Source organism: Chlorocebus sabaeus, chromosome 21 (genome assembly GCF_047675955.1).
Source record: "Chlorocebus sabaeus isolate Y175 chromosome 21, mChlSab1.0.hap1, whole genome shotgun sequence".
In the NCBI taxonomy this organism is placed as follows: Eukaryota; Metazoa; Chordata; class Mammalia; order Primates; family Cercopithecidae; genus Chlorocebus; species Chlorocebus sabaeus.
In genome coordinates, this window is record NC_132924.1 from 100,480,115 (window position 1) to 100,552,203 (window position 72,089).

The 72,089-nt window shown below is 36.7% G+C and overlaps 1 protein-coding gene across 2 annotated transcripts; it reads right to left on the bottom strand.

The window, feature by feature from the left end:
• Positions 1-3,599: 3,599 nt before the first annotated feature.
• ZNF800 (zinc finger protein 800) lies at positions 3,600-50,779 on the bottom strand. Of its 2 annotated transcripts, none has more exons than XM_007982812.3 (6): positions 50,135-50,244; positions 49,572-49,690; positions 44,129-44,224; positions 35,569-35,712; positions 31,756-33,448; positions 3,600-3,890 (listed from the first exon to the last, which is right to left on the bottom strand). In XM_007982812.3, the coding sequence occupies exons 2-6, from the start codon at positions 49,630-49,632 to the stop codon at positions 3,704-3,706; spliced, it is 2,181 nt and encodes a 726-aa protein (XP_007981003.1). In that variant the 5' UTR covers positions 49,633-49,690; positions 50,135-50,244; the 3' UTR covers positions 3,600-3,703. The 2 variants fall into 2 exon arrangements, with proteins under 2 accessions (XP_007981003.1, XP_007981006.1); XM_007982815.3 differs by lacking the exon at positions 3,600-3,890 and adding an exon at positions 28,436-30,216 and having other exon boundaries at positions 50,135-50,779.
• Between the last annotated feature and the right edge of the window lie 21,310 nt (positions 50,780-72,089).

The following is a 72,089-nucleotide window of genomic DNA, read 5'->3' on the forward strand; positions in this document are numbered from 1 at the left end:
ATTGGCTACTTAGAAGAGAATCAACTAGGGAGTATTAATGAAAGAGTTCACAAAAGTTATCAAATACAAAAATCAATAGCTTGACCCCAGAAGGAGCAGCCAGTAATAAAAAATAATGGAAACATCATCCCATTCAAATGCAACAAAGAAATGAAATATCTAACAATACAATTAATAAAAATATGCAAGACATACAAAATTACTAAAGAACATTTGGAGATTGTCTTCAGTAACCTTAACACATGACAAGTTCCTGAATGAGAAATTTATTTTACAAAGTTGGTAATTCTCCCCAAATTAGTCTGTACTGTTAAAGCAATTCCAAACAAAATGGCAATAGAATTTCTTTTGGAACATGACCAAAACATATCTAAAGCTTATCTGCGAGAATACATGCAAAAATATAGCCAAAAATATTTTTTAAAAGAAGAGTAATATTTACCCCATTAATTGAGAAATTAAACACACAGTAAAACAAATGATAAAATGGTAATAATTAAAACAGCATGGTTCAGGAATAGAGGATATAAAAAAATTAAACAAACAATAAATTCAGAAACCACTCCAAGTGTGTGTAAGAATTTAATATTTGATTAATGTGGAATTTTTAAAACAGTAGAAAAGGGAGTTTTCAATAAATGATGGATGCAACAACTAAATAAATATTTAGACCTTTAATCACACCTATATCAAAAATAAATTCCATTTGGAGTAAAAATTCAAATCTAAAAAAATAAAATAAAAAACATAGACAGATATTTATATAACACTGGGAAAGAGAAGACATTTTTAAACATAACACCAAAAGCAGAAATCATGAAAGACAGATTTATCTAAATAAAAAAATGCAATATTTCTGTTTATCAAAGACATCACGGATTAAATTGATAGATATCTGACAAAGAGCAAAATGTCTGCAGCATGCAGAACAAACAAATGGTTAGTGGTTTCAATATATAAAAAGTTCTTACAAATCAACGAAAAGTGGAAACCTCAACAGAAAAAGTATCAAATATGTTCATTCATTCCTTCAACAGATATTTTTTGTGCACCTAATATGTGACAAATATTGTGCTACAGGCAGAGAATACAACGTTGAAGAATCTAGACATCCAAACATGGTCTCTTCCCTCATACATTCTAGTATGGGAAATAGATCCCCCCAAAGGTAAATAAACAAATAAATAACACTACAAGTTGAGATACAGGATTAGAGTGATGAAGGAAACAAAGGACTGATACAGCAAATGGGAGGACAGAAAGGTAGGGTCTACTTTCAATAGAGTGCTCCGTGCAGGTCTTTCTCAAGATGTTATATTTAATCAGTTATCTAAAGGATATGGTTGTGGTGGGAGAGAGAGTGGCTGTGAAAAGCAGCTTAAACGAGAAAACGGCATTACCTAGGCCCCTGAGGTGCAGAAAATATTTTGGCACATTGGAAGAACCAGTGTGGCTGCATTCGAGTGGGCAATAAAGAGAGGCGCATAGATGGGGGAGAAAGGATAGGTAAGGGTCAGATTGTGCAAGGCTATGTGAGCCATGATAAAGGGGTTTAGATTTTATCCTAAAAGCAACAATTTGCTTAATTCAATTTGTGAGAAAGGTTGTGGCTACCACTCTATAAAAAATGTATTGGAGTGGTTAAGAGTGGTAGCAGAGAGACCAGGTGGAACTGGTGTCACAATATCCCAATAGGAAAGAATAGACAACTCCATTAAAAAGTTTGGTTCTAAAGGAGAGCTGAGAAATGGTTCACAGATGGAGAAGACGTGCATGAGGGAAGGTGTGGTTAAGATGAAAGACACTAGAGCATGCGTGCGGGGAATAATCCATTGAGAGGAGGCTGGATTGATGAAGCGAAAGAGAGAAAGGGGAAAACCTAAGGAGGAAGTCCTTGAAAAGGCAAAGGGGCTGGGATTCAGGGCATGAGAGGAGGGGCTGATCTGTGAAGCTCCCTCTATTATCACAAAAAGGAAGGTTACCAAGGTAACTGGGTTGGAGGGTCTTGTGGTGACAAGATGAGGAAGTCTGTATGTAGTAAATTCTGTTTTCTCAGGGAAATGTGAAGTAAACAGGGAGGAAAAGATCAGAACATTTTGAGGAGATGAAAAGGTATGAAGAGTAGTCTCAGATGTGGAGAACTGAGACTACAGTAGGAACAACAGCACCAACTTGAGGTTTGAGTTAACGAATTGGAAGTAAACATGAATTGGCTGAATTGTGTGTTTTTCTCAAAGAAAATGTTCAGTGTCCCAGTAAGGCCCATGAAAGGCAGATGGTAAGATTTATCCAGAGTTGGGATTTTTTCAGGAAAGTAAATTGGAAGAAATTGCGGTTCAAGAGTGCTGAAAGCAATGCATTTCAAGGAGAAGGATCATGATAATGGATCACAGAATCTAGACTAACCAAGGATGAGAATGCAAGACAGGGGCTGACAAACAGTGGGAAAAAATGAAGCAAACGAATTAGCTGTCGGTGAGCAAGGAATCTAGGCTAGGAAGATGGTGATCAGAGCATGGAATGTCTGATGATGTGCTAGTTCAGGTCCTCTTAGAAGCAGACACCAAGACAGGGTTCAGTGTGCAAGAGTTTTATTGAGGGAACTCCTGTGAAGGATAAAGGGAAGCAAGCAGGAGAGGGGAAGGGATCCTTCATACCATAATACAGGTATGACATCTATGAAAGGAGAGGGGAACTGGGCCCAAGAGCCTCAGGCTGCATGCAGCATAGTTCTCAGAGTTTCAACCAGGCCGCTCAGGTGTTCCCAAGCCAAACTTGCTTATCAGAGGAGTCCTACCTCTTCCATGAACGTGCCACCACCAACACCCTGTGCTGTGCCCACTCACTGACTGGGATAGTGCTGGAGAAGCATGACCTCAAGTGCAAACCCAGCAGTGGATGCCTTGGGAAGGCAGGGGTCCTGTCAGTCACTTCCGCTCCCTGGAGCAGGAGATCTGAGAGGTCATGGTCACCACAGACAAGACTGTAGAGAGGATGCGGATTCTAATGACACGGTCTAGGACTGTGGTAGCAAGGACTGATTCTAAAGGGGAGAAATAATCACTGGAAATGAAGTTACAGGAAGGAGGGGACTGGATGTTGGAGTTCAAGTTCAACCACAGTTGTGCATAACACAACTCCAAGTTGTGTCAAGCACCCCACAGTCACTGAGGATTTGGACAGTTATTAAAACAATCTTCTGGCAGATGGCAATATTTGGGGTTGTGGCCGGGGGTGGGGGGAGGTGGGCAGGGGAAACTAGCTTGTTGATGCTAGGATCTGAGGTGAAGGTTCAAGTAGAAGCTAGTCTTTGAATAAGTAATTATGACAAAACTCACTAGGAATAGGAAATCTATAAATTACAGGCTGAAAGGAAAAGGATGGTATTGTCCAGTGACAAGATTCTCAAAGAAGCCGGGATTTTGGCAGGCAGAGGACGTGCTGCTCTGCGAGCAGCCACGACTCGCACGGAGGCCGCCCCCAGCCTGTCCCTAAGGCACGTGGTCCTCTAGAGGGCTTCACGGGAGAGTTCTGGCTCGACCTAGGGCCCACGAGGGCAAGGAGTAAAAGGGGTTTGAGGCGAGGCAGAGGACTCAGGGGTCTGCGGACGACTGGTCGGCCGGTGGAAACGCCGCGGCGAGGCGCCTGAGGTACCGCGGTGCGGAGCGAGGGCGAGGTCCCGCCGGCGGCCAGGCGGCGGCGCTCACGGGGCCGCGAGCTTCCCCAGGCCCCGGGCCGCGTGCTGGCGCTCTCGGGCGGCGCCGCCGCGGAGCTTGGCGCGGCAGCTGGCAGCGGCCTGACGCGTGGTGACGGCGCCCGCGGGCGGGCAGCGGCTCCCGGGGGCGGCCGGGCGCAGGGCGGCAGCGCTACGGGGCGACGGCTTCGTAAGGCTTCGGCCCGCACGGGTGGCAGCGGTCCCCAGGGAGGAAACACAAAGACATGAGGGTTAGACACCAAGGAAATCGCGCCGACGCCTCTCAGCCCCGGAAGAGCTGCAGACCCACGGGCAGTGCGGTGCCACTTTCGCCCAACAGGGTGCCACGAGAGAAAACTGCGCTGGTCATAGGAAAACAGATCCAATTTAGGTCTCATGCAACAACTTAGTGGCAATTTAGGAAAATGTATCAAAACCCTTAAATGTCTGAATAGTTTGACCCAGAAAGTCTAGCCTGAGAATTTTCCCTTAATGAATAATTACGAATACCACAAATTTTTCATACAGGGTGTTCAGTGCAGTATCTATAATAGAAAAAAAAAAAATTCCAGAAAAAAAAAATGGCAAAAAAAGATATTGGGAATGTCCTATACCCAACAATAAGGTAATGGTTACAGTCTTTTTCTTATAGCGAATACTAAACTGCTATTAAAATAATGCTGTGAAATAATACGTAATGACATGGAAAAGAATTGATACTATATGCAATGAAAAAAATCAGTTTCATCCCCATTTGTACCATGTGTGAGTGTATACTTATGTGTACATGTGTGTACACATGACACATCACATATGTAAAAATGGAGAGAAACACACCAAAATGTTAAGCAGTTATCTCCAGGTGATAAAGCTGCAGGTAACCCTTTTTTAACTTATGTTTCCCAAATGTCATACAAGTATGTTTTATAGTAAAAAATATAATACAAGGAATTTTACTCCATTCTTGTGTACCCATTCTATATTTATCTCAATTCAAATTTGTGAAAATCTTTCTCTTATATTGTGTAGCAAAGTGGTGGACATCAAAAGATTTTTAAAAATGAATAGAGAGTCCACAAAAGTAGTTTATCTTCCTCAAAAGTTCTGCATAAATTACAGTATTACAGAAGAGTTTATTGCTTAAACATTTTGCAGTTAAAGCCACTGTCTTCTGTGACGTTATGCCTTATTTAACTCTAGTAATAATTTCCACTTTAGAAAAAAAATTCTGGGCTTTTGAGAAATGAGAAATGTAATTTGATTTGTAATTTCCAGACTTGGGAACACAAAGTTTGCTAAAAACAGAAAAATGTGAGACAAATGTTTTAGATCATACCAATGTTTTAGATTCAATGAATCTCTCTTTAGTTTGGAATAATTGAATGGGATCAAAACTAAAATATGACAATGAACTAGAATCTAGTTTAACATCCCGGTCTCCCAATCATAAATTAATTTAAAATTTTAAGTTAATACCTAGGGAGTCTGTTTTGCTAAGCCTTGTTCCGGGAACATGCATAAAAGTGATAATAAAATTATAATAATATAACACAGGAGAGGGGTTCCAGGGCTTTGTTATTAGATTGACAGAAGATCCATTATAAGTTTCCAATATATTTTAAGCTAAAGTGAGCTCAGAGTTGTCAGGCTGATTTTATTTAATGATGAGCAAATCCAATACTATTTATTGGAATGTTGCTTTGTTGTTTAAACAAACGATGACATAAGTAATCACACCATCCTGTAAGTTTCCTGCACCCTGAAGGTACTGGATACAATTATTGTGTCTGGAAGCATACTTTTGGTAAAAATTATCAGAAATAAATAAAATGTCCAAAGAGAACAAATCCTCTTAAGGCCAAAAGTTTGTGTTAACCAACTGCTCCTGAATAAAATGAAGGTTATAGGAGCTTTTTATAAAACACTTCCTCTCAAAAACCTTAGTATTCACCAGATGATGTAACCAAACAGCGTTAAATACAGATAAGACAGAAGAGCATTTATTATTGGTGCTACAGTCCAGCTTTCACTATTCATACAGTGATTTCAATTTAACTCAACAATTTTGGAGTCCCTATTATGTCTCCTGCACTGTGCTCAGACAGTATGAACAAAAAAGATAACACAAGGTTCCTACCTTTGAGAAGCTCTATCTAGAAAATTACCTTCAGATTACTCAGATGCGGGGGATAACCTGAATCCCTACATTACCCGCCACTGTCGTGCCAAAGCTTTGCATCCCACATTCTTCAAATGAGCTGATTTTCTCTCATTCCTATGCTCAGATTTATCCAGAGCAACCCACTGCCTTCACAATAGCTAAATCAATAGTTATTAGCCATTCAGGAAAGTCAATGACTAGTATGAGATTCTAACTAAAGATATGGACTTCCTCCTCCAGAAACATGCGCAGAAATGCATACACCATATACTTCGTTTCACTGCACTGGAAGCTGATTTCCTGAACATAAGCAATATTTATAAAGGGTTATGCCTCCTTTCTCTTTTGAAAGAAAAATGACTGTTTCCTGGAAAAAAAAAATTAGAAAATTCTGACTGTTCAGCAGTACATCTCAACGAGATTTAGTTTAAATGAGTTGAAATTGTGCTTTGGCTTTTGACATAGCAACATAGGCTTCATCTTTGATAATCCATTACAGCTTCTTCCCTATGGCAACAAGTGCTGAAATCCTTGACTCACAAAGGTACATATTTAATAGAATGAAAGCAGAATCACATAGAATGGAATTTGCCAGGTTAAGGTGGCCTGCATACTGTAACACCAAATTCCTCCAAGACTTTCAAGTTAGACTCAAGTCACATTATTTCCTCTGCCTTCAAGTTCAATTAGACTTCTGGAAAGTCCGCAGATTTCTGTCTGGTTAGAGAAAAACATCTGAACCTGCTCCTATTTCTTGGCAACACCTTTTGGAAAGGTGGTGACAGCTGCTGATATGGAAAGTACTGAGACACAATGACGTGCGGCAATCCTTTCCTCATCAAGCAGGAAAACCATGCTGTGTTCCTGACATCACAGGTGCACCAGCTTCCCCCAGAGTGCAATTTTTCTTCTTCCATTTGAATATTTATTGAGAAAGATTATTTTGAAGATGTTGACAGTCTTTCCAGTTTCCAAAAGGTGTTCTAAAATGGAGTTCTTTTGATGACATCAGCAAGCACATGAAAATGTGAAGCTGGATGCACTGAGAGGCATCAACAGTTTCATCCAGTTGCATGCTGAAGAGAAATATGCAGAGATGCCCATTTCTTCCAAGTCTGAAGTGAGTGATGTCATTTGACAGAAGTAGGGCCTCAATTTTCTTTCATGGACCACATTTAAGAACCTTTGAGTCAAACTATTTGATTCTGCACTCCCCTTACACTATTGTTTCCCACCTCTGTACTTTTGTTCTTGGCATTTCACCCACCAAAAAATGTTTTCTCCCGGCTCTCATCTATTCAAATCCTGTCCATCTCTCAAGACCCAGACCACAGCCAGTCTCTTTCATTAAGCTTTCCATGATTACTGCAGCCTGAAATGATCTATCTCTCTTCTGAACTCTGACAATGGTTCCTATCTTTGACAGTTCTCAAAATGTGGTTCTGAGACCACCACCTTCAAAAATACACCATAATATGTATTTTTACAAGCACCAGAAAGAGCTGTAGTAATTTCTACCATTTTCCCGAATCTTCTTTGCGACTCTTAAAAGAAAAACTCACTTCCCAGATGGATGGAGAGAAGACTGACAATGATTGTTTTTACTGGGGTGACCAACTGACTCATCTGAATCATTCCTTTCTGTACTCATTTTCACACAAAATGTTTTGATTTGTCAGTTGTGTATCTGTCAGGTCTGTAGTGTCATTGCTGACTGCTGAAATCTTACATTTACCCATGGATTTTTCAATCACAACCTCCCAGTGTCATGGCCATCCTTCTAAGGATTCAGTGCTGCTACCATTTTCAAAATAACTTCACACTCTATGAGAAACAATTTAAGCAGAGCTTAAAATGAAGGCAAGCACAGTTAGATGGACATGGCTACAACTGACATCATATACTCAAATAAGATATAAAATCAAATGTATTCTGGAACCGAGCAGCAACTTCAAGGTCATCTCTTCCAACAGATTCACATTACAGATGGGGGAAATGTGGAGAATGGGGTATTTCAGAGCAAGAAACTGAAATTTAAAAGAATAAAAATCTTAAAGTTAAAACAATAGCAAAATCACATACAGTCAAAGGCACTGTCCTAATTAGCTCATGGATTCAACATTAAGGATAAATAAAATTGAATAATTAAATGAAAAGAATTAAAGGATGAAAATAACTCAAAATGCAAAAGATGGATCACACTCATCTATAAAAATGGCCCAAAAGACTCTTTGATATTACAAGTAACAAGATGACTTGGACTCAAAACCAGTTATGCTTATTCATAATAATAGTTATCATGTACTTACTGTATACCAGGAATTGGGCTAAGTGTTCTACATATGCTAATCAGCTCAACTGTATTAAATTCTAATTGAAAAAAAGTATCAAAAGAGAAAGTCTACAATAGCTCTGTAGGAAAAGAAATGAAGAAAGCAAAAGCTGGCCATGCATCTGCGGCCTGGACCAGTAGAAAGGATGCTCTGCATATTGAACAATATCTGATCTGAGTGGCAGTTGCATTCCTATGGGGAAGATGAGTGTGTTGCACTACCAGAGCTTGCTGACACTGGTTGCTGAGAGCTGATTCAATGCTCGCCAAGCAACTTTCTGATTATAATTTATTTTTCCATGTAGATTTGCCTATTGGGAGAAAATGCACTGAACCATAAACACGAGAAACCACTGTGCCTGACACTTCGCATCACAAATTAAAGAACTGAATTGTGGTATTTATACACTACTATCTATGAAGCTGATTAAAGTGGTGCAGTCTTCTAGTACCTAGTTACCTCTCTGGATGAACCAATAATCAGGGTCAGCCTTAGTAAGTGGTGGCCACATCAAAGTTACCTGTGAGGCCTGGCAGGGAGGCCAGCCTGCCCTCTGTCCTGCTGTCTGCCTTCTTTGAACAGCAAAATCCCACATGATTAAACACATACACACACACACACACACACACACACACACCATTTTAATTAGAAACGGAAATGATGGGAAAAGGAGGAACAAAATATAGTGTTTATCCATGCTCTAGAGCACTACCTTGTGAGCTTAGTTTTTACAGCAGAGAAGGCCAAAGTGTTTTTCTTTTCCAATGGCACTGATAAGTACTTATTTTGCTTATTAAAAGAATCAGTCACCTAAGCAAAAAGAAAAAGTTCAAGTAGAACTTGGACATATAAATTTTTACCAAAGAATAAATATAAAAATATTTCAGATGTTCACAAATATATGCAATACATCATTACTTAAGGGTGTTGTTTCCTTTTGGGATGTTTTGTTGACCAGTTTTTGTTTCCTGACATCATCTCTATAGGAGAGAAACTTATAAATATAGCAGGATCCTAACATGACTTATCACAATTCTTGACAAGACTTTTAGTTCATTATCTTACATCAAGAATTCCAAAGTCGAAATGCAATAAGAACCATTAGGACCCTGTGTTCAGGGTTGAGGACAACACATGTAAAAGCTGCAGTAATGCTATGAACATCAAGAATACGATCTTACTTATTCAACTACTGAATTTTAACTATGATGATGGTGTTATGAAAATATATTTTTAGTCTGATTAACTTTTTTTCCAATCAACAATGGTTGGAGTCTAATACTTTTTCAAACAGAATTACCAAGTATACAATACATTGAGAAGGCCTGCCATCTTTAGGAAGAAAGCAGAATTACTGACTAATTATCTAACATGAAGTTCAAATATAAGTACTCAACCTCTATGAATATTATCATGGACATTTGGCATGGAACACATTTTTTAATGGATTTGTCTTTTGTGATACAGTTTGGTCCATAAGATCTAAAATCAAACAGTTCTGACAGGCTCTATTTTTCTCTGAGAATTAAAGCAATAATTGCGCTGATAGATAAGTTGGCCAAAAAAAAAAAACCCAGAATGATCAAAATTAATGGTGTATTTTTATATAGATGATCATGAATCATATCCAGATAAAAATATATAGTTACAAACTGTTTTGAGAAACAAATGAAAAACTATTTCTGTGATATAAATTTGAGGTTGGAGATTTTAAAATTTAGAAAATGAAACAAACATTTGTGGTTTGACATTTATAACATCATTGCTTCTCACTGGCCTTGAGATAAACTGTTTGTACAAACCGTACAAATTTTTACACAAGTCTGTGTAAATGATTTCCCTGAAAACTTCATCTGCCAATTCTTTCTCAAATGGAAAAGTAAATGTACAATTAGCTATTTTTGGTAACCAGCAGTAACAGCTATTTATAAATTTCCCTTATAATTTTTTAACTTTCAACATTATTTATCATAAATCAGTGACCCTCTCTTCCTGAAAGAAATGTGAAATACTACATCATGTTGCATGTGAGGTACTCAATATGCTAGAAATAAATAATTAATAACTCTGTCCATTCATATTAATAAAAAAAGTTGTTTAATAATAATAAGCGGTATAGTAAAATGGAAAGTTCATGGACCAAGGAACAAAAAAATCCCAGGCTCTACAATTTTCAGACATTGTTAAGTAAAAAAAGGCAAGGTGCAGAAAGGTATGTATAAGATGCTATCATTTGTGTGAAGGACAATGTATATATTTCCTTGATTTTACATACATGAACTAGCTCTTGAAAGTCCAAGAAATTGGTAACTTCTTGCCTCTGGGGAAGGTAATGGAAGAACTGAGAGATGGGGTAGGGAAAAAACTTACCTTTCACAGTATTCCTTTTTGTACTTTTTAAAAACATGTTATTACATATTAAAATAATCTTAAAGAGATAGCTGGCTTCTATTCCTGACTTCTTCATCAGCTACACATTTGACCTTGTGCAATCACTTACCTCAATTTTCTCCATTTTAAAATACTAAATCTCTAGATTCTCCATGTACAACTCAACAGAATTATGGCTCAATCGAAGGTATATACAAAATATCAGGTGGTGAAATAAAATAACTATTAGCCTTAATTTGCAAAGACTTACTCTTCTTTTTATTCTGTATTGAAAGTAAAAGTGTGGTTAACCCACTTTTTAACATATCCAAACTACTGCTTCTGAGATACACACTCTCAAAACATTTCAATTATTGAATAAATATTAAATGTAAGTATAAAGAGATAGAATTTTTGTGGTAGAGTTTCAAAATTGAACCTGAGACAGGAAAAAGCTGAAAATCACCCATATATCTCCAAAAAATTATCCCAAGAATCTTCTAAAAATCACCCATATTTATAAACAGAAGATACTAAAAGAACCAGAGAAGGCCAAGAGTAGAGCAATAGAAAGCTTAGACCAGGAAAAGTAGGACATGAAGAAGACATTACAAAAAAGAAATCAAAACTTACTGATACCTTACAGAACAGGGAGAATGGGGACAGGCCTGGTGATCCATTCTTTCATAATTCTACATGCTGCAGGGTAAAACTGCTAGCCTTGGGTCTCAAAGGGCTTAGAGTCTAATCTGGGGGGGGAGCAATATAATTAATAATGCAATAATAACACAAAGGATAGAAGTAAAAAATAAATGGTAAGGTAAATGTGAGTTTATCAGAAGAGGTCTCCATGAGTTGGAACTGTCAAGAACAGATTCATAGACGAAATAAGACTTTGAAGTCTGTGTAATAAGCAAAGTGGTGGTGGCAGCATGGATAAAATGAAGAAGTCAAGCAAGGAGAGTCAGTTCTAGTAGGATGGGAGCAGTAATCGTAGATAACAGGGTGATGAATTTACTTTTAGGCATAGTTTGATTCTAAACAGTAACTTGGCTAAAAATGTTAAAAATTTTTTCAAATGTTGGGTTGCCAAATTTTCTTTATAGAATACTACATAGGAATGGTAACATGCTGGTAGTATATCAAAACTGGCTGACTAGGCAAGATCAACACATATCTAGATCCAACTTTTTAATAAGCAGGGCCCTGAGGTATGAGAAAATCACACTTATACAGGATGTTTGGTAACCATCTTCCAGCATTTTCTTGCAGCTACCTAATATTATTTCCTAACACAACTTTCATACTCAGGAATCAACTCCACCCAAAAAACACAAACCAGGAAATCAAGAGGTGCCAGTTTTACTTTGCCATTGATTAAGCTTGTGAATTGGGCCTGGGTGATGAAATTGAGTGCTGTGGGTTTTAACTATATGAAAAAATGTCGAAACAAAATAAACCAAAAAAACCATCTGTCAGTGATCTAGTGATTTTGTAAAGCTAAAGCAAAGATGTATAACCACTTAACTTCTAGCAAAACACACACTATAAACTCAAGATATTTGTTATTACATGGATAAAAAGGTGTGTGTGTGTGAGAGAAAGAAAGAGAGAGAGAGAGTGTGTATGTTGTTATTGGTAGCATACTGATAAACCTTGTAAGAAATTTCTAAAAATGTATTTCTAAAATGTTGGCATAGGGCAAGAAAGAATATCAACAAATATAAAGAAGGCTATAAAGCAAATGAAGTCCTCAATGTAGAAAGCATATATTCTAAAATTCTATTCTACTTTTTATTTTTGTTATAATCCTTCAAACACCCAAATACACATATCTTCATCAATAATCTCTTAGTGATTTACTGGGGTGTGAATGAGAATATAGAGCCTTGCCAGGAAAAAAAAAACTGATGTTTAAACAAATTTATTTAAAATGAGAGACTTGAAACAGGTAAAAGTTTATGGTTAATATAATTGTGTGTTACAGCAGTGTGCCTTGTATTATTTGATGTGGATATTAGGCTTTAATGCTAATACCCATCATTGATTAAAGTATAAATAACAAGAAAGAGAAATCATTTTCAAAGCATTAAAACAAAAAACTTTAAAAATATGTGTGTGTGTGTTTACTATAGATCATAAGGGAATAACAAAAATTGTTTTATTATAGCTATCCTCTTCTAATTCAGATCTGTCATTTCTATTATTAACTTCAGTTTTTAGGAGTTATAACTCAGCCATAACATTTACTGTATTGAAACTTGACAAAGTCTCCTGGGAACTCTTTCCTTTAAAGGCATATTTTAAAAGTTAATGCCAAAAAAGTTGGATACAGACCAATGGCATCTTGAGTGGTATACAGACCTATGCTTTATTTATTAAATCAATGGTTTCATCCCAAGCAGGGCTGATTTCTGAAAAGTCATCTTGCACATCCTCATAAGTACCCACTGGCCTGGGGATGCGTGGTGGTAAATAGGCTGCTTCATTTCACTTTTAAGGAGACAAAAATTTCCACTTTAATACTAGTGTTTTCTAGATGGCAAGATCAGAAACAGTTTTATTGTTATGCTCTTCCTCCAGAAAGGAGATGGAAACGGGAAAAACCAGTGAGAGCCACAGGATGACGATGTAGGATCTACATTTCGTTAAATATTCACCAGTCAAAAAAGTGCAGCTTTGCAGAGTATAATTAATATATTTAAATCATCTGTTCAACCTTTAATAGTACCTTTATTCCCTTAGACTCTGGCTATGGATACTAAATTGCTTAAGTTTCTCGTATGGATTATGTCAAATTCTATCAGGATCAGCCAGATGGCTTTCTCCTAGTTTTCCTTGACTAGATTAGGCACACAGACATAGTACCTGCCTAGATCAGAGGCATGGGAAGTAAATCATGAAAATTCCTGGACAGATCAAAGCTACGGGACTCAACAAATAAATCTTATTTAGTCCAAGAACACTAATAAATTGCTTTATTTTTAAAATAAGATTTTTCCTTTTTCAAGAAATAATCTTTTAAAATAGGTCTTACAGATTTTATCTTAAAACCTCTCTGAATACAACACATAAATTAATTCATATTGCCTAATACTATTACAATTTAATTATTCAGTACTTCTCAGAGTAACATTAAATACACGTTATATTACATATTTTATATGGGGATGGGGGTAACACAGAGAGAGAGAGTGAAACAGAGCTACCCAAATACCTGCTCCCAAATGAAAAACTAAAATAGATAGGTATTATCATAAATCACATAATAAATGAAAAGAATCCATGTAGTAGTATAATATGTTGATTCTATTTATTCTTCCTGGCAATCCCTTCAAAGTCTATGGCTTCAACAACTACATGAACACTAATGACTTCTAAATCTCTAGCCCCTGGGCAATTTCTATCTTGACCTCTAACCTGTATATCCTACTTCTATTAAGCATCTCCAATTAGATGTCCCACTACCACCTCAAACTCAACATACATATCTAAAATTTAATTCAGCATTTCCCCCTGGAAAAGTGTTCTTCTTCCTCCTGTATTCTTTGCCTTGAAGCATGGTGCCACCCACCTGCTCAACAAGAATGCCTGAAACTGAATCATACTAGATTCTTTCTTCGTCTCCACTGCCTGGAAAATTTCATTTCTGAAATAATTATTTCACCTGTATCCTTTTCTATAGTCTCATTGCCAAAACCTGAATTTACGTCCTATCACTCTTACGTAGACTTCTGAAATAGTCTCCTAATTGATTTCCCTCACACAGTCCTACATCCCCACCTCCACTCCAATTCAGTTCCCTTGGTGCTATTATATGTCCCTGTTTATAATCTTTCAACAGTACTCCTAATCTTGAAATACAGTTCAAACTATTTACTTGGTACATAAAAGCCTTGTTGATTTGTCCATTTCCCTGTCTCATACTCCTTCCCTTAATCTACATGTGATTTCATGTCTCTGTACCTACATGGAAACTTTTTCTGCCTATCTCTTTCAAAACTCAAGAATAAATTTAAGAATTATAAGTCTTTCCTAACTCTTCAGTGTGCCTTAATATTCCACTTCTGTGTCCTTAAAATGTATTCCTCCTCCATCATACTTGAAGAGGAACTGCACTGCTTATCTCTGTACCTTACTCAGTGCCTCACATGAAGCAGGAGCTTATCTGTTTACTGACTGAATGAAATAAGTCAATGTAAGACAGTGAAATCTGAAGAATACTCATGGAATGCTTTAACTTTTGATACTGAACAAGCTCTGCCAAAAAAATTGTATAATTTAATTTGCTTATTACTAATCTGTCCCCTATCATATTTTTAAATAATTTATTTCATCTTCTACTCAATAAAGCGTGCTAAGTTGAAATCTTCAACCTTTAAAAGGCAAATACCTCATTTCAAACACAACTAGTCTTACAAGTAATAAACTCTTTAATTAACATGTAATACAAAGGCCTGCATTACTCAAGAGACTAAAAGGAATTTGGGTTAATTCAACCTAGCAAATACCTGTTTGCCTGCATATCTAGGACACCATCTACGCATCAGTAGCATGTAAACAATTCTAGCTGTCACCACCCCACAGCCCCCAAATCAACTACAGGCACATCAGTAAATCTGTCACGTATGCCCCAGTATCCCTTCAGCTTCCTATGATCAACCCAGTAAGGTTTGGGTTATTTTTAATTCTTAGCAACAAAGTTAATTTAGTTATTTAGAAGCTATAACATTATTTCCACCTCTGTATGGAACATACCAAATTAAAATTCTAACAAAGAGGACCTGAAAGCAAAATATTTTTAAGTAAATAAATTAAAGTTATTTTTAAAATAGGGCTTATTCAAAAACAAACTTGTCAGTCAATGCCTTAAAAACGATAAACACACCTAGTCCTAACAATATCATAACGAAAATTAAGCACGTGTAATCTTCAGAGTTGAGTTTTATTTTTAAGAGGCAACAGAGTCTCTGAACAGATGACTTGCTTCTTCTACTTTTATTTGACCTCAAAGGACCATAGCTGACAGGAGGATAGGAAATGAGAAATTACTTTTAGATTCAGGTTTATCATTTATCTGATGGTCATTGGAAAAAAAGGACAAAGTTTCATCCTCTGCATACTGAAACTTTAATGGAAGACAATATCCAAAACAAAACTATTTTAGACTGGATCTAAAGCCCATTACACTTGTCTTATAGAATAAGCAAGAGTAGGAACAGATACACCACACTTAAATGAAAAAAAAAAGGAAATCTTTTAAAATGTAGGTGGTTATTATTTATAGCCTTATTGTTCAAAGTGTGGATCATGCACCATCAGCATGAACATCACATGGAGCTCGCTGGCACTGGAAAAAAAGTCACACCCAGACTCCTGACTCAGAATCTGCATTTTAACAAGGTCCCACATGATCATATGTTAAGGTTCGAGGTTCTCTGGTTTATATAGTTGAGTAGTTCTGGCTATCCCATCGAATTACCTGTGTAGTTGGTACAAAATATATAGGAGCTTGGACACTACCACCAGAAATTGCAATCTGATAGATGTGGAGTCAGCCAGACATCTGCATTTTTTCAAAATTTTGTCGGCTATTTGAATTCATATCCTGATTAAATAACCAACCACTAGTGTAATCAAAAGAATTGTGGCTTTACCAAAGTACAGAACTCCTTTAAATACCAAACTCCTTTACTCTAGTACACTGAAAATAACATTTTATATATTCATGTTTCAGGCACTCTACTTTGTAAAACAGACAAATGTTAATTTATATATTTACATATAATCCTTTATAGGAGATTCAATAATCTCTCCTACAGAAAAGTTGAGGTCAACTCAGATGTATGCCCTTCTCCAAAGAGACCCAAACTGATTCTTTGCTGGAACAAAATAAATTTGAAATCACAAGGTATCACTAGCGCATAATATTACTTGTGATTTTTTTTAACATGGTAAGTCATCCAAGAGGGAAACTTTTATTTATACTAACAGCAACTCAAATACTCAATTCAATCAACAACAAAGTTAAAATAAAGAGTCAAAAACATGAGAACTAAAATATGAAAAAATACTTTCCAACAACAAAGTTAAAATAAAGAGTCAAAAACATGAGAACTAAAATATGAAAAAATACTTTTATCAGTGTCACTGATATCACTACAGGTATGTAATGAAGCATGCAAATGTGTACTTGGGAGTATAATTAAGTTAGGAATAAAGACATAAGTTAGTATTGCTTCTCATCAATAATGAGCAAAGAAGACTGATCCTGGCATGATACTGGAGCAGTTTTGCAGGTCACTTAACCAATAGCCTCCATCCAAAATGCATTCCCTCCACAAATTCTATTGCTCACAAACTGTGTACTCGGTACTGTGTTCAGCACTCAGGACACAAGGACACAGCCCTGCCTTCAAGGGCCTTTTTCAGTCTAGCTGGGGAGACCCAAATAAACAGGTAATTACAAAACACGGCACTAACTGCCACAACAGGAGAGGGAGAGGGTGGGATGAGTATATTGAAGGGTACTCAGCTGCCTTGGAGAGACAGGGAGGGTTCCAAAGAAATGAGTCCTGAAAGAAGAGAGGTGGGTAATACAAGAGGACATTCCAAGCTGAGGTCTTGGAAAAAAGCGCATGAATTTGCACTTTGAAAATCACTCTAAGGCCAGGTGTGGTGGTGCGTGCCTGTAATCCCATCGCTTTGTGAGACCAAGTCAGGAGGATTGCTTGAGGCCAGGATTCGAGACCAGCCTGAGCAACACAGAGAGACCCCATCTCTACGAAAAATAAACAATAAAAATTAGCCAGGTGTGGTGGTACAGGCTTGTATTCCAGCTACTCAGGAAGCTGAGGAAGGAGAATCACCTGAGCCTAGGAGAAGGAGGCTGCAGTCAACTAGGATTACACCACTATGTACTTCATCCTGAGTGAAGAAAAGGAAAAGAAAAATCACTCTGGCCTCAGACATGAAAAAAGCCTAGACTTATAAAATTCTTGAGAGTAATCAAGTTGTATTTTTCCTCAAATCCTAAATGTTTAGTACAGTCCTTGGCATAAAGTAGTTGCTCAAGTGTAGATGGCTGAATAAACAGGTGAATGGAATTACATATAAAGAAATTTAAAATCCAATAAAGTTTAGCCCATGAACTATATTCATGAATTCACTAATATTTATTCATTCCATGTGTTCTAAACATAACCTATTCTTGATGACTTTGGATGAACAAACTCAGCTTACGTCGAAAAGTATATCATTTGGAAAGGTTCTCATTCAACACAGTTTCGTTATTAAGCTTTAGAACTTAAGGCAAAACTGCTGTTACCAAGTAAAAAGCTTAAAGCAAAACTGTGTTGAACATGATTCTCTCCTAAGATGCTGAATAGATGAAAGCCACACAGTGAAGGCCCTATATAAGATGACACCTCAGGCCTCAACGTGTGCACAATTCCAACAGAGATAGAATTATTCCAAGGCCAAGCACAGAGATACAATTATTCCAAGCCCCAGTGTAAGAACTACCTTTCCCAAAAAGCTTTTTGCGGAAATGCCCAAAAATAATATTCAGACCAGGAAAAAAATCTAGTAATCTGTTACTTGATTGGAATTTCCTCAGAAATACAAATTGCCTCCATCAGACAAGTGTGACACTAAAACTGCTTTGATTGAATCACCATCAAGCCTGGTTCCATCCTCTGATTAAAAAGGTTCCACAGTGCCCTCACTAAAGTGTCAGTGTGGAGTAGTTAAGTTGCTCACTCTCATCTTTAGGGAAATAAATGCAAAAAGCAAAAGGGAGAAACCCACTACTATTTTAAACTACAGATTAAGGTCTGTGAGAATGTAGTAAGAGTCTAGGACCCTGTAACTTCCCTGCCTTTGCTTCTTGGTATCTGTTTGCCTGTACTGCCTGTACTTTGCTATTATCCATTAACTCATTCAACAGATATGTTTTAAGTGTTACTATGTCCCAAGCATTGTGCTAGGCCTCAGGGTCTACATAACTCTCCCTAGTCCCTTACATAAATCTCTCCAGTGGGAAGAAAGACATTAAACAAATCAATGCACAAATATAAACATAATTACAAATGGTATTAGATGACAGTAGGAAAGGAACATGAAACAAACAAGGAAGGCAGACATACTTTATCTTTATTTAGAAGTGACATTTGGCAGAGACCTGAAAGATAAGTAAATTAGTCAAGTGATGAATATACAGTAACAACAGATCTGTGTTTTAGGAAGATATTTCTAACAACACAATGGAAGACAGATTAGAGAAGGTCAGTTAAGAGACTACTGCAATAGTGAAGGTAAGTGATAACAAAACTACTAAGAGTAGAGATGGGAAGGGGAAGCAAATGTGAAAAACATGCAGAGGCAGGATGGATAGGCATTGATCACAGATTAGGGAGAGTATAAAAGAAAGAAGTTAAGGCATTTGCCAGGATTCCAACTAGCATAGGTAACCGGAAGGGTAGGGTTAGAATAACTGAGACAAGGAGCACATAGGGAGGAACAAATTTTAAAAGGAAGATAAGTTTGGATTACTGAGTTTTTTGTTGCATTTAAGATACCGGTGACACATTCATGTGGAGATGTCTGATATGCAGCTTTGAAAACAAATGGTCTTAAGGAGAATGGCCAGACTAGAAAACGGACCAGGAGTCATCTTTATAGAAGTGGTAAGTGACACGATGGGAATAGAGGAATCACTAAGAGTATATAAAAAGAATAAAAGACATTAAGGAAACCTTAATCCATGTTTGAAGACCTAGTAACAAAACAAAAGTCAGTGGCAAAAGAGAAAGTATTAAATTTCACAGAAACATCAATCCAGTAAACATTTATCAACACCCACCATGTTCTAGGTACTATGCTAGACACAGGGGTATAGAAAAAAAAGACAGGACCCCTACCCTTAAGAAATGTATAGCTTAGAAAAGAGAGAGAAATAGATTATTTCAAGAGAGTTATAAATGGGGCACCACAGAGACACAGAAGGGAGACACCCAGGAGGTCAGGGAAAACTCACTGATGTGAGGCATTGAGATTAAATAAAATTATGCAAAGAAAGTTGGTAAGGGCAAACCAAATGAAATCAAGACAATGCTCCTGGACTTCTAAAATACTGAGTAAGATAACTGGTTTAGGAAAGAACTTGGTTGGAAGGAGTCAAAAGAGGCTAAAGTGATTTAAACTGGAAAGAATAATCTGTTCTTGGAAGAAAATAAACATAGAATATGAAAAAAGGGGACAAGGGACAAGGGGTTTTTGGCCAAAAGGGTACAAGTTTTGGGTCAACTGTTACAAAAGAGAGATTGAAGGTGCCAAGCTGTGTAAGGATTTGGGAAGAAAGGTGGGTAAAGAGAACTTATTTGAAGTTTGCTGAGCTTTATTTAATTGTGTATTTCTATCTCATTAGAAGATTTCACTAAAACATTACAGAAGTTCATTACTTTCCAAAGGTTTGGGGCTTGTCTGCTTCTTTTGAATGCAATACTGGAACTGGCCCAAAGTGACCCAGTTATACGTGACCATGAATATGTGGAAAAGGTAAATTTGTAAGCACTAATGGTTGCAGAGGTCAAGCATAATGTAAAGAGAGAAGTCACTCGATTTCACATTTATGTGGTGACCTTCAAGTGAACTTTCAACTGAAATATAGGGGTAGAAAAAAATTACAGATGGTTCACAAAGTGAATGGCATAGCCATGGCTCTAACACTGTTCATTCATTCAAAAAAATATTTACTGAATGCCTATGATGCACTAGGAACTAGCGTGGGCTTTCGTGAATCAACCATGATCAAGAGACAGATTTCTCAGAAGCTTACAGTCTGATGTAGAAGGAAAAGAAGGAAATAAACAATTACAGTGTGACAGAATCAGGACTAACACAGGGTAGTATGAGAGAACATGGAAGTTTGACAGACTAGATGGCAGTAACTAGGTTCAAGGTAGTACAGAAGTTTATTTTTTGACTGAAAGGAATTTGAACATGTTTGTAGGTTGAGGAAGAGGAGCTAGTGGACAGGGAGACAGAAGCTGGGGAGGGGTAAAGAGGAGGAGTTGTTGGAAGAAAGTCCAGTGAAGTAGACAGGCAAGGGTGGAAGTGCTGGACTTGGAACAGAAGAACAGCTCTTCCTCCAAAGAAGGGACAGCAGATAAAAAATAGTCCTGATGTGAAAAGAGAGCGTAAACAAATGTCCTCTACTTTTTGTCATGATATAAGCAAGATCTGACTTTTATAAAGGAAGCAAAGATGGGGCTGAAGGCTTAAGAACAGTGTGAAAAGTTTGAAACAGGCAAGGATAAATGAAATGATAACCAATCAACTCCACTTCTTAAGATTATGTAAATGAGAGAAAGCACCATCAATCAAGAATTGTAGGCATGCTTTGTTTGGATCTGGAAGTGGAACACGAAGTGAAAGGTGAGCTGCATTTCATGGAATTAGATTAAGTATGAATTAAACAAAGGTAAATATTAAGAATTATCAAGAAAAATCACTAAATGCACACCCATATAGCATGCAATTATATATGGGCTAATACTAATACAGTCCATGTAGCATACCATGAGTTTGAACCTGTCACTATTACTTAGTAGCAATGACATAATCTAGAAGGTTCACACAATGAAGGCAGGCAACAGAAACCATAAGTAACCAGAAATGAAGAGGAATCTCACATGTAGAGAAGCTATACAAATTAGATCATGTGATCGGAAAAGAAGTAAAAGCCAAGACAGACTATTGACTAATGATACGCCTGAAGATAACTGAAGTGTTGTTCCTGCCTTCCTTCTTTCTTCCTCCATCATTCTCTTAGTAACTGTTGTGTGCTAGGTACACTATGAGGCATTGGTGATACAAAGAAAACAATTCTTGCTTGTAAACTCAAAATACATTCCTGTACCCACAGCCTAAAGTTTACCAAAAAAAAAAAAAAGTGTCCTGAGTTTGCTATTCAAAACTACATATTGTTCAATAAGACATTAATCATGAAGAAGCAAAATAATATCATAAAAGATCAGCAAATTCTTGAATAATTAGCAAAAGGTTCCACCAAAAATGGCATCAAACTCCAGCATAAAGGCCCATAAAATAACGAAGTGCTCTAACTTAATAAACTTCTGTGTATCTTGGCCTTATCACAGATGTTACATTTGACTTTTCATTTAACGGTTGGATTATTGCCAACAAGAAGGCAACGAACATCAAATGGCAAAGCAAGATAACCAGAAGCTAAGTGTTAGAAAGTATTTCAGAAAGAAACTGATACAAGTTCAGTGATCACTACAACAGCAATATTTACTGAGCTCTTCCCTGAGCCAGGTATTGTGCTAAGTACATTACATACATCATTTAAGCTTTTATAAACTCCCACAATAAACATACCTATAAGGTAGTTTCTAATATAATCATTTTACAGACAGGAAAATTGAAGCTTAGAAAGATTTGGTAACTTGCCCACACTACAGAGCTAGTAAGCAAAGAAGCCAGGACTTGAACTCAGGTCTTCTTGACTCTTAAAAAATTTGTGCTTTAACCATTGTGTGATTGTTTCCCCAAAAGAATGGAATGATGCTAGGCATATGATGGATGCTGGATAGTGTCTGTCATTGAAGGAACGAATGACAGGATATAAAGCAGCCATTGCACAGTAAGCCCAAATGTGGCAAGCACAAATAGAAAAGCAGAAACAATACTTTGAGGATTCACTAAATCACCAACTCAAACTGTGCAGCATAATTGTGGATGTCTGGAAAATAGCAACTGACACAGTGGCCTAATATGCTGCTACAAAAAATGTGATGGCTCTTTCTGAGTGAAAACTTTAGGCTGTCTATGAATCTACAAAGCCAAAGAAAGAATTATCAGGCAGTTTAGAAAAGGAAAGGCAGATACTGATCAAAAGACGTTTTCTCAGTATGGAAAGGACTGCTGATATTGCATGGACATAACAGTCAAGATCACAACTTGCCTTTCATTCTGTCACCTTTCAAAAGAAAGAAAAACATGTACACTGGAAAGCTCATCACATTTTAGGACTATCATCTTTTAAAAGATTCCCACCAAAAGATTCCTACTATGGGGCCCAGGGCCATGCTTTATGCCACTGACTCTGCCACCATGATCACAAGTGACAGGACCAAGAGAGAGCAACTGTCCCAAGAGCAGCCAATCTACAGATTGACCAGCAACCTATGAAGGGGCCTGACATGAGAGATTTGCCCAACAGGCAATGTCTCTAACTGGACTAATTAGATTTCCTCTTATAGGAGACTGAACTCAAGCTGTACAGAAGGGGAAAGTAGCTGAAAGACATAGAGCAGAGGGCAGAACGAGGCAGTTACGACTATATTGAGAAGACACAGGGTGAGGTAATTCATTTAAAAAAAAAATAAAGCAGTCTGAAAAGGACTAATAGCAGCAGAGAAGCAATACTTCTGCTGCTCGAGGGCAACATCCAGACACTAGAGTTGCATTGATTTCTTTTTTTCTAATTTCTGTAACACCTACCTAGTTGAAATCTGAATGGTGAAGACAAGTTGTACAATTACCCTTGGATTCCTATAAGGCCTGGTCACTCACATCTCCCATATTACCCCAAATAAAGTCTTCTAATAAAACTCCCCTTAGAAGCTACCAAGTAAAATTCTGTGCTTGCAACTCAAAAAAAGAGCATAACATAACATTTGTATATATGGGTACATATGCACTCACACACCTCCAATTAGATGACATGGCAAGCCGGATGGTGGCTGGCAATCCAAGCATTGTAGGTCTGACTTCCATCTTGCAGCATTTGTGGTTTGAACAGTGTTACTTACCCCTAGTTAACTGTTCTAGACAGAAGGGCCTCTATCCTGAACCTTAAAAATTAACACCTCCTACCATTACAATTGTGCACTTTGAAATTAAAAAGATATCCAGGGCAGTTAAATAAACAAAACCAAAACAAAACCAAAAACTCCTTTAAAAATTTCTTGCCCTTATGTATGTGTAAATCTGTTTGTGGCCGAATTTTATGGGAAATAAGTGAAGTTGTTCTCTTAGAATCACAATAAACAATAGCTGATTAGTCAAGATGGCCAGGTAAAGAAAGGAAAAATCGGAAAATTGGGAAGACGTTTTGTGGAAAGTATAACTTCTAAGTCCGGAAAATTATTCGTTAAGTTTCACTAAACGTGTTCTTGTTTATCTCTGGGGGCCTCATTACCCTATCATCCTCTCAAAGCCTACCTACACAAAGAAAGGAGAATGAGGCTAAAAAATTCTCAAACATCTACAAATGCCCAGTGCACTGCATCACAAGGAATTTGATATATATCTAATAAGCAAGAGGCATGCAAATAACATGGCTACTCTCCTACAGAAGTTTATATAAAACTACCCTAACATCTTCCTCCCTAACAACTTCTATGTTAAAACTGAAGGAAACTACATAAAAATTATTTCCCTAAAAGTCCTGGGTGGTTCATGTAATTCAATCATTTGTGCACACTATGTTCCTAATGCTTCACTATTTTTTTCTTAGAAGAAAAGTATTATTTGCTTTTTCTGTCCATCTAAAATAAAAGCTACTAGCAGGTACTTTAGGGTTCAGGTACACCAAAGTAAGAAGAGTTTCAACTGTTTTTAAAAACACTTTTGCACAGCTGGGAAAGTCTGACTAAAAGCCACAGTTCTATTTCTCAGAGCTAATTTATTTTCAGGACAGTCCCACAAACAGATGGGATTAAAATCCAATTTTCAAAACCTAACTTGTAATGAAAGCTAAATGCACCTAACGTTCATTTTGGTATAATAATTTCTCATCTGAAAATAACATCATTACATACTCTTGTACTGAAAATGTTGCCAGATTATACAGAGCAGGACAGCCAGATAGGATGCTCAAGCATCCAAAGACAGGTTGTTTTGTTTATTTTGGCTATTTTTTCAATCACAACATTCTACTGTTTAAACATTACAATGTTTTGCATCCCAGGAATATGTTCTCGCTACCTGACACAAGCACTTGAGTATCAGAAACATAAAGAAGCTGAACAGGTATAAGAATACCAGCATTTGATCTGAAGTTCAGAATGTGAAGAGTCATCCAAATCTAGGGACTCAAAGGTTCTCTGGAGATGCAAATTATGCTAGTCCCTGAACACTGACATTTCTAAAATCATCACCTTATCATTTAAAAAGCCAGATCAAAAACAGTCAGGTGTGAGAGTAAACTCTCTCAGCAGATAATGTAACAGTACTAGGGCCTTAGCTAAAATGTGGAGTACTGCCACAAATGACAACCATTGACAGGACTTTTAATAATTGCTATTCTCTTTTTATCTCTTCATGACACATTCACCAAAGAAATTTCTGATTCAGCCCAAATCGTGCTCTCCTGAAGAACCTTTTATTTCCATAACTGAATGCTTCCTTTCAAGCAGTACTACATTGCTACAAGTTTTGTTTCATCAAAATATTTTAGTATGTTATCCAATTAATATTTGCTTCATGTCAGTATCTTACACATGACCAAAAGTAAAACAGTTGTGTGATGAGACAAATAACTAATGCAAATGTTGAGACATATGTATTATTCTGGGGAGAAACCATAAAAACAAAGCCTAACTTAAAATCAATGTGCTTAAAACTCCCTAATGTCTTTTTCAAAGTAAATGAAAAATGTATGAGAATGATAAACTACTAGTATCTGACTAGAAGAGAATTAGCAGCAAATAACATAGTTGGTTGCCTTCACTGTCCCAATTAAATACAAAACCAGCAGATAAAATTGAATGTGTAGCAATAAAATTCTCATCTAATGCATAAATTTCTATGCACAATAGGTAAAAAATTCCATACTTGAATATGTTGTGCAAGTCACAGCAATATTATATAACATTTATTGTGATATGCCAGAAACTATTCTAAGTGCATTATAGGTATTTTTCATTTTATCCTCAGAAAAACCTATAAGATAAGAAATAATAGCCCCATTATAGGTAACGATAATCTCCCTTATAGGTAACTAAGGCACGGAAGGTTTAAGTAAACTTGCACAAGGTCTCACATAGGAAATAATTTATGGATCCAAACATTTCACCAACTAAAATTCCAGATCATTACTTTAAGCTGACAAAATGATAATGTACTAAATGTGCTTTGCAAATACTAAAATGTGCAAATGTAAGGTTGCACTAAGGGCACAGGTTTTGTCAGATCTAGTGTAAGTTTCTTACCAGCTATGTGAACCTAAGTAAATCACTGAACTTTTCTAAGTTTCTATTTTCTGTTCCGTAAAATAGGGATAATGAAAGAATAGGTTTTACTTCATAGAGTTGTTGGTAGGATTAGGGACATTACATGTGTAGATTTAGCAGAGTGCTTGGCATATAACAAGCACACCATAAATGTTCATTATTATTAGCTATTACTAAGAATTATCTTTCTTTTTTATAAACACTTAACACTGGTAAAATTTCCTAAAAATAAGTGAAATTCATCAATATTGAGAAGATAAAATTTTAAGACTCGAAGTCTCAATATACATGATAGTACAATTTAGAGATGGAAAAGGCTTCCTTGCCTCAATGCCATTATCAAATATTTATTTAAAGTGTCTTGGTATACATGAAAATGTGCTAGGCACCATACAAAATTATCAAGACAGTCCCTGACATCAAAAATGGACAATCAAGCAAATTAATTCTGCTGAGTGGACACAAACATCAAAACCTCCAACTTTGGGCATTTTCTCAAGCAGATGCACCTATGGTATGCTAGGTCCCTTTTTGTTTGTGGTGTTGTAGTGGTGCAAATATGTAGAGGAAGAGGCTTGAAAATAATAAGCCTCCCAAATTTGGTATGGAGCAATAAAGATTCAGGAGGAAATGAGCTGCATTTTCCACACTCTTACCCTTCCAAAAACACTTTAGCTATCTTGGTACTAATGATTTCCACTAAACTAGAAGAAATAAAGGCAAGGTAGGAGCTGGAAGCTCAGAGGAATAGGGTATAGAAACAAATTAGGAGGAGAGAAATGAATCTGGAAAGTTAGTTAGAAAAGCCAAAATAATTGTAGGTTTTAAGTGAGACATGTTTTTAATCTGCATTCTACCCATGTGTTTAACGCCTTAAAAACCACAGAACAGCTATTCCTGAAATTGCTGATCCTTATTCCTTTTCAATTTTATCAAGGATCCCTTTAGCTCTTAAAGTCAAAGAGAGACGAAAGGATAGCACAGAGTACAGAAGGATTTTGTCTAACAGCACAGCCAATATCCTGCCACATATATCTTAGAGCTTGGCTTCAGATCAACTGAAAGCCATGGCTAAATCATAATCCTGATAATCTATGGATTCCATTAGAAAAATAACTTCTCCAACTCCAAACTAGGGATCTAGAATACTTCAATGGGTCACTGCAGGAAACCTGGAAACATAATTTCCAAAATTTTTGAAGCATTTCTACCTCATTTTCAGAAGTCACGCTGTTTGAAGAGATCTTTTGCAACTTCACAACAGGAAATGATAGCCACTTGTACCTATCTCCACATGTATCTGCCATGACACCTATAGGGAAACTCCTCTTTCTATACCCACAGCCTCATGCCATAGCAAAATCATTAACTCCCCACTGCTGCATCCATAGGCTCTTTAATGCAAACTAAGTACAACAGACTATTTATTGACCATAAATATAATATGTTCCTTAAAAATCTGAAGGTACATTTCAACAACTAAAGCAACTTGTGTCAACCAAAAACTTAATTCATATATACAAAACTAGGCAAAAAACTAAAACCTAAGAATGGGTAATGCATACATTCTTCAAAGATTTCTTCTTAAAGAGTAAAGGGGAGGGGGAGGGAATGGAAACATAAACAAAAAAAAAATGGTGGTTGTGTATTCAAGGTATGTCTAGTGAACACCTGCCCAATGTCAGCTATACTTCAGCTCTCATTTGTACTATTCAAACTTATGAAGTTGAAGTGCAACCTACACCTGTTGTTTCTCCTCTTCCACCACACTTAGGAATGGAAGGCATCTTTGGGAAGGATGGTAAGTTCAATTCTATAGGAAAACTCTTAACTGATCAAATAGCAGCAAAGGTAGATATAATTTATAGCCAGATAGGTCTTACATAAAATAAGCAGTTTATGATGGCTCTTTGTGTGCTTTAATCCTCACTATAACAATAAAAAGTCACCTAAATATGTGTTTATGTAGCCTATATGCAGAAAAGCTTCCCACACAAACTTCTTAGGCCTCTTCTCAAGAGCCTTAAGCCTGAGCCCCTGAAACGACAGAGCTCAAGTCAAATCAGGAAGGATGAAGACCAGAAAGGAATACGAAGAACAATACTTTCTGGTCACTTGTTTGTTCTACCTTTCTAAACTGGTCCTAGTTCAGCTTCTCTTATATATGCCATTATCAATTAATCCAGCTATTATGATGTTTCCAATCTAATTTACTCAAGTACTGACACAGTGCTATTTTTCCTACACGACCCAGATGAAATCTTTTGACAGCCCTAGAACTCTCATTTACTTCCTCCTATAGATTCCTATTCTGGGGCCCCAGAATTACTACAGAGGAGACATACTGTGAATGGTCCTGTAGAAACAGGTGGGTAGAGTAAGGGAATTCTAGCAATGGGCTCCCCACCTCCAACATCAAGTTTTCTTTCTTCTCTATAGTATTTAACAAGCAAGCAGAGAGGAAAAGGCTGGCATACAAATGAGAGGATGCTGCAAAGAGCAACCCCAAGCTTTTTAGGAATCCTCATATCTTTTCAGGGGTTATCCGCATTTATCTGGAAAATATCTTTGGAATATGTCTTGTGTGTAGGAATGCATAAAAGATAACACCTTGCAAAAGTCAAACATATAGGTTTAATAATGTGCAACTAATGAAGATGGCTTATAAATGAAATACCCACCTACACATTTAGTTCCCTAAATATATTATACTATTAGTTATTAAAGTTAGATCTATAAGTACAAATTTTCAATATGTTGGAAAGTAAATCTGTTTTTAAATTAAAGAGAAATTATTACTCTATTTCTTAGAAATAAAACTATCAGAATATAATTCAAGTGTAGCTGCTCATAGTCACTGAATAAGTTTAAATTTGATAATAAAACATTTAAGTTTCAACCAATGCACCTTTGCTGAAGCACATTTAGCTGAAATAACTTCGAGTCTGGTTTATTTCCATCACATATAGTACATTTTTCCAACAAGAACATGTACATTCAATATAGAACATTTCCAGCAATAGTTACAGTCTTTCTAGTTTCCTTTCACAGTATATTTTAGTGCAAAGCACTGGGAAGGTAAATGTTTTTCTAGCTATAGAATCATTTTATTAAGACCTTGTGGATCTTTAACATTTTAAAATTTTATACAAAAAGTATATAGATGGACAGGGTCCCTCCTAAGTACAGGTGTGAACCTATATAAAAACATGGTATATTTTCTGCTGTACCTTTTATAATTATAATTTGACACAAATAACTAAAAAATAAAATATTCCCTAAAAAGTACAAAATATTGATACACAAAAACCTGCCCAAAATTTCATAAAGATAGATGTATTTCTGTTTTTCCTAAAATCTTGATTACAAAAATGGACAAGAATTAATCATTTTCTAAATTTTACAGTAGGAATCAAATATTATCTAAAGTGGTCCTTTAAGATTTTTCTTGGGAGAAAAAAAAATCAGGGCTTACACCCGCATCTTCCTTTTGTAGCAATATTTAAGGAAATAAAGTAGTATCATAAGAAGTGGTTGTGCATGGATTGTCTGCATCCATAAAATATCAGTAAGCTATTTATTACCTTTATATTAACATTAGTAAATGTGTGGTCTTTAAAAAAATAGGAACTGAAAAATAAGGTTGCATCTATCATTAAAGTGCTTTGTATAAAATTTAAAGAAAAATAGGGGAATGTTTAATTTTCATAAAAACCTACATTTACAAGTGAAAAATTTAATAATCCATGCATGAAAATGAACTGGAACTTTCCTGTAGTATATATTTTAGGATGAAACTTTCAAACTTAAGTGCTGGAGAACAAGCTAGAAATAAATGGATGTAAAAATAATTACAAATATTTAGTAAGCTAAATATTTATAATGTGCTGATACTATTTTGTCTTTTGTTCCTAACATATAGTCACTAGAAAATCATATATCTATACAATTCAGATGAAAATGTTGCCAAATAAAGTGAAATAAAACTAAAATCACTAAGATATAAAGTCTTTGTCAATTAAAAATTGATATTTTCTTCAGGTTGTTGATCACTTAATCAACAAATTGTTTAGAGAACAAAATTTGTAACATTTTTGTAGAAACTGTAGACCAAATGCACAAGGTCAAGGGCAACCGGTTAGCTGATGGACTGTGATGACAACATGTAATGTCACAGCTACTTGAAAGTGCTGGAATAGGCAGTGCCTTAGAAACCAGTGGTTAGATGGTTATTATTTTAGTCAGAAAACAGCAGTTATAGTTGAATATTTAGAAAAATGTTTCTCTTTTTTTTCCTCTTAGTACCATTTGAAGATGTTTAGTGGTTCTAACACCAATTTAAAGTCTTTCCACAAAAATGAACTCCAAACCTTTTCGTACATCACTTGAAGTTATCTGAGGAGAAATGGGAATAAATGAACACTTTTGAGTTTACTAATAAAACCTTGTTTTTAAAATTACGCAACAGTAAATTACTTCTAAAAGATGGTTTCATCTCAAGTTTTCCACACAGATAAAAAAATGTGTGATAATCAAACCACAACATTTAACCTACACAGCACTCAAACTAGTATTTTGCTTTAGAACCTGAATCTGAAACTAATTTAATACTCATTAAATACATTAAATGCCTTAATACAAGGGACACAGGTACAGAAGGTGAACTTTTAAAATACATATAGACTTGCGAAAACAAGTATAACGAGTCTACTCATTTTATATTGCATTTTTAAAAAATCTCCGTTTGTTCCAAAACCCTCTTTAAAAAGTAGTATTTTTTGGCAGGGTGCGGTGGCTCATGCTTGTAACCCCAGCACTTTGGGAGGCTGAGGTGGGCAGATCACCTGAGGTCAGGAGTTTGAGATCAGCCTGACCAACACGATGAAACCCCATCTCCACTAAAAATACAAAATTAGCCAGGCCTGGTGGTTCATGCCTGTAATCCCAGCTACTTGGGAGGCTGAGGCAGGAGAATTGCTTGAACCCAGGAGGCGGAGGAGGCAGTGAGCCGAGATCGCACCACTGCACTCCAGCCTGGGCAACAAGAGGAATACTCCATCTCAAAAAAAAAAAAAAAAAAAAAAAGCAGTATTTTTCTTTCTTCCAAATATGAATTTTAATTTTACTTTTCTTACAATGCACAACCACAAAAAAACCCTAGTTAACAATATTAACTATGTTAAAATTATCACCAAAAAGTTTATTAAAAAGAGAGGGAAAAATAAGAGCATCTGAAACCTAAATAAGCATTGTTTCCATAGATCAAAACTAAAAAACAGTAACTAACACACACTCCCAAGGAGAAGGAAAAAAAATCCAAACTTCTATTTACCAACTTTCCCCCTTTGCCTGGAAGCACTATGTTAAAAGTAAATGATAAATGCTAATCATTTTAAATTCAATTTGGGGATTTTTTTTCTGAGTGCAGCACTTTATTTAGCCGTCACAGATTAATTTTTACAATAATTACAGTGCCTCAAAATATTTTTTCCTATAATTATCGCCTTCACAAGTTCATTCTAATATATTTAACTTTCCTACAATTCATTAATTAGTAGACTAAGTCACTGAATCAAATTAAACCTGTGCAAAGTTAGTTAAACAGAAGACTTCTATTGTAAACATAAGCCAATATAAATGTATATATTTTACAACATTAAAAGGAAAGCACTGACCCTGTGCCATCTACCTATAACTAATTGCATTGTCCTGTGGAAGATAAGTTCTGAAGTTAACTTTTGTTCCCAAGCCACTGGAATAAAGGTCACTGAAGAGGTAAATGCAATATGCACATTACTCTTGCAGTTCCCATTGCCATGAGATATATGGAAGCAAACGTGTTAAAATGGAACCAGCTATAAATTATGGTCAAATGATTTTTTTTTTTTTAGTTCGATGGGGGGAAAAAAGCAAAACTCTGTAACTGTTCCTCACCAGACAAGAGCCTTAGATCTTGTACTTCGGCCTTTGGTTTTGTTTCCTTCAGGTGAATTGGAAGCATTTGCCTTATGAGTTTTCTTATGATGTTCAAGATAAGTCTTTTTGGCAAATGCCTTTCCACATTTATTGCATCTGTGAAGAGAAAAGTTTTTTGTGACTTTTACTTCAATACCGACGTCAGCTACTTCATACTTTTTACTAGGAGAGTTAGAAGTGCCATCATGTTTTGAATCACTATGTTTTGCTTCGTCCCTCGAAGGGCCTCTTTTTGCCACTTTATTTAGAACAAAATCAATAGGCTTTTTTATAGCTCTGATCTCTAAACTGGCTGTTATTTTCCCAAGATAACGAGATGACTTTTTATGAACCACAGTTATATGTCGTATCACATCGCGTTTCCGACGAGTTTCATAAGTGCAAAGAGGACACTTGTAGAATTTAACATAAATGTTATTTCCATCTGTGTGCAACTCGATGTGTTTAGTCAAGTTCTGTTTGGAAGTAAACTGACGTTTACAAAGTTTACAGTAAAGTTGCTTAAAGTCAAAGCCAGCTGAAAGTTTTGGTTTTCTGGTTTTTTGCTGGCCACCTGCAGCCGACGGACTAGTTGATTTAGGGCTTTCAGAGTCTTGTTTAACTTTATTTTTCTGTGCTGCCGGTGTGTTCTTTTTTTCATTTGAATGATTTGTTCCCTTTAATTCATTCTGTAGAGAATGGGTAATGGAAGGGGGTGAAGATTCTACAGAATCTGCTGGTTCAACTTTAACTTTTATTTCTGAACTGTTGGCAGTATTATTAGGGCCTTTCTCTCTTTTAGAGTTTGTTCCAGAAAGAGTTATCTTGTGGACAATTTGCATATGTCTTTTAAGCATTATTTGTGAACTATATTTCCTCTTGCAAAGGAGGCATTTGCATGCAGTTAAATTGTATTCAGCCTTTGAAGACGACTTTTGTTTTCGAGTCTTAAAAGATTTTTTAGGAGAAATAGAATCCAGGAACAAAGGTTGCCCAGGCTTTGTTGCTATATCAGGAGTAATTGAATCCCTCCTTAGTCCTCTATGAACTTCATCAAAATGCCTCCTTACATTTGCTTTTGTAGCAAATGATTTACAACATACTGGACAACTCCTACTTAATGGAACTAGAACATTCTTACTGCGTCCTTTAGAGGACTGGTTTGGATTCTTTCGTGTTTCAATGTACTTTTTTAGTTCTTCCATCTTTTTCTTGTGTACTTTTCGAATGTGACGGCGAACACCTCGTCTAGAATTGAATTCTTTTCTACAAAGACAACATATCAACTGGTGACCAAAATCAGAATTGTCAGAAGTTTCCAAGTCAGCCTGTGACTCCTGAGGTTGTTCATCACATGTAGGTGCAACTTCATCTGTAACAATCTCAACAGGAGGGGGCTCTACAGTTTCCACCTCTGTATCTGTAACCGGTACTGTTTTTGACTGTTCAGTGCTCGCTTCCTGTATTTGAACTTCGGTTTGTTCAGGAGTACTGCTTGACTCTGTGACTTCAATAGGATTATCAGTCCTCGAAATATATTGAAACACTGCATTTTGATTAGTTTCTATGGGTTCTAGCTTAATAATATATTCTCGTTTGTCCACACTTGGATATATGGCTTCTAGGAGATCATTTATGGCTTGGCTTTGTTTATCATTTACATCAGGAAGGTCTGTTAAGGAAAAAACAACATTTTAATCTGAAGTAATTAGCCTGCTCTAGCCCTCTAATATTTTAAGATATATGAACCTCTATCTCAGAATCTATATTACCAGTTTATTTTTATAAGAGCATTATCTACTTTTCAATATTCTACAAAGACAAAAACTAGTATTAAACTAAAATTTCCTTTAATTTAAATTCTCATCATGATACACAAAAATGTTAAGGAACATATATAATCTGAAGGACTACTTTTGCTTCAAATGCACTTAATATAAAATATATAAGCACTTAAGTGTCCTAAATAATGATATTTCATATTTAGTCTGAACGTTTTAGACTAGCAAAGGCAACTCAAATTCTCATAACTCAAGATAAAACAGCATAAAAATGTTACTACATAACCAAAAATGGTATTTTTTAGAAAACATAACAGCATTCCTATTAGCTTAATCCATAATAGTCTAATCTAATCTATTTGAGCATCTTATGAAAATGAAAGATTTGTAATAAAATATGTAAACATAAATGGGATGATGTGTAGAAGTATTTGCCAAACTCAGTCCTATTACACGTCTTCTTAATATGACAATTTTACTAAAACAAATGATTAAAAACTATACAGATTTATTTAAAAACCATAGGTAATTTTATTTCCTTGTACAATAATTACACCCTCTACAGGCAATCAACTATCCTATTGTAACAGAGTTGTCTAACACTGGTTAGGGTTCCACGTATTACTACTCTAAAATCTAGCTACAAATTTAGTACCAAATCTGGTATCTATACCAATCAGGAAGTGATTCAATCTAGCTCTTCTAATCTATTCATCTGCTTTTTAAGATGAATCAAGTAGTGTCTATAAGAAAAATACTTTCACAAAAGTATTTCTAGAATGAGTATTGCCAAGACAAGTGCACAATAATCTAGCAAATCCATTTATCCATTTCACTCTATAAGTTAACTCTACAACTAAAAAATAAATAACTACCTAAAGACAAACTAATTTTCTACTAGTATTTTAATTTAAAGTTTAGATTTGGAATGAATCTCTACAGACTGCTTTTTAATTTATATCTCAATGAGAGAATAGAAAGATCAAATAGTAGTAGGAAAAACTTCCAGGTAAATATAAAATTTTTATTTAATCAATGCTCTATAATATACTTTAAGCCAGCTTCATTATAATTAAAGCCATACTTATTTGGAGATTGCATTTCATACCGATCCCAAAACGGTTATGTTGAAAAATGCACAGAATCCACAATGCATCTATGATATCAGACTGACAAAGTAAGTTCTATATTTTGTAAGTCAACAAAGAGTTAAATCCCTAAACAAGAAATAATAAGGTAACCCAATACTGAATTTTTTTAATTTACATTAATTCTTTAAAGAAAAAAAATACCATTAGACATATTGCCAGCTTAATCACACAAAGACAATATACTGCATTCAAAACAAACATTCTATTCCAGAAAGACTTTATATTAGTCTGCTATCTGCCTTTATCACATAAAGTTATACTGGATCTCAAGTTAGCCTGTAACATAATGTAATTTCTGAGAAAATGACTTATATAAATTTTTCTGAGAACAAAACTGATCTTCAAATCAAGACCTAGAAAACACTAGGAAGATTAACAAAGACTTTTTGATGCTCTCCACCATTCCCAAGAAATGAACAAATTTACCTCATTCTTTGTTCTTTATTCCCAACTTTCTCATTTACTTAAGGGAAATCTAAATAAGTGATCAATCACATCTGGTTGCAAGTTGTTAAAGAAAAAAGGAGTAAAAAGAAATATCTATTTATGGCCCATATAAACATGCTAAAACAATATCCAATATTTTAATACAAATAAATATCCTCTTAAATCTAATCTCTTAAATGTCATCTTTAGGAAAACCCAAGTGGAAAGCATTGATATGAAAGTACCTAAGAAACTGAATGTAACATTGAGTCAAGTATTTAATTTTATTCTCCATCTCCACCTAAAAATTATCTGTAACTAGACATCATTATCAAATTATCAGTAACTAGATACCATTTTAATGCAAATGTGTAGTTGCAGTATAAGAATACTTAGCTGTAAAATGCATAACTGAATATATGAAAAAAACTTACTGTCATCCATCTGGAGACTTGGTGGGCAGTAGAATTTTTTATGGGTAATTAAATTTGGTAATCCTCTGAAGAGACTGCGGCATAACTTACATTCAAAAATAGTGTCCACATCTTTTAATAAAATATGCTTAAGTTGTTTAGTTCCTGAGAGAAAAAAGAAAAGAAAAACTCAACACAAAAGGTAAGTTTAACGTGTACTTTTAAACTGGACTATACTGTTGACAGACCAAAAGCGCAGTTACTCTTTGAAAACAAAATATAGGCATTGCCAATTTCTACCACAGTATATTTAGAACTACGTTATAGACTAAATTCTAAGCAAAACTCTACTATCATTTGGAAATCAGGACAACTAAAATTGATGCTTCGTTCCCACTTCAGCAGCCAATTAATTCTTGATATATCCCAAGGCAGTGGTTCCGACATGAGGTTAATCATTACAATGAGCTGGGAATAAAGATGTGCACAGCCCTCCCCTAGAGGTTCTGATTTAATAGATTTGGAGTAGGGCAGAAAAATTAAATGTTCCCCCATTATTCCCTGGCAAACTTTTTGGCTGGTTCTTTCAAGCTCTTTTCTGTATAAGGAAGTAAGCAAGGAGTTTTTCAATACATTTTCCCCTGATTCCTTAAAGAAAGTCAAAACTATATGACAGGATTGCCTGTGACTTTTCTTTTTAAATTCAGTTCAAATTACTTCAGGTTCTGGGCCAACATGGGATTATGGCTATTTAACGTGATTCTCTACAAAGTAGAGAATCTTTGTCCATAGTGAGACATAATTTTGAACTTTGCTTATGCCTCTTGACAGCACTATAAATTCATTCAAAGCCTTTCTCCCTTAAAACACCCCAATTAATTATTGACATAATCACTAGTTTAATGCCTATCTTCTCTATAGATTATACACTCCAAAGCAGCCAAGAATAAGCCTTATTTACAAGTGTAACGTATTCAGTTCTTACAATGCTCAAAAACTATTTGTTGAAGAAACGCTATTAATCTACGGAATCTAAGTACTATGAAAGAATATCTTTAGGCAGAGAAAAAATAAATGGCAAAAAGCACCCAATCTTTAAAATAAAAACATCCATCAGAAATAAAATACAAACGAAAGGTCTTTAGTCACTATTTTCCTACAGCTCTTTGCCACAGGTAAGGTGGCAAAACTGATCTGCAGTACTTTACTAATTAATGTACCTTTACTTTCCTCAAATTAAAAATTTTTTTAAATGACAATATATTGACTTGAACAGGAAAAGACCCAAGTACCCTGAAAAATATCCTTAAGACTGTCGAGGTGCAAAGTGTTGTGTCATTTAAGCAGCATTTAACCATTTAATAAGCACTGGGACTACTAAAGAGTATCAACTATCTTAGAAGAATAATTAATATAGTAGGGTCTATAAAAGTTAAATAGCTCAGATTCAATCTTTTGCAATCTGTTTACATTTAATCTTTGAAGTGTATTTTATCATTTTGAAAACGATGATAAATCATTTCCCCTACCCCAACATACGCACACGGGGTGGGGGAGAGAATTATTGTTGATCCAAGCGTTCAAAATTCTACTGCAAAAAAGTTACCAGGTTATCACAACTTTACTAAGTCTTGAGAGATTCCAAATCTGATATTATCTACTTCTGTGACCTTAAAAAGCTTTATAATCTTTGTACTTTGGTTTACTCATATTGTAAAATAGAACAAACCTAACCAAACCTAAGCAGAAGAATTATTAAAGAAAATATGAACCTAAATCCCAGGGAAATTATATACTTGAGTTTCTACTGGAAAAAATGTATAGAATAAAATAATTTCTACCATTTCCCAAATCCAAATCTATGTTTACTTCCACTAGTCCTTATTACCACAAAATCTGAAAATATAAATTTAAAAAGATTCAGAGAATAGCCTGAGTGTTTTTCTTTACATAAAAGTAAATTCTCATATATATATTTCTGAAGTCCATTTCACATTACAAAATATCCTGGCAATGGACTGCTAATATCTTTAGTTCATAGTTAACTTCATAAGTGAGTGACAAACTATGAGAGGTAGACTGATTTTAGAAAATGCTTTGGCTCAGCCTCTCTAATTGACCTATATATAGTTCTCAGGAAGTGTAGGTGAGTATAGTAGCAGTGGGAAGAAAACAGGAAACTTTTGTACACTGATTCTAAACTACAAAACCTGCTAGACCCATAAAACAGATTCAGTTCTGCCTTTAAGGACAGTCAAAAAAGATTGAAGAGGAACGCCAAAACATGTGAACTAGGTTTAACTTAAGAATTCAACTTAAGATTTAAATAGGATACATGTACATGGCTGCAGATTTAAAGCATAAAGCAATCAGTCTGTAAACAACATGAGGTTATACATAAAAAATAGTCAAGTGTAAAATATAAGACTGCATCCCTAAATCAGACATATCACTTTGCCTACTAGTTTCTCAATCACAGAAAAATAAAGAGGCTATCAGTTTCTTAGCTAGTCCTAATTATACAGTTAGTTATATTCAGTAGGGACTGTATATTTATTCTCAATAAACATCCAAAAAAAAGTGTTTGCCTCTAATCTTAACTAATCAATCTTAATTATCAATCACAAATGCTTCCCCTTACCCCCGCCACCCTCTCTCCACACACACACAAAGAGACAGAGAGAGGGAGAGGGAGAGAAAGTGTGTTATTGTTGATCCAAGCAGTCCAGATTTCTTTCAGGTCCACAGATACACCAAATGTTCTCTTTCCCTCACTTTTCAGGCCTTCGCCTGTTTTATCCTCTCTGACTATAACATTCTCCCACTTTCCTGATCTGATTCACTTCTAATAATCCTTCAGATCCCAGTATAGATGTCACTTCCTCCAGGAAGCCTTCAATAATCAACTTCTTCTGTTTTGTTGTTGTTGTTTTTGTTTGTTAAAAATCCTTCACCTACACTCTCATAGCACCCTAGACACCTATACTAGCTTATCCACAATTTTGTAATTCATTACTTTTCCATATCCCCATTAAACTGGAAGATTAGAACAGAGAAGATATCTCTGATGCTCACCGTTACCCCAGCCCTCAGGATAATGTATGACTTACATTTGCTAAATGAAATACTACAGAGCTCTATGTATAAAAAAACCTTCTCTAAAAATAAGATTTTTTTAATCTATGTTAACTGAGGAGTCAAAAATGAGACTTTAAAACTTTTCTAATTCCACTTACATATTTAACAAATGAGAAAAATAAGGTATGTCTCAGTCCACAAACAGAGATAATAAAAGTTTTTCCCTTAGTTTCAGTCACTATTTAAGATTTTGTTATTTTTTCCCATGGAGACGGAATGACTTTATTCAAAGTCAGCTACAATTTTCTGATTGCTCTGCTCACTTACAATTGGACACAGCCAACTGTAAGTGCCTCTGTCAACAGCTAAAACTTCCTGTCACCTGAGACAACAGACACGGTCATCTAGATAGCAACATAAAGTTCATCCACAGCTCTGGATGCTGAGAAACAGACAGCCATGCTGACTTCCTTCTTCTTTTCCTATATTGCTCTCTTTATTGCCTTAGGGTTTTAAATTATCTTAGAAATCACCACTTACTGCTTACAAAGATCAGTACCTTTCAAACATCCAGCCCTCCAAAGGAAAGGCTTTTGATAGCTAAAGATTAATGACTATATATATTCCAGATTTTCACACATAATAGGTGCTCAATAAAAACTACTTAAACTTCATCAAGGGTTTATCTTGTGTTATTCTTTAATAGCAAGTGCACTGCATGTACTGATGAAAATGTTTAAAATATGTTTTCAAAAGGAATCAGTATTCAATTTTACATTAGGTTGGGTGGCAGTCACATTACAATATGACAATATTAATTCTAACTCTTCTATGCTAGACAAAGATAAGGTTTCATTTTCTTAATGCACTGACATTTTGGTCAATGCCCATTTTAAGCGATGACAAGAATGTTTCTTAAATGGTATACTGCTTGCTTACTATTGGCTCAAACATAAACTCAATCTTCTTTAGGATGACCACTTAATTACACTATCATCCAAACACTGCAAGCAAATAAATGTACGTTCCTCATCACAACTCCTGAAGGAAATTTCTTATTGATCATCCTTAACATAAGGATTCAAAGATACAAAGAAAACTTAAGAAATTGAAAGTTTTGTCCTAAAACTATCACCTATAAGGGTTGGTTAAAAATATATATATGTGTTCATTATACAGCACTGCCACACACCACAATAAACTTATAAGTAGAATAAAATTATCTTATGGCGGCGCCTACTTTGGGAATCTTTTAGTTTAATCTAACAAACACTTATTGAGCACATACTAAATACCAGGTACACTGTTACTCACTAGAAATATGAAAGATACAGTCTTTCCCCCCGCTGAGAAACTCACAGACCAATATAAACAGCTGTTGTCTTGGGAACGTAACACCAGATGACATGCTTTGAATATGAATGTAAGGAAAACCAAATCTACTTTTTTCTTATTAAAAAAAAAAAAAAAAAAAACAAGTCCCATTTTAAATTTCCTATAACTGCTATGTAACAACAAGAAAAGAAAAAGCCATCGTAAGTATTGCATTCTCCTATGTACTTCAGAAAAATCATGTCCACCCTACGCTTTGCCTTCAGAATCAGGACTGAGGCACCACCATTCAGTCAGAGATTAAACCAATTGCAATTAAAGTTGTTTTAAGGAGGGGAAAAAAAAAAAAAGCCTAAGTTAAATGACCAAACCCAAATTTAGAAAGATAATGACAGCAAACATCACATGAAGCTAATTCTCATTTTTCATTACCATACTATTAAAGTTACAATTTATTCCTCCCTGAGTCAAAAAAAGAGTTCCCTGCACGTACTGCTCTAACATATTCTACACGTAGAATCTTTTTTCTACAAATTATACATTTCTCTTCTTACAATATTATATATTTCAAGAATTTAAAAAGAAGATGTCAGCTTCATATTAAAGACCAGTCTTGAATACCATACAAAATTATTATCCTTCTCTTTTCCCCTCATTTTTCTCTGTCTAACCATAGGGGCATTCCATAGTTCCTTTGCCTCTAGCAGACAACTAAGAGATTCTGAAAGAATACTGAACTCAACTAAACCAATTTAATAAACACATAAAAGACATTTAATAGACATGTAAAGGTAGTACACTTTTTATCTTCTATTTAAAATTTTGTTTTGGTTTGGGGAGAGAGGTCAAAGAGGAAGGAAGATAAACTGAAAGTGTTATAGAGAGGAGGGAAATTGAAGACACCAAATTACAAACATGATCCTAGCAGGACAACACAGCCAAAGCAAGACTACACAAAGGGTAAGGCACAGTCAAGGTAGCACAAGAAACCAGTGGTTCAGAGCAAACAGCAGGCCTCAAGTCAGCCAATCATCAGGAATTTCCAAGAGGAAACACTGCAGCTGCAAAACACACAGGCTTCTTAAAAAATGAGGCATCTATCTATGGACTGATATCAACAATAATTGACTCTACAGTTAATAAAGCAAAGGTACACAAGAGTATGCAGAGTCAGCTACCATTCGTGTTAAGAAGAAAATGAGGGATATATGTTTGTATATGTACAAAAGGTCTCTGGAAGAAGACACATAAACCATGTAGCAGTGTTGCCTGAGCAAAGGGGAACTGAAGAACAGAATAGCATAGAAACTTATTTTTTCCTCTATACCCTTCTGTACTTTACTATTTAAAATCACAGACATGTATTACTTATAAAAAGAAAAACCCATTTATTTTAAATTTGCAAGTTAAGCAGACTAATAAAGGGATACCAGAAATCCATAAGAATTTGTCATTTCAATCCAAGAAAACAGTTCAAAGCAAAAGCTGAAGTATCAGGCAAACAGGATGGGTTAAAACTGGTCAAGCAGTCAGCATAGCACACATGGAGTGGTGGACATTAAAAATGAGTCAACTCCTTCATAAGACAGAACCTTTTATGAACTTCCAGCTTGCATAGGAATTAACACCTGGTCATAGACAGCCCAGTGTAGGCAGAAGGTGAGACATAAAAGGAGATGATACAGCAGCTGAAGATAACTATCTGAGCTTGAAGATAAAGGTAGATAACCTAACATGTTACTACTGTTCAACCTGATTTATACCCTGTTATGACTTAACTGATTTATACTCTATAGGTTAACAAGAGCAAAAGCATGGACTTCAGGGTTCTATCTTCAAATATCTGTCAAAGATATCTAGCACCACCAGGATAGTTCTTTAAATGCAATGTATGTGACCTAATTGTAATGGAAAGAGTCTAGAAATAGATGAGTCATTGAGGGTGTACTTGGGAGTAGAGTGGAATAGGAAGAACAGAGCCTCAAAGCTAGAAGGGATCTCTGTCCCCAAGTTATACAGTCCAGACTTCCGTACCATTCTCCCAAGGTTTTAGTATCAACTTAAATGCCTTAGTGCTACAGAAGGGCTACCATAGTAGACATTAGATTAACCAGAAATGCAAGAGATTACTATCTTGAAGATATTAAAATTTCTTAGTTACAAGATACAGTAATGAAGTAAAATAATTTTTTAATCCAAAATTAGTTTCTTTGTACCACTCAGCATATTTCTAAATCACCTCTAACTTAAACTGTTGTGTACGCAGAAAATTAAAATAATAGTATTTTCAGAATTTGCCTGAATAAAATATAACTCAAAAGGCGAATTTGCTGATATCATTTTAAAAGGAATGCAATTCAAAACATCAACATAAAATGGCTTTGGAATTGTACCATTTCAAATTACCTGTTTCACTGCCTCACTTCTTTAGCTAAGACAGTAAAAATACGACAAAAAACAGAGAACAGATATGATCACAACACAGTAAGAAAATAATTAATTTAATTTTTAAATATCTGCCTTCTAAAAAAGACTCCAAAAATCTTTTTTAATTCTGTACCCCCACAGATTTTGGGTACAGGTTCTTGTTGAAAAGACAGTTTTTTAACAAGTCAAAGCACTTATGACTTAACTAATTCTAACTTCTTAATAAAAAAACACTATAATAAACTAACACAGTATAACTTCATTAATTCCAAATTAAGAATTTTAAAAAATAAACCTATAACAAGTAATATTACTAAATATGAAAAGCTATTGCTCTCATTTCCATGGTATGAGAAAGAACCAAAAAAACCCTTTAAAACTCTATTCTAAAAGTAGCTAAAACAAACAGATATACTATTTTTTCTGTTATGCCAGAAATATAAATACTGTCCCTAATAAGTAAAATTCTATTTTAATTGAACTTATCACAACAAAATTTGACCTATAAATTATCTGTTAGTCGAGTGCAATTAATTATCAAAAGTAAAAATCAAACAACAAAAAAATCCCTAAAATAGTTTATACCACCATCCAATATAAGGATAGGCACTTGGTATACACTCAATACTTCCTAAATTAAATATAGATAAAAGCAATGCCATGAGTACTACAGATGAAAAGTCTAAGAAATGGATCTTTTGGAGAGTCAGAGAAAAAATAAATGTTTTAATTTAGATTCTACTTCTTAGAATCCTAAAGTAAAGCAAATATATGATTCCCCCTTTATAACAATTTAGAAACAAGCATCTCAAAAAATTTCTCATGAATACAAAACAAGTAGTTACATATGAATCATTTTTTCCTTTGAACCTCAGAAATTTTTCATTAAGGTAGTTAAGATTTAAAATAATGACGAGGTATTCTAATCCTCTAAGTGTTCATCAGTCATATTTATTTGCTTGTTCACATTTGAGTGAATAGTCTGCAATGTCAGAGAAGCCAAACATACAAGGGGTGGCCAAGTGGATTATAGGAATCACAGCAACCTAACATCTTACTGATAACATAGGGATACTAACAGTTCCCAATCATTTTACATGTTGTAAGTAACACTTATTTTAAAACACTGGATTGCAATTACACAATTATATTTATTATAAAGCTAATTCTTATTATCAGCTAACGAAAATAAAATCTAAGCAAATGTATCTGAAGATATCAGGGCGAGAATACTGTCTTTCTTCTATCTTGTGCTCTATTAAAGATACCAAAACTCCACAAACTCAAGGGTTAGGGAGAAGGCGGCGAATCACATAAACATAAATAAGGTAATTAATTTAGAACAAGTGACATCTCAGACATTCTAAGCAATCTACTGTACCAAAGCTCATGAACACCCAGAATCATTTACTGCCTTTCGAGAGTTTACACAAAACATGCCACAAGATATCAGTGGATCTTTAAGAAGTGCTTTACCAGAAAATACACCACATAATATATTTCTTTAAACCATACTAAACAAATATATTTTAAAATTAATATACCATATATAGTACTGAAGAATAATCTCTAGATCAAGTCAATATTTATACATCCACTTTTTTAAAATATGAAAATTTTAAATATTCTATAAAGAAAGCCAACATATACATTTTAATGTTTTTTAAAAATTACTTCTAAGGACTTCTAGGTAGTTTTTAACTACTATGTGAAGATTGAAAAATACATCCTAAAACATTCATACCTGATCGAAAGCACTCAATTATTTGTTGAATACCAGATTTGGATGTCTGTAGTGGTTGCTGTAACAAAGGAGGATCTCCAGGTTCCAGGATATAAACTACATGGAAGACAAACACCCACCCCAATCCCCACAAAAAAAGGGTTATTTAAATCATTTACTATTAAAGTAAAACAATGGCTTTCTACAATTACATTAAGGATAATCATACTGGTGCCCGCACACACACACATATATATAATATGTAGATATACATGTAATTAACCATCATCTTTGTAAGACAAAATGAAACAATGGAGAAAAAAACTAAAACTATTCTCCATTAAAGGCTAAATTAAGGCTACTTAAGGCTAGATATTAGGTTTCAATACAAAGACCTTACTATTTTTGTATTATTTAGTACACATTCTTCATGTTTGCCTTTTTATTCCCCTTGAAGAGGAACCACGACATTTAATCAAAATTCTAAGGCAATGGTGGCCTAGCCACACTTCATAAACCATTCCAAAATTCTTTGGATAATCTGGTATAACTCTGGATATTTATGAGCAAAATGTCAAAAATCACTGCCTAAAGAAATAACTGAACAAGTGCACAATGATGGATGCAGAATAATGTTCACTGTAATGCTCTGCAGCACTGTATATAATTGAGAGAAATTTCAAACCACTTAAAAGTCTCTTAATAGTGACCAGATTAAATAAACTATGAAATGTCCATAGAACAGACTTTTTCATGGCTGTTAGAAAGGATGAGCTAGTTCTATGTGTATTCACAACAAAGCATGGCAATAATTGTTAAGCAACAAACATAGGTTATAGAATATGATCCTATTTACATTAATACATAGGTACATGCAGAAATTTATAAATTTAATATATATTTGTGTATATGTACAAATGCCGTTAGGGTGGATTTTCAGGGATGATGTTTGCTTTCTGCCTCACACTTCAATGCTGCTTCAGAGTCTGGTTTTTAGAAGTATGCATTTTAGAAAGGACACATTTTTACAATAAGTAAAACTAATCTTTCCATTTTAAAAATTTAAAATTTCATTTTTACATAAAGAGGTTTATATTATCCCTAATTCCCAAGATTCTCAGATTTGTAGTATAGATACATACTAAATTACAGTAATATGAATAAAGGCAAAAGAAAAGGAAAACTGGGTTTCTTCATCAGTTATCAAATAGAGATGGTTGTGATGGAGAAAAACTGACCATTTTAATTATCTCTTTTTTAAATATGCTATAATGTTCTACTCAACTATGACCATCGTAACGCAGGACCATCCGCTTAGGGTGAGGAGAAATGAAGGGTGATTTCAACAGTGTGTGCTACTCTTGCTTCAGGGTTTAGGCTTGGACAGTACTTAGCTTTCTGATAAGGGGGCTAAACTAGCCTACTGTATTATGTATATAGATACAGGCTTAGATTCTCCTTTATGCTTCAAATTTAGTGCTCAGTGTACACAAACAAGAAGAATGATGTTTTGGCACCAACTCATTTCATCAAGCAAATTTTCCCCAATTTTAAGAGACACTTGGCCTGGTGCAGTGGCTCAGGCCTGTAATCCCAGCACTTTGGGAGGCTGAGGCAGGAGGATTAGTTGAGCCCAGCAGTTCAAGACCAGGCTGGCAAAATGGCAAGACCTCATCTCTACAAAAAATACAAAACTTAGCCAGGCGTGGTGGCTCATGCCTGTACTACCAGCTACTTGGGAGGCTGAGCTGGGAGGATCACTTGAGCCTGGCAGGCAGAGAGGTTGCAGTGAGCTGTGATCACGCCACTGCACTCCAGCCTGGGCGACACAGCAAAATTGTCTCTAAATTAATTAATTAATTAATTTAGGTGTATTTTAGATTAATTAAGAACACACACACACTCATTTTGAGAATGTCTGACATTGGCACTAACTGCAGTGATTAAGAACATAAGAATCCAGACCTGGACTGTCTGTGTTTAAATTCTTTTTCTGTCATTTACTAGATACAATTAGGGCAAATTAAACTCTGATTTCTCTTTTCTCAGATCTAAAATAGAGATTTTCGAAGTACTTAAATTACAGGGTTGTATAGGGGTTAAATAAGCTAATGCAGGTCAACTGCTTAAAACAGAATCTGGGACATAGTAAGTGCTCAATAAACATTCTACCATCACTATCATCAACATGTATCCATCAATTGCTTTCCTGATACCAAAAACTAAAAAATCTTTTTTCAAAATCAAAGAGAATTAAACTTCTTAGGAAAATGGAAGTTTGTAAACAGACCAGTATCATTTACTTGAATAAATTGATTTATCCTATTTGTACATTATAGCAACTGGTAACTACTTACAAAAAAGAAATGGTAACTACAAAAAAGAGGGTGAAAACCCACACAACTGTAAAAAACTAAATGCTTCAAAGTCTCCCTCTATCAGTTATAAGAATTCTGGAATTGGAGAATGAAAAAACAGAAATAAATAAGGGATGGATACTGGGAAAAACAGACTCTTCTCCTTAGAGCTCCTTCATTTACAAATGTGTTCCAGAAAACCTTCTATATAAATACACCAACTTCCATTTCCACATGACAGCACCTCATTTTAAAGCTAAAGCAAAATATTCTTACCCATCACCCTCAGAACACTGCTACCAACAGAACACATATACATCCTGAGATAACATTCAAAATAAGCCCGGGATTAGCTTGGCTGTGCCTGGACACAACCACTTGGTATACACATCTGTGTAGCTCCCACTCTAAAGAAACAATTCTTCCTTCACTTGAAAACATACTCTCAACTCTAGAAAACTTTATTATATTAATACTTTATAAAATTGCTTTTTACATATCCTATCATCCTCCCAAGATCAGACCCACCCAGATTACATGACCATTTAGGGGAAAAAAAAAAGAAAAAAAACCTTTCTCTAAACAAAAAAACCCAAAGCCTCAGAACATCTTTCCTTACACTCTTCCAAAAACACACTTCCACAAATATAACACTGACTTTTGTAAGAGTCTCTCCTCCCTTAAAACAAGGCCCTTAAAACATTCTTCTACTTAGGATGTGTGGGACTTGCTTACAAATACTAGGGGAAGAGAGAGTAGGTGGAAGTAGAGAGTGGTTGGGGGAGGAGGGGAGGAAAGAACATAGAAGAAAAGAGATTGTCCATGTAACAACTGATGGAGTTGTGTGATGGTTACATCAAGTTCCTCATATCATCTAGTTTTGAAGGTTTGGAAATTTCTATTAATAAAATCTTAAAACATAACTAAGAAAATACATACACCGTCAGGGTTATAGTGCCACCCTTCACTATAAATTGACCTATCTCTTCAAGGCAGAATGGCCTCATCAGGAATATACCGATCTCCTCTGGAGACTCACCCAGTATTCACAATCCAAATGTGGACAGATTTTTATTAAACATTATGTCATCTTCCCTCCATCTGTGGACATGCTCTTTAAAAGCTATCACACTACAACATCTTTCTTTCAGTCCTGTAAATATCCTACCCACTCAGCATATACCTTCCCCTGAAATAATGACAGTGAACTACTCTATAAGTTAACAAACTTCTAGCCTTCCATTCAACAAAATTCTCAGAAAGTTTGATTCAAGCTAAGAAGGCAAGGAAACAGTAACTACTGTTGACGTGATAAGTCTGAAAATTAACCTGCATGGAAAAAGTTTCTAGTAAAAGATGATGAAAATTTTAAACTAATACAATTTTATCCGAGTTTCTGCTAGTTGGAGAGAAAAAAAAAAACAAGCAAAAACATTTCAATACACATTAAAAAGTTCAAGTCTAGAAAACATCTTTAAAAAGACATTAAAGTCTTCAGAAAACTTCCATTACCAGAACATACTAAAAAAGGTATAATCACAAATTAGCTTCTTTGTTTACTTCTTTATGTCTATCTCTTCCCACTCAAACATTTTATTTAAAAAGGACCTTATCTGTCTGGTTCACCACTGATATCCCCATTGCCTTCGACAGTGCCTGGCTCTCAACAGGTGTTCAATAACAATTTGTTAAAGAAATGAATGATCAAATAAATTTCTTCCTAAATAAGATGGTTTCATTAACTAATTCAATTTCAATGATTAGAAGTGTTCTCAGAAAAAAGAAAAAAAAAGCTAGACAAAAAGGTCAGTGGAACATGAGTTTAAATGGCATTCACATCTGTATAGTTCAAAACTAGCAAACTCCATTCAACATCAGTAAAACATAAGTGATATATCTGCAGTTCAAATACACAAAATATGCAATGTGAAAGAGTCCTGAAAGTTAAACAGGTCAAAGCAGTTCAATAGAAACTGGATCCCATCCAAGGATTGCCTGTTTTATTAGTAGAGGTAAGTTATTACTGATCTCAGCAAAGTACAGTAGAGATAGGGTTGTAGTACGAATTTTATCCTCATCTGTAGCAAAGTTTTCTTAAAAAGGAAGCTCTTCCCTTCTACTGATGACATTTTTTTCCATTAATCAGAAAATTACCTAAAATGAACTCTACTATGATAAAATCCAAGCACATAAGTGCAGTTAAAATATTCCAACAAAAAGCAAGCAAATGTATTAAAAATCTAATAACTTTTAGGTCAAAAATAATGATAAACATCTGCCTTTAATTAGAATAGCACAGTCTTTGATTTAGTGATAGTATGCATTCAACGATTCCCTTTTAAGTTACACCTTTTAATGATTGCCATAAAGCATATCAAAGTTCTAGGTAGAAAAAACTGTCAACAGTATATCAAGTTTATCAAATTAAAGTTTGCTAGTACTCTTCATGACAGTCCGAAAAACAACTTTTTCATATGATAAATTCAACTAAAGGAAGTTTCATTCCATAAAATACCCTGGAAATAATTATGTATTCTACCCAAATAAAAAAAGAGATTTCTCTTTTATTTTGCAATATAATATGTTCTGCCCAAGAAATTTTTTTAAAGGTTGCACTTAGCAAAACCTGATTCTCCCAATGAGTTCAACAAACTTTTAAAACCCAAACTAAACTCACTTTTAGACTTTCAGAACTACTTGTTGATAAAAATGCCTAAGAAACTTTTAATTTTTAAAGTTTCAGTGAAACAATTTCAGGACAACAAATCTAGTATTCTACGTTTTCCTTTCTCCTCAGTTTTAAACACTTACAGACCATAGGAGTATATTAACCGCAGGATGCCTTGAAAGAGAAAGAAAAAAGACTGAGCGACTGATCTTGTGGAAATGATTTAAGGTGACACTTGCAGTACTTTTTTTAAGGGATCAAGCAGGGGAGATCTCTTGTTCGTACAAGCTTTTAGCTTCATAACTGGCTTATGCTGGAGAATATTATAGCCTGCTTAAGAATAACTACTGGGGCAGGAGGAAAAAAACAACTAGAAAGAAAGAGAAGGCAGAGTGGCTCTGATGGAGGGCAAAGCAACTGGGGATGAAGAGGGGTCTACCTGGTTCACAGCATCCGTGATGATGGTGGTCAGTCTGACAGTATTTGTCCCTTAAAGGCATTTTCAGTGGACTCGACCTACTTTCCTTTTACTGCAAGAAGCTCTTCATTGCGGCGTGGCTGTTGAAAGAAGCACAAACCCGTCACTCGCCCTGAACTTCCTGGGGGGTACTGGTTGCATTTTCCAGATACGTTCCCATCATCAGCCATCCGTTTTCCCTCCACGGACCCGCACCTCCCTCTCGAAAAGAAAACAGAAAGACGCACAAACCCTCCTGCAGCCCAAACACCCCACACAGGTTCATCGCCCTACCCGGAAACGCAGCTTCGGGTGCGCAACGCAGGGCGAAGGCCTGGCCAGCTACGCGGGCGGCTGCGGCCTCGCCGTCCCCGGCGGGCGCGCGGCGACGGAGCGCGGAGCGCGGCGGGCACCGCCGGGCTCTGGGACTACAGAGGTGCGGCTCCCGCCGACTGCGGGCTCACGCCGCGCCCTCCCGCTACGCACGTGCGTTGGGGTCTCCCTGGCGGCGACCCCGTTCCCACAACCAAGTGCGCCCAACTTACTCAACTCCTAGGGCGGGCCGGCGGGCGGAAGGAAGGAAGGCAGGCCGGGCAGCCGCGGGGACAGCCTGGCGTGGGAGGCTGCTGCGGGCCCCACCTGGCGCAGCCTCCGCTGACCACGCGAGGGAACCCGGACTCGGGCCCGACGCGTTCCCAAAGAGTCCCCGCCGGCGCTGACGCGGAAGCGCCACAGCTCACCACGTCCCTCCGCGGGCCGAGGCGACTGCGGCGGCGGCGGCTTACGGCGTCCTCCGCGCTGTGTGGCTAGGCGGGTGGCGCGCGGGCGGAGGCAGTTGACAGGAGGAACCGCCCGGCAGCAGCCGCCGCCGCCACCGAAGGAGCCGGAACCGGAGCGGGTAGGACCTGAGGCTCCCCTCGCCGGGGCAACGGCTGCCGCCGCAGCCCGGGTCCTTCCAGCGCCGCTCCACCTGCAACGGTCCCTCAGGCTTTAGGAGAGGGGCGGGGAAGAATGGGGGTCTCCCCCCACCTTGGGCCTTTTCGGTGGTAGTTGTTGTTTCAGGAAACTTTATTAAGTCAGTCTCTCTTTTTCTCTGTCGTTCCCTCCTCCGGAGAGCCCGAGCTACCGCCGCGGAGCGCGTAGGAAGGGGGAAGCAGAGACTCTCCGGCAGCGACAGGGAGCGACTGACTGACCCCGGACGGAGATGGGGCGAGGGCAGGAAGTGACAAGCTCACCGAGTGGGTGGGGGGAGTGTGGCCGGCACGCCCGGCAGCGCCGCGCGCATGCGCCCGGTCGGCGCCCCCGCTTGTGGGGAGGCGACGCGCTGTACCCGCTGCGGCCGGTGGGGAGGGGACCGGGTCCGCGGGCGCGAGGGCCGTGTCCAAGGGGAGGGAACCGGGGCAGGGGACACCAGGGCCGCGGCCGGAGTCTCGGGCCGACCGAGAGCCGAAGCCCAGGGTGAGGTGTGAGGTCTGCGGTGCGGCGTGCGCGCCCACGGAGACGGGTTGCTCCGCCACCAAACTGTTGCTCTCGGCGTTCTCTGTACAGTGGAACTGAAACTCGGGGAGGGTTAGGAGAGGGCTTAGGAAGCGGTGAGCAGATGTATGAGCCGTAAGTAGTGATGATCCCCAAAAGGCTGTCAGTGCATTGCTAAATGGCAAAAATTGAACTTATTTTTTTCTTGCCAACAATTTTCGAAGCGTGCCTCCCGGAACTTGGGGGTTGTTTTATCAGGCCCAAGGGAGGGAAAGCATCTATTGGTAGCAGATGGATATTTATCCCGGCAGCTCCGCTTCTCAAACCTGAAAGTGGAGTTGGGTCACGTGAGCTCACGCCCTTTCCCTCCTCTTCTGCGCCCGCATCCTGCTTGGAAAATCCCCGAAGATCCCAGACATCTGTCAAATTCTGCCAACCGAGGACCGCTTCTTGGGGGCGAGGGAACCGCCCCCGTCGTTTTCCTCCCAGCTCCTGGAACGTAATTCTTGCTCTTGGTGACATCAAGCAAATATGTGTCCACTGTCAGGAAATTTTAAGAGAATAAAGCCCATTCGCCTTATCTCCGATCCTCCCCAAGATCCACTGAAAACCTTTCCAGTTGGTCCAGCTTAAGCTGCCATTGTGCGGGGTCCTGGAAAAACTGAAGTTTAGTAGATAGACTTTGTTTAGAAGAGAAAAAGTTTGGTTTTCAAAATCCAAAGGAAAGATTGTAAATTAATACATTTGTTACTTTAAAAGCCAGGCGCAGTGGCTGGTGCTTGTAATCCCAGCACTTCGGGAGGTCAAAGCGGGAGGATCGCTTAAGCCCAGGAGTTAAAGACTCCTTTAACTGGCAACATGGCAAAACCCCCTCTCAACCAAAAAAAAAAAAAAAAAAAAAAAAATAGCCGGGCAGGATGGCGCGTGCCTGTGGTCCCAGCTACATAAGAGCCTGAGGCAGAGGGTGGGGGACGGTGGTGGATGGCTTGGATCCAGGAGGTGAAGCGTTTGCATTAGGTCTCCGGGGACTGCAGCAGCTTGATTATAGGGGATGACAAGAAAAGGATAGATTATCTTAAACACACACCAGTCCCATAAGCGGTATGATCATATATATCGGTCCAATAGTCGAGAGGCATCACTTAACGTGAAACTAAAACATGACATGCCACAGTTTATAAATTAATGTAAAATAAGTTATGATACTTCTGTGATAGTGTTTGTTATGCAACCAATAAAAATCACATTTTGTATAAAATTTAGTTGTATGGGATATGCTTAAGCAACAAAGGAAGTATTTTGAAGTGTGATACTTTAACAGTGGGCTGTAACGGTGCAATTATGAACGATTTTTATTTTCTTTATTCTTCTGTATACTTTGCAAAATTTGTAAATTAAGCATATAAAACTTTAATAAGCAGAAAAATTGATTTTGAAACGCAGTAAGAAGGCTGTAATCATATGAAAAATGATATACAATAATAAAGCGCAATGTCACTCCAAAAAATGCAGTGAAAAAAGACTGAAAGAAACATAAAAATATCTATATTGGAGATCTTTGAGTGGTAAAATGTGAGGTGAAATATTTTCTGCATTTTCAGAGGATCTTTTCCTACTTTTATGTAATAAACATATTTATCATAGGCTTAAAAATGAATATGCAAGTCTAAATTGCCTTAACCCTGAAAAAGCTTTGCTTCAGATATATCAGTTGTTTGCTGACCAGGTGTGAGGGGAAAAAAAAAAAAAAAAAAAAACAGTATGTTTTGTGAGCAAATGTAGTGTTATTTATATTCTAATGCAAAGTGGTCAGTACTAGAGAGTCCTCAAAATTGCTTGCTAACAGAGTAAGTTTAGACAATCTTTGAATGATTAGAATTAGAGTCAAGATTAAATGTGCGTGTGGGTAAAACAAATATTAAACATATCTATAAAAATGAAATAATCCGCTTGAACCCGGGAGGCGGAGGTTGCAGTGAGCCGAGATCGCGCCACCGCATTCCAGCCTGGCAACAGAGTGAGACTCCGTCTCTAAAAAAAAAAAAAGAAAGAAAAGAAAGAAAGAATCAAAAATTGAGACCCAGAGAGATTAAGTAATGTGCCAGTCAGTAGGAACTTGGGGTCAGGACCTAGATTACTCCCTACTATAATTAACAGTACTACTATTTGACATGTATTGAGTAGTTAATATGTTTTAAACTCAATATTAGCTCATTTAATCCTATCAACAATTTAATGAGGTTTTGCTATCCTTCCATTCTACAGGTGGGAAAACTGGGGTAAAGAGAGTTTAGATGACTTAACAAGTGGTATGATTTGGCTGTGTTCCCCCCCAAATCTCATCTTGAATTGTAGTCCCTGTAATCCCCACGTGTTGTGGGAGGGACTCAGTGGGAGGTAACTGAATCATGGAGGTGGTTTCCCTCATGCTGTTCTCCTGCTAGTGAGTTCTCATGAGATCTGATGGTTTTATAAGCATGTGGCATTTCCCCTGCTGGCACTCATTCTCTGTCCTGCTGCCCTGTGAAGAGGTGCTTTCTGCCATGATTGTAAGTGAGGCCTCCCCAGGCATGCAGAACTGTGAGTCAATTAAACCTCTTTTCTTTATAAACTACCCAGTCTCAGGTATTTTCCTTAAAGCAATGTGAGAATGGACTAATACACCAAGGTTACAGCTGATAGGTAGCTGAGCCATCATTTGACCGCAAGCAGTTTGGCTCTGGAACTCGTGAACTTAGCCATCACACTGTACCATCTATACTATGCTACCTTCACTATGCCATAGCTGTTTTGGTTCACATTGTATGTGAAAGACAAGCCAGTAGATCCTGCCAGTTGTGAAAGGTATTGCGTATTAAAATGCTATGTGCAAGTTCATGAAGTGGAAATGAGTTGCTAAATTACCAGAATTTAATTGAAATTTCACAGGGCTCTAGAGCTTAAAGGAACCTTAGACATCATCTAGAATTATCACCCTACCTCTAAAAACAATGCACACAAACCATCCCAAGAAAGATCTGCCTTCCCTTTCATTGTTCACTGCAGCAACCTAGGTGACACATTACTTTTTCATCCTGAAAGTCTAGAAGTACATTGTAATGGTTAACGTAAATCCATTTTATAGTTTAAAATTCTCTCGTCCTCAAGGTGGAAGAACACTCTCTCTCTCTCATACACACATACACATATGCGGTATATTATTGCTGTATAGCCACCCAGAATTGGTGGCTTAAAGTCATTTTATGTGCTGTCAATTCTGAAGATTAGCAATTTGGGCTAGCCTTGTCTAGGGTGACCCACACAGATGCTACAGTCATCTAGCGGCTTGACTGGGTACAGTCACATGGTATTTGGTGTTGGCTGTTGGCTGGACCTCTCTTCTTGTAGCCTTTCAACCTCAAGGAGACTAGCCTGGGTTTCCTCATACATTGGCAGCATGCCAAGCCAGTAGAGAGTAGAAATTACAAGATTTCTTGAGGCCCTCAGTTCAGAATTTATATGACAACACTTCCACTACATTTTGTTAGTCAAGTCAAAGAGCCAGCCTAAATTCAGGATGTAGACACTTAGACTTGCCTCTTGCTGGGAGAAGCAGCAAAATCACATTGCAAAAGGATATGCATTCAGGAATAGGAGGAATTATTGTGATGATTTTCACATTTAATCTCTCACAATATATAATTATTTTGAAAATAATACTAGCTAATTAAAGCTGCTGATTTTTTTAATGCTTTTTTAAGAACAGTAAAACAAGGAAACACTAGTCAGACTTATTCTTACAACTGACGGAGTCAGTCTGGTGGCCTTCTATAAATACATTTTGGTGATTCCTTAAGTTTTCTTGCTGAACTTGTTTTTCTCATCAAATGTTGTTTTAAGATTCATTCTTAGTTTTCCATCTATTCTAAGCAGATCCCACTAAAACACAGCATAAGAACCTAATATCAAGTAGAAGCAATTATAGTTCCTAAAGGACCTGTGTACTCTGGTCCAGATTTTGACAGCTTTGATTATGATGTGGCATTTTACCACACATAACTAAATCCAAAATGATGCAGAAATCAAATTATGAGCCAAGATAGGGTCTGAGATTATAGAAAGGTCATGGAAAAATTGATTTAGAAGGACAAATATTAAATTGTTGATCTGTTATCAATTATGTAGAACATAACACCTAAGTATTTCGCAAACAACATAACATGAAAAACGAAGATAATCCTTTCCCTAAAATGCATGTTTTAAGGAGGGTGGGGAGTAGTTATAACTGGGTTGCTACCCTGGAGGTAAGCTGCCTACTGGAGAACTGCTGACATGGCTTCGTATCTTCCATTCCCTGTGCTAAAGGCACTCATAGGTCTTGCCGACCAAATGACACAATGATGCATGTACCATGCTGCCTTGTGGCTATCAAACCATACCTTATAGATCTTTCATTTAAATGCATTTCATGTAGCATTTAAGCGAATTCCATGGGGAAAAAAGGGTTTTTGTTATAGTAAGTTAGCTATTAGAGTAATAATAAAAATATTAGCTGTATTGCAATCTAATAATAGCTAATGATAATTTTGTCATTTACTGAACTCAGACAACATGCTAAGTGCTGTTTATTTTTCCATCAAATCCTTACAAAGATCCTGGATTAGATATCCCATCTTACCAATAAGGAAACAGACAATGGGTGTCTGAGCTAGACCTAGATCTTTAAACCTAAATCTATCTGAGTCCAGGGCCTGTGCTTCCAGTTACATATATATTCTGATGATTCCTAAAGTTTTATCTCCAGGTCAGACCTGTTTCTAGAGCCTCTCAATTCTATTTGTAACTGCCCATAAGATAGACCATCTAAATTTCCCCAGGCATGTCAAAATTAGCCAGACCAAAACTGAATTTATCTTCTCACCAAACCTATTCTTCCTCTTCCATATTTTAATAACAGTGTTGCTATGGATTTGGGCACCGAAGGTAGAAGCCTTGGAGTTACAGAGAGGAGCATCTGGAAAGATGCAAAGTAATGAATTACCTGTTTACAAGGTTTCTCTTCTCACTTATCCCTAACACCTAACCTGGAACCATAAGCTATTGGTTATATTTCAAAAAGACCTAAGAAATACAGTTTCCTCTCTCCATATGCACCATCAGTTTTCTAGTCCCAAACCTCACCTCTGAACCATTGCCATAAACACCTCTGTGCTCTTACTACCACTGATCTCAGCCTCACTCCAATATTCCACACTATCAACAGAATTATAGTCCAAACAAACCCGACGTTACTCTGCATTTCAAAATCCCTTTTGACTGCCAACTGCATAGACTAATAAGTCAAATCAACAAAAAACATTGGTACAAAGATTGTATTTTGGAGTCAGAAAAAATCTGAGCATCCTATCTCCATCACAAGTTTTATGACTCTAGTGAGACCCTCTCTTGAGAAATCAGTTAATGAAGAAAGCACTCAGCAGGACCTAAAATACAGTACACAAAAAAATACTATTATACCTGGTCCTGTCATAACCTCACACACTTTGTGTTTCAAACACACTAGATTTCTTACCCTGTGCAGAAATTCAACAAAGCAAAAATTAATTAAACTGGGTGGGGAGGGAGTATGGGACACAGGGGAATTTTAGGGGAAGATAATAGAGCTGTTGATTACATAAGTGTGTCTGTTTGTTAAAACTGGACCACTAACATTTTTCAGTGTATGCAAATTTAGCTTTAAAAATGTAAAAAGTAATAGAGTGGGAGTGGATATGAGTGGCTATATAGATGATACAAGAATGGCAGAATGTTGACCAGGCACGGTGGCTCATGCCTATAATCCCAGCACTTTGGGAAGCCGAGGCGGGAGGATCACAAGGTCAGGAGATCGAGACCATCTGGCTAACACAGTGAAACCCCGTCTCTACTAAAAATACAAAAAAAAAAAAAAAAATTTAGCTGGGTGTGGTGGTGGGCGCCTGTGGTTCCAGCTACCAGGAGACTGAGGCAGGAGAATGGTGTTGAACCCGGAGGCAGAGCTTGCAGTGAGCCAAGATGGCGCCACTGCACTCCAGCCTGGGTGACAGAGCGAGACTCCATCTCAAAAATAAATGAATGGCAGAATGTTGATAACAGTCGAAGCTGTGTGATAAGTACAGGAAGATTTATTATACTATTCTGTTTATTTTGCATATGTTTAAAATTTTCTGTAAGTTAAAAATGAAAATATGTTAAAACTTACTAACAAAAAAATGGAAATTAAAATCACAGTGAGATACCACTGTACACCCAGCAGAATGGCTAAAAGTAAAGACAATTCCAAATGCTGATTTGGAATTCCCATTGAGAGAGTGTGGCGCAATGGGAACACTCATAAATTGCTGATGAGAGGGTACAAAACTGTTTTGACATTATCTACTAAATTTGAAGATGCTACTATCTTTTGACCCAGTAATTTTACTCCTAAGGTTTATATCACACCAGAAATGTATGCACATAAACACCAAAAAACAGGTACAATAACCTTGACAGAAGCTTTATTCGTGACATCCAAAAACTTTGTAGCAATTCAAACGTTCATCAACTGAATGGATAAATTACGTTAAGTTTATACACTGGAATATGATCAGTGAAAATGCAAGAGTATGGCTACACAAAACAATGGATGAAATCAAAACAACAATGTGGAATAAAAGAAGTTAAACACAAAATATACAGATAATGTATAATTCTACACATAGACTATATGATTCCACAAAACTAATGAATAGTTTTATTCCTGTGAGGAAGAAGACAGTGGCAGTAATTGATTGGAAAAGATCACAAGAAATGCTTCTGGGCAATTGTTGATGTTCTACTCCAATAGCTGTGTGATGGTGCTATGTTCCTTTTATGGTAAATCATTGAGCTGTCATATGTGATTGTGCATAATTCTCTGTATATTTTACACCTGTTAAAATTTTTAAGTAGTGTTTAGAAATGCATTTTTTTAAATTATACTTTAACTTCTGGGATACATGTGCAGAACATACAGGTTTGTTATATAGGTATACGTGTGCCATAGTGGTTTGCTGCACCCATCAACCCATCATCAACATTGGGTATTTCTCCTAATGCTATCCCTCCCCTTGCCCTCCACCTCCCGGCAGGCCCCAGTATGTGCTGTTCACCTCCCTGTGCCCATCGGTTCTCATTGTTCAACTCCCACTTATGAGTGAGAACATGCAGTGTTTGGTTTTCTGTTTCTGTGTTAGTTTGCTGAGAATGATGGTTTCCAGCTTCATCCATGTCCCTGCAAAGGACATGAACTCATTCTTTTTATGGCTGCATAGTATTCCATGGTGTATATGTGCCACATTTTCTTTATCTGATCTAACACTGATAGGCATTTGGGTTGGTTTCCAAGTCTTTGCTATTGTGAATAGTGCCACAATAAACATAGGTGTGGATTTGTCTTTATAGTAGAATGATTTATAATCCTTTGGGTATATGGGATTGCTGGGTCAAATGGTATTTGTAGTTTTAGATCCTTGAGGAATCACACTGTCTTCCACAATGGTTGTACTAATTTACACTCCCACCAACAGTGTAAAAGCATTCCTATTTCTCTACATCCTCCAGCATCTGTTGTTTCCTGACTTTTTAATGATCACAATTCTAAATGGCGTGAGATGGTATCTCATTGTGGTTTTGATTTGCATAGAAATGCATTTCTAAATAGTAAAGACATGAATTGGGCCGGGCACAGTGGCTCACACCTGTAATCCCAGTGCTTTGGGAGGCTGAGGCAGGTGGATCACTTGAGTTCAGGAGTTCACAATCAACCTGGCCAACATGGTGAAACCCCGTCTCTACTAAAAATACAAAAATTAGCCAGGGAGATGGTGGTGGGTGCCTGTAATCTCAGCTACTCTAGAGGTTGAGGCAGGAAAATGGCTCAAACCCAGGAGGCGGAGGTTGCAGTGAGCTGAAATTGCGCCACTGCGCTCCAGACGGGGTGGCAGAGCAAGCTCCGTCTCAAACTAAATAAATGTAAAGACATGGATAAATCAGAATAGTGTCTTATACCACATGCAAAGTGGTATATCACTAGAAGGTAGACTATGAAAAGTCTACCTTCTATTAACTCTAAAGCAACTATTAAAATAATAGAAGAATAGTTACCTTTGGAGGAAGAGAAGTGGTATTGAATGGAGGGATACTGACTTTGGGGTTACCGGACATTTTGTAGATTTTGACCTCAATGATTGTTACATGCATATTTGCTTCATAATAATTCACTAAGCTGATAGTTGTTTTATGCAGTTTTATTATGTGTGTAATATTTCATAGTGAAAGTATTTTTAAGTAGCTGAACTCAGTTTTAATGCCTCTGAACTACATCTGGCATAAAATTAGACATGATTATTGAATTTTTCAAGGCTTTGTTCCTTTACACATGCTGCTGCTCCTGCCTGGAGATCTCTTTCCCCTCCACCTGGAGAACTCATTCCACCCTTCAAGATCCACCTCAGATGTGACTCCTGTGAAACGAGCTCCCACAGATAACTAATTTCTCCATCCTCCTGCTCATGTACTACATCATCTGATTAAATATCTGACTCTCCCATTAGTCTCAATTTCCTCAATAAACATATTCTCCTTTGTTTTGCCACCATCTAGCACAGTACCTGGCACATAACAGGCAATCATTAACAGTTACCGCATGGGCCTGAGTGAATGACTTTCCATTTCTATTGAGATAATGAAAAAATACTGACAGCATATTTAAAAGAATTGGTGTCTTTCACAGGGTATCACATCCAGAGGCATGTGATGTCTATTTGATATTAATCTTCATCACTGGCTTAAGGGGTTATTTAGTGTCTCCACTGCATAGTTACTATTTTTCCTTTTGTTATTAACAAGTAATTTGTGAGGAGGAAACAATGGCTTTGTCACAGAAACTCCTTTTAAATAATGATCTTGATAATCTTACTTAGGTTTTAGAAATTATCAGGGTCAAAGCAAAAGTAAAAGAGTGAACTGAATTGAATTGAATCTGTAATATAATTAGAAACTAATGATCAATTATGTAACTGGAAACTATCTTTTGGTATACTCATATGTAAGATGAAGTTAGAAAAAGCATACCATTACCCTGTGATAATTATCAGTAAATCGATTCAAACAATATTTCTGAGTATCTGCTATATTCCAAACATCATTCGAAACTGATGAGTAAGACAAGGTCTTTTCCCTTTATTCAACAAAAATTTACTTAGTGCCTATGTGCTAGGTCCTAGGAATAAATCCATAAATAAGACAGGAAGTTCCTATGCTCCTGGGGTTTCTAGTCTAATTACTGAAGTGCTCCCAGTCTAACAGTGGAGGCATGCAAGGGGTGTATTTTTTCATGATAATCACATAAGCCAGGCACAAGAGATTATCAAAACCATGGAATTTGTAAGGCACCTAGACAACAGCAGCTTTTGGACACAAGGAAGGAGTGTTTGCAGCATCAGCTTGTAAACTCACTTGAATTAGGGAGGAGATAATAATAATTGATGATAATAGTATGGGTTTGTTTCCAAGTAAATAGTATCATGTTACCAAGACTTATTTCTTAAAGACACCTGACTGATAGATTATCTATTGTTACATGTAAGCAGGGTAATTTATCCTAAATCATCAGATGTAAATGATATGTGATTCCATTTGAATAGGTAATTATTGGAGAGCTTTGTATTTGATATCATATCATCAAAAGGCATTTTGAGTTTTTCATTGATTCTCTCAACTGCTCCTCCTTATGGTCAAGGAGACTTACTTGCAAGACTGAGAAAAAGCCTGCAGTTCAAGACTGTGGAATAGAATGAAGTTAGCTCTTTTATATGCATGAATCTGCTACTCTAACTTCAATCACATCCTGTTCTCAACCAGCAGATCTGAAATCTTCTCTGGAAAAGTGAGATTATGTCTCATTTCCAATGACAAAATGTCAGAAAATAAAATTCACTTTGGCATATAGGAATTGAGTGAAAAGTTAAAAATTCATACCCATATCTCAAGTCTTAATTCTCGTTGAAAACACAGACTACTGTGTACCAGACCATAACCTACAACAAAATTAAAATGTTAGTTAGATGTCTGGTATTTGCATAGATGCTCTCTCTAATATTTTAAGTAATTTCTAAAATAGTACCCCAATTTACAAACTGATCATTTTTTTTATCTTTTTCAGCTGACATTCATTTTTCTCAAACTCTATATTCTATTCAGATGAAAGTTGTATATCTTGAATCTGAGAAATCTCTAGAGTCAGAGCACACGAAGGTACTTTACAAAAAGTCAGGGGGCTTAGTGAGTGTTACTTCTACTTTCAAGTCATCAGCTATAGACAGTCAACAGACTAGAAAGCAATTTTCAGTGTTGTGATCTTCATATACAGAGTAAAGAAAAGGTATATTGCTGAGCATTTTGAAAAAGAACAACAAGAAATTACTTCCTCCACTCAGGCAGACTTGTTTTTATCTAGTTAGGAAAAAGCCCCACAGAATCCATAGTGTCCACATTCTTGGCAAGACCTGTGATGCCAGGCAGTACTAAATTATCCCGTAACACCTAGATGCTGGAGTTAATAGCACTGTTTTCAATGGCATAGAATGACATTTTTTTCTTGGTTCTTTGTGGCTGAATACCTAAATCTAGTGTCACTCTCATTTATAAAATAAATGCCTTTGGAAAAAAGTGGGTCAAAGTTCAATGTGTTTATAATGATCTCATTGCTAGAAGAGACCATGTGCCCTAGCTGTCATTAGTGGCAGTTTCATTTGTGGGAATGAAATAGCTTTACGTTTCTCAGAAGATTTTTTTTTTAAGGAACAACTATTATAGGGTATTTAAAAATTTCCCCAACAATGTTATTTCTCTTAATCATTTATTAAACTGACAACTATAATTCAAGAAGGTGCGAAAAGATATCATTGAAACCCCTCATTTTTTTAAACTCTTGTCTTTCTAGTCTTAAGAAACTCATTTTAAACACACAACCCAGCCAGATGAATAAAGATACAAAATAACGCTCAAGTCAGCTAGGTAAGTAGAATTAATGTCTTAAACATTACTCACTAAAAGCCAGACTTCAAGACTACACAATATATCCATATAACAAAAGTACACTTGTACCCCTTAAATTTATACAAATAAAAATAAATATTGTGAAAGTGCTATATTTTATTTGGAAATGTTTGAAACATATCTAGACTTGTATTTCATTTAACTGTTCCTCAGGATTTCACTTATAAAAAAACCAAGAACTCTTGTCTTCAAATAATTAAAAGAGTCTACAGAAGATATTTTATAGTCCACTTGTTCATCCCTACATTATCCTTGTGTTTAAAAGGGACAGAAAAATTCCAAGAAAAAATATGAAGACAGGCTGGGTGTATTGGCTCACACCTATAATCCCAACACTTTTGGGGGCCAAGGCTGGAGGATCGCTTGAGGCCAGAAGTTTGAAACCAGCCTGGGCAACATAGGGAAAACCTCATTTCTACATAAAAAATTTAAAAATTAGATAGCCATGCTGGCATTTTCCTGTAGTCCTAGCTACTTAGAAAGCTGAGGTGGGAGAATCACCTGAGCCCAGGTGTTCAAGTGGACTATAAAATATCTCCTGTAGACTCTTTTTTTGAGGATCTCAAAAAATACATATGTACATATATGTGATATTTACATATTAATAGATGTGTACCTATATGTACATATATGATGTGTACCGATATGTACATATATGTGTATCTATATGTACATATATGATGTGTACATATATAGACATATGAGATTTAAGAGAAAGAAAAAGCTAATTAACATTTGTTGAATCACTATTCTGTATGAGACACCAGGCTAGACACTTTATATCCATTATCTTACTTAGGGAAATATGAACCAAAACAAAGCAAAAGCATTAACCAGCTTTATTTTAGCCTTCATATGTTCCCTAAGCATGGAGATAAAAGGAGTTACATATTCTCTCCAGTAGTTTTTTATGTGACCTAGGAAAGAATCACTTTCTCCAATCTTTCTTTAGCTTTACTTACACAGGAAGTTGTTGCAGATTCATAGAAATTGTCACTGTGCACCCAGAAGAAAATGTCTGAGACACATGGCTATCTACAAACCCAGTATTTTGGCAGGATCATGGTTACTGCAAATAAACCACATCTAAAATACTGAGATCTGTCTGAACACCAGCTTTAAAGGAGATATAAACAAATGGATACACATTCACACTGGGAGAGGACCTGGAGAGGGAGAATTGAAACCATGTCCTGCACGGAATGTTCGCATGAAGTGGGGAGATTTTGCCTTGCCAGCAAAGTATTCAGCTCTATATGAGAGTGTTGTATGGAAAAGGAATGTGTTCCATATACTCATCCTTGCTGGGGTGTGAGAAGCACAGGAATGCTAATTCCAATGCAGTAGAATAAAGAATTTTCTGACCAAGCTATCCTATAATTGAATGGATTGCCTCAGGAGGTGTTAAGTTTCCCACTACTAGGAAATGTTCAGACTTTGGCCAGGACATTAGTAGATGTATGGTGAAAGGGATTCAAACACTTAATGGAAACTTGGAGTAAAAAGGGCAGTTTTAAAATTAATTCCCACCCTGACAGTGAGCAAAAATGAAAGGGATAAGACTGGTAATTGAACCAAACCTTCATGCCTCTGAACTCATATATGTAGAAATATAACAAATCTGAATAAACTTTTCTCACATGAACCATGCAATAAGAAGTCAGACTTACTGTTTTGACTTTCCTAATTCAAAGTTAGAATATACTTTTTACTGTGGTTTCTTTCATACACTGAGACACAAGCCAGCAACTTGACCTATTAACACCAACACCGAGATCAAGCATTGTTAGTTTATCCTCTATAAATATCAAGCACACAATTCAATCGATTGAGCACCTACTATATGCCAATCACAGTACTAAAGTGTGGGGGATATAATGGTGAACAACAACAACAAAAAACGTGATCTCCACCTTCATGGCATTTATAGTTTAGTATAATTGCTTTCTCCTACAGGTGATATGAAGTCTACTTTTTTAGCATAGGTTTTCATTAATTTACTTTCTGATTAAAAATAATCTGTTTTTCGAAATAATTGTTAAAAGAAAAAAGCATTTTCTTTCTATTAAACACTCAGCAGAAAATTCATGATTGTCAACCCAGAAGTGTCCAATTTACATAATTTGAGAAACTCTACTTCTACCAAAAATACCTTACTGCTTATACTGATGAAGTTTGTACAAATATGCATAATATGTAAAAATCTGTTTTGCTATGACTAACTTATATAGAGTACGTCATTTGCCTAAAATATGATTTCATTAAGAGAATACAATTAGTTGTATAATCAAAAGTCACTGATGAAAGTTAATCAGCTGGCTTTTTGCAGTCTTCATATAGGTAATACATGACTAGGTCAGGATTTGAAACATTTGTGGTTATTATGTCTAGTTCTTACACATACTGATAGTTTGATTTGCTACAAAACTAAACTAAGTTGAGCAAGAAATCTGGAAGTAGGATTAGGTTAGGAGCTAGAAAAAAAACTTTCAAGGTTAAATTAGATAATTTAGTTGACTAACATTATCAAAAACAATATATTGAAGAGTCCATAGGGATAGTCCATGAAGCCTTAAGTTTCTGGCATATATATATATATTCTAGAGACAGAGACTTGCTCTGTCACCCAGAGGCTGGAGTGCAGTGGCACAATCATGGCAGCCTTGACTTCCTATATTCAAACGATCCTCCCACCTCAGCCTCCTGAGTACCTGGGACTACAGGGATACACCACCACACCTACTAATTTCTTTTTTCTTTTGTAGGGACAGGTCTCGTTATGTTGCCCAGACTAATCAAGCAGTCCTCCCGCCTTGGCCTCCCAAAGTGCTGGGATTACAGGTGTGAGCCACTGTGCCCAGCCTCAATGAACATTTTTGAGTGAAGGCACAAATGGACAGAAGTGGAAGTAAACTCAGAAATGGCATAACAGGGACTAAGGAGAAAAATGACTCACTCATTGCCTCATTTAATAAATATTGACTGATTTCTACACATAGATTAGGCACTGTGTGTCAGATACTGTTCTAGGGTATGTATGGGTAAACAAAACCAGACATGATTACACTGGCCCTCAAGGAGTTTACAGTCTAATTGAAGAGACAGATATTAACCCAAAATCACCAAATATAACATGCATAATACGATCAGTGGTGTGGTAAGAAATATGGTGCTAGAAGAGGGTATAACAGAGAGATTTGACCCTGCCAGGGAGGTCAGGGAAGCCTTGCTTAAGGAAATAAGGAATTGCCCAATTAAAGTGTAGTGGAAAGAATGTTTTAGGCAGAGGGTCTGGCAAGTGCAAAAGTCTTCATGAAAGAATGAGAGCTAGTGTGGCTGCTGCACAGTGGGCATGGTACAGGATGAGATCAAGAAGACCCTTATAGGCCATATACAGGGGTCATTTATCTTAACAGCAAAGTAAAAACATCAGAGTATGTAGCAAATATATAGATGTGCTCACTACACTCAAATGTGCACACAAAATGTGGAGTTGTTTTGTATGTGTGCACTTTTTGATTGAGATATCATTGACATATAATAAAGTTACCCTTTCAAAGTGAACAATTCAGTGGGGTTTAGTACATTTATAGAATTGTGCAACCATCACAACTATCTAATTTCAGAACCTTTTAATTACCCCAGAAGGAAATCCTGTACTCATTAGTAGTTGCTTTCTATTACCCTCTTCCTTCAGTCTCTAGCAAACATTAATCTGATTTCTAGCTCTATCAGTTCACCTATTCTGGACATTTCATATAAATGGAATCATAGAATATGTGGCGTTTTGTGTCTGGCTTCTTAGCCTAATGCCTTCAAGGTTCACCCATGTTGTAGCATGCATCAATACTTCATTTCTTTTGAATGCCAAATAATAGTGTATGGTACTAACATATCACATTTTTTAATCTCTTCATCCATTGATGAACATTTGGGTTGTTTCCACTTTTTGGCTATTACAAATAATGTTGGCATGAACATTGTGCATCAGTTTTTATGTGGATGTATATATTAATTTCTCTAGGGTGTATACCTAGGAGTGAAATTTTTGGGTCATGTGGATCTTTTGCTAGTGTTCACTATTAACATCTATGTTAGATGAATTTCTGACCTGTTCGTCCCTCTGCTTAGAGCCTATTACTGCCCCATGGTCCAGGCTCAGCCTCTCCTGGGATCATGCTGGCATCTGTGTGTTTGCCACATACTCTATCCAGCTCCCGGCCCAGACTGTACATAGCAGGCCTGCCAACTCTAAACTCAGCATCCAGGCCACACAGGAACTGAGAGAGAATCAGGAATGCAAACTAAACCTCTCTCTTACTGAACACACCATTACTGAACACGCCACATAACCCTTTTAACTATGGTATGCACTCCCCCAAGTGGGTGCAGGACTATCCTGCACTATGGTTTCCTCCCGGGATCCCAAACAGTGAGTGAAAGGATAATTCATCCAATTGTGATACTTTCCTCAATTTATCTAATATATTTTTCCACAATTGGTGAGGTTAGGAAAAAGCCAGCATGTCTCTTCTCCATTTGGAGTTTCAAGTCCTCAGAACAAAGATGAGAATTTGTTCAACAATCTTCCCACCCTCATTTCTGTCTCCTCCTTTCTAGTCCACCAAAATTGGTAGATTTTTTTTACGTCTTACACAATTCAATGATTCTCACTAGGGAATGTTTTGGAACTCTGTGGAGGTATTATTAGTTGGCCCAATGATTGGGAAGTGTGACTAGCACTTAGTTGAACAGGCTCAGGAATACCAGATGTCTCGCAGTGTTTAGGACCATCCCTTGCAACATTGTGCCTTCTGCTTTTTCAGCAACAGTTTTATCAAGATACATTTCACATACCAGGAAATTCATCTATTTAAAGTATTATTCAATGGTTTTTAGTGTATTCATAGAGTTACACAGCCATCACCAGAATCATAGAACATTCGTCACCCCCAAATGAATCCCGTACCTGTTAGCAATCACTCCCTATTTCCCCCGAACTCTCTATCCCTGGGCAACCAAAAATCTACTCTCTACCTTTATGACCTATGTTGTATATTGCATATAAATGGAATCACACAATATATGACCTTTCATGCCCGACTTCTTTTACTTAGCATGTTTTCAAGGTTCATCCATGTTGTGTTTCATTCATTTTTATGGCTGGATAATATACCATTGTATTGACATACCACATTTTATTTATCCATTCATCCATTGGTAAATATGGGTTGTTTTCACTTTTGGTTATTGTGAGCAATTCTGCTATGAACATTCATGTACAAGTGTTTGAGTGGACATGTGTTTTCACTTTTCTTGGGTATATTCCTAGGTGTATAATCCTGGGTCATATGGCAACTCTATGCTTAACCTTTTAAGGAAAAGCCAGACTGTTTTTCAAAGTAGCTGTGCCATTTTACAATCTTGCCAGCAGCATATGAGGGTTCCAATTTCTCCACATCTTTGTCAATACTTCTTGTTGTCTGTCTTTTCTATTATAGCCAACCTACTTGGTATGAAGTGGTACCTCATTGTGATTTTTTTTCATTATGATTTGATTTGCATTTCCCTGGTGGCTAATTATGTTGAGCACCTTTTCATGTGTTTATTGGTCATTTGTATACCTTCTCTCAAGAAATATCATGGCTGACTTTTGAATATCTCACTGGACTTTCATAAATATTGCTTATTTTCTGAGCCTAGAATCTAACTCCAGTTTACATGGAATCATGAAGTATTTTTGCATGGTTTTAATATGCAGTGAATTCAAGGAATGCAACCACCATCTAAATTGTGTGCCAATTATACCTTGTTTTATTTGGAAGCTTAGTAAGGTTTGTTCGTTATTTCAGAATATCTCATCACTACTGGCAGTGCCCTCGTCGTATTTGAATTGCTGGCGCAACATGCTTTTCTTTATCAGTCTGCATTTGTTGCTGTGAGATGCAAATATGTATCAGATGGAATTTGAGACTCCTTTTAACAGACTTAGAAACCCAGAACTATAATTGAATGCTAACAATAAGGGTTGTTTAAAAATATTTTATATAATTTCCAACTTACGTATTTTAATGTTGTATAAAATGTTATCTATGTTGTGGAAGTTACTTAATGACAAAAATTAAGTAATTTTAATGGTCTGTTGGTTTTCAATCTTTCTTTGACTCTGTTCCCAGAAGCCTGTCAAGCAACCTTTTTGGATGCCTCTTCTGATGTTATTTTCTTTTTCAGTCTGCCTTCATCCTCTTTGCCTATCTAAGGATATAGTATCCAAGGTCTTTTTAAATACCAAAAATGGAATGCAGTAGGATTTTAAGACAGGAGATATGTTTTCTGTGTGTGTGATACAATCTGTCCAATGTCATAATAAAGAGACTCATTTTACATTGTACTAACCAACAAGACCAAACTCATTTGTACAAATGTCATACTTCCTCATTTTCTCCTTTTCAACAGTCTGTAATTTGTCTCGGCTGTTATCCACATTTTGATTATGGTTATTTCTCCTCTTTCTCTTATCACATACAAATAAGTCTGATCTTTTATTGTTCTAGTTTACATTTTCATTTCCATTGTGCTTCTGCTCTTCATTTTCTTGTATTTCTTATACACAAGAGTTTTTTACTTCTCTTAAATTCAAACATTTTCATTATAACAAGAGAGAAGCATCTAACTGCTTCATTATATCTTCTAGTCTAGACATGCCCAGGTATTTACACACTGAAAGACTTATTATTTTATAACAAATTGCTTTCTCTCTATGTCTCTTTTATATTAGGCTTAGGTTATTATATTGATTTTTGGAAATTGTATGTAGAGATAATTTCTGTTACCTATGACTTTCATTTCAGAATTAGAAAGGAGGTATTACAAAACATTAATTATGAAAATGGGACTCTGCGTTAAAAATCACTGGTCTACATTGTATCTTTATCCAAGCCAGGGCTGCAAGCTTCAAGGGCTGGCTGTCACACAAGAAAAGGACATTTTCTCTGCACTGTGGCAGGCACGATGATCTCGAGTGAGTAGGCTTGGTACTTGATATGCTAAAAGAATTTAGATAATCAACTCTAGCCCAAGCCTAGTTTCATGAGGAAAGAAGTCAAGTAACTATTCTCTCATTCCCACTGCAGTGAGTCTCAAGGCTCAGCTTCAGAAAGGGAAGACAATAAAACTCATGATTTAAGGGACAGATTCAAATGTATTATTGTAATGATTGCTAGCTATAAATGTTTTAAGCAGGATGGGAAGCAACGATAATCTCCAGCTGCTGTGAAGGAATGATATTAAGAATCTAGCTCCTTTATATCCTAACTTTATATATTGATTTTATCTTCAAGTAACATAGTTGCTCAGCTGTGGTCTGGGGCTCTGCACTTCTCACTAATAAAGGGAATGACTCGAATGGGAGTCTAGTTGCTGCTGCATGAACTGGAAAATACAGAGACTTTATGCATCTCGCCTTCTCTCCCATTGTGTTTGTTTTAATATATGATTTAATAAAGTTGAATTAAATCCAATATCAACACATCTCCTATAATTATTACATGGTTTTATAGCAAGAAGAGTCACATTGATCCCTGTAAATGGTTTAACGAAGACTGTATTATTGATCCAGCCACCAACATGGCTGTGACTTTCCAGACTAGACAGGAATAGGGTCATCAACTGCCTTGAATCATTTTGGGGAGAAAATAGGTATAAACTGTAGATATGGAATAACTAAGTCCAAATGACCGGCAAGAAAAATTTCTGAGAAAGATCATAGAATCTTTTCATGAGAAATATTCAATAATATTTATGTCTATTGGAAATAGAGAGGACAGGAGTACTGGATTTCTTTGTCCCTTTCAGACAGAGGATTCTGTGATTCTTTAAGAACTGTAACTAAAATAGAAAGATTTAGGGTTCTTTGAGTCATCTACTGGTGTATTATATTATTGAAATTGCTGGTTTATTCTGTATACCTTAGTGACACATGGTTCCTGTTTCTTTTCTCTTGTTTGAATCAGTCACTTCCTAATAAAATGGAGAATCTTTATGAAATACAACTTCTTATCTTACATTCAGAAATACTTCTGCCTACTGTATTAGTTTTCTCGGGCTACAACACAACACGCCAAACAGATTGAGTGGCTTAAACAACAGAAATGTATTGTCTCATAGTTTTGGACACTAGGAGTACAAAACCAAGGCCTCAGCATGGCCATACTCCCTCTGAAGGCACTAAGGAAGGATCTGTTACAGGCCTCTCTCCTAGCTTCTGGCAGTTCCTTTGCTGTGGGAGCAGAACTCCAATATTCCCATGGTATTTCCCCTGTGTGTATGTATCTCTGTGTCCAAATTTCCAGTTTTATAAGGACACCAGTATTAAATTAGGGATACACCCTACTCCAGTATAACCTCATCTTAAGAAATTACTCTGCCATGACCCTATCTCCAGATAATGTTACATTCTCAGATACTGTGGGTTCACAATGCAACATACAAATTTCTTGGGGGCGGAAACACAGTCCAACCCAAAACACCTTTTTGTTAAAAACAGTAATGACTTATCTGAGAAAGTATGGCTATACAAAAGGAAGTCAAATAGTGGTTTTGAATAGTGGTATAGCAACCACAACTTCTAGTTTCAATTTCTAGGCCTCCTGCTTATTTTTCTTCTTGATACTGAAGTAGAAAAACACCAGAAGTCTGGCACAATTATATGTCTATAAGTTACTCTGAGTGGCCTGTTTTTGTGTGAGAGGTAACATAATACCAACAGAGCTACAACTACTTGTCATAGAAGAATATGCAAAATTACCAGCCAAACTTCAAAGATTCTTTTAGATTTGTGCATATAAACACTGCTGATACACACCTCACCTTCCAGCTGCCATTTTCCTCAAGGTTAAGAATCTTCAAAGCAAAGCTCAACCCAAGAAAATTTGCCAGGCAAAGGAGAATTCCCTTTTCGCCTATCCCCTTTCCCTCCACTCTTGCATCTCCTCTCCTTGCACAGCATGCCTGGGGCACTTCACTGTGTCTCATATGCCTTTCCCGGCCAGGATCCTCTGAGGTCCTCTAGCTATTCTGCCTCAGCCTTGCGATTTGGCCCAGACTCTCTACTACAGGATTTCTTATCATGAGTTTACTTGCAGAAATCTGACAGCCCTGGATTTCTTTAGGATCAGACTAACATGCCTTCTTTGATCACAATTAGCAAAACTCACGAATTGATCCATACTAATGTGGCAGTGGAAGACAGATAAAGGAGTTACCCAGGATCCTTCCATACCTTCTAGGTAAATCCATGTATCAAAAAAAAAAAAAAACTTCTGGAGACAATGGGGATGACCCTGTTATATAATTCAGTATAGTGCCTTTAGTTGGGAATCTCAGGCAAGGTCAGCTACATAATGTGCAAGGTCTAGTGCAAAATGAAAACGCGGGGCCCCATGGTCAGCATCCCAGCCCTGGAGCAACAGGCAAACCCAAAGGACTGTCACTTCCATGTCAATATATACTCAGTGCCTGGATCGGGTGTTGTTCAAGAGGCTTCCATGAAGTCACCTGTGAAATGGGTTGTGGCATTTCACAATGTGAAATGGTGTCAAGCTTGTGATGGAGACAGCTGCCACCTTGTCCTGCCCTGAGATACCATAGGGCATGTACCAGATTCTGGCCCTCCTTGTAGCAGCACCCAGGACCTGGTTCCTGGCCCAGGCAGAGGGTGGCACTGGTCATAAGGTGAGACTGGGCAGGAGATAGCAGGGCAGGCCCAGGGCACCAGGGGCCAGAGGGCAGGCAGCCAGAGAACCTGTCCAGGAGAGGTAGGGAGGCAGCACTTTGTGTAAGTCTGGGCCCCATGTCTCCAGCAAATGCTCCTTTGTCCTATCAGACTTCACTCACAAAACACAAAATCAAAAATAAAATTATTGAAGT

What these genes read in the sequence shown, in the direction of transcription:
- ZNF800 (XM_007982812.3), bottom strand. Translation starts at nt 49,632, where the DNA reads ATGCCTTTAAGGGACAAATACTGTCAGACTGACCACCATCATCACGGA. An exon ending in AATTGAGTGCTTTCGATCAG is followed by an intron (nt 35,713 to 44,128) that starts GTATGAATGTTT and finishes TTTTTCTCTCAG; the next exon opens with GAACTAAACAACTTAAGCAT. An exon ending in AAGTCTCCAGATGGATGACA is followed by an intron (nt 33,449 to 35,568) that starts GTAAGTTTTTTT and finishes TTTCCTTAACAG; the next exon opens with ACCTTCCTGATGTAAATGAT.